Below are 72,089 nucleotides of genomic sequence, written 5' to 3' on the forward strand. Positions count from 1 at the left end.
AGAGGCGTAATTCTGGGAGGAGTTTGGGTGGGGCAGCAGGTGCGTGCATGTGTGTTACTTTTCACACTGACCGGGATTTATGGAGCGGAAGATTGTGGAAGTTGGCAAATGCACAGATTTATGTATCTGGATTTTTTTGTGTGTACACACATTTTCGCTTTTGTCCTTATGCCATGTTTTAGTGTGAATTCTACACACTGTGTTATGCATGAGGCCCCAGGAGAGCATTATATCAAGTTTAAATGACAAAACATGATTTGAGGAGGTTGTAGTTGAATGGAATAGACTGAATATATAGTGGAAATAAACTTTGTTTGAAAAATAATTGATATAAGTATGGAGATTTCCTTTGCTCAATATAATGGTGTTGCGAATTGTCCTACTGTTTGTAGCAACTGACAAGGGAATGTTTAACCATGCGGACAGGCTTTAAAAGTATGAAGATTTGTGTAAAATCCTCACATAAACTCCTTCTAATGAATGAATGTGGCAATAATTTAACAACTAAGATTCATGTACCATAGTCCTTTCAGTGTAAGATTTAATTTTATTGCTCTTCTTCCTACATATTCAAAAAATGTAATACCTTTTTCCAATGGAGTGGTCAGGGAGGAATGGATTCAGCTGTCGTCTTGTGCAATTCTTCTATGTAAAACTGTATCTGATGACTACAGTATTCCTTCCTTTAAGAACAATGCATTAGAATATATAATAATTCTCAAAACAAAGTTACCTTAGGTCTTGTTTTCAAGCTTTTTATGCAGCATTTAGGATTCTGCTTTAAGAGACTAGCAATTATAAGAATAGGCAAAAGAAGGAATAATATAATAAACATTTAAGCCGCATTGGAAAAAGAGAGTGAGAGACATTTTGAGTCATTTAGCTTGAAAGAGTCATGAAAAGTAGAAAGGTGTTATGAGAAAAGGCTCGCAGGCACTTACAATTGGCAATGGAATCACAGGGAGTATATTTGTGCTCTGTAAGATACAGCTTTTGAGGTTTATGATTCACTGAAGCTCTATTGGTAAAGCGGTCAGACTGTAAATTGCTTCTGCAAACTTAATTGGGGATTTTCTGTCACCTTTGATAAAGCTATGAACATTTTCCAGCCAATATGAGTAGGTGCATTGTAAATGCGAGGCATATTTTAAATCTGCATTTCTAAAGTGCCATTGTACATTGTAATGTCTTTACAACAAATGATCAGTAATGGGCACAATGGCTAATAAATGAAACCTTTAGCTTGAAGGCTTAAAGGCAACAGATTACACAGATCATCCTATTTATTTTTTCACATAGACTTTTATTTTGTTCTGTGATTTCACATTTTCTTTGAAGGTGTCAAATGTTTTAATTGTTTTTATGTAAGAGAAATGAAAAGTTTCCCTTTTCTTGCTCCCATTCATTCATAAACCAAATTGCTTGTCTTTTTGGTAGTTAAATGATACCAAATTAAAACAGTCCCACCTGTCATTGCATCTCTACTCCCATGCTTTCAGGTAAAGCTATATCACAAATGATAATTTAGAAGGCTAACGATACTTGAAGGGTTTTTAAAACTAAAAGGAGCCATTTTCTGTGATAAACGAAGACACTGTAATTATAGTTTATGACAATATCTTGGCTTTTGGAGATCACTAAAAACATGATAAAAGCTTACAGGGGACTACTGTATCTCCAACAGATTTTTAATAATGTGAATAAGTTGCAACAAACAGCAATAGTCTTCTGTAATTCCGATAATTGTCAAATCAGGAAGTGTGTAAAGAGGAAAGGTTGGACCCATATCAAGATTTTTTTATAGCTTAATAATTTGGGCTGGAATGGATAGCAATTAAAAATGATCATTAAAGGTAAATAGTCCTTTTTTGAGTTAAAACTGTCAAAATAGATGATTTTATTTTGCATATGTAATGCACTTCAGACAGAAATCTATATTTAAAAAGTGTGATCTAAAAAGAGCTAGTACAAAGTCTATCTATCTATCTATCTATCTATCTATCTATCTATCTATCTATCTATCTATCTATCTATCTATCTATAGTATCTTTCACAGCTATTTATTATATAGTGCCTTTCAAATAAATATATCTATCTATCTATCGGATCATTCCACACGCTCTCGTGGTCCTCATCATAGTGTCAATGCACATTTTGGGCTGTCCAGTACCAGACCAATAGGACAAATTCAGGTTAAAATGTATTATACCCTTTCCACTATGCTGCCCAATCTGATGCCAGCTTTTTCCATTTCTACTGTGCTCCAAAACCTCAGTCAGTGACATCCACAGTCCATTTATTCTTCCCATAACTTGCCCTATAGACATGGAAAGGAACAGGTGTACCTGCCACCCAAATTTTAAACTACAACTGTCACTAAATTGACAAACCTTCTACCAACTTGCCCAGTTCCTCATTCTGTCAAAACCCACACAATAATGCCCACACCCCCACCTCCGTAATCTTCCAATAACGTGCAGTTCCGTCTTTCCTATAATAGATCCATAGCGCAAGTCCAAAGTAAATCGTATTTTGCCTCTGCTAATAGAGCACCCAGTCCTTGGCCATTTCCACTGTATTGCTTGACTTTTCACTGCATTCATAGTGGCTAACACGGTACAACACCCTAGTACCCCTGTATTCCATAAATCTACATCATACAATCACTAGTCCTCTGAGTTTTCTCAAGTCTTGCATCCCAGCTTATCATTTACCACACCCACAGAGTCATTTCCACTGTAATTTTATTCTACATTTGCTGCCAGTCTGACCAGTCCTATGCAAGTTAGCCAGGCTTACCTCACCTGGGCACAAATTCACATTGTAATATCCACAGACCCCCACCTCTTAAAACATAACTTGCTCCCTAACCTGTCTTGTACTACACCCACAGGACAAGTCCAAACTAAATTATTCTGCCTTTACAATCAGGTTACCTATATTTCCTTGAACATAAATGTTGCCCTCCTTTCCTTCAGGCCTTAACATTTCTCATTTACTTTCTGATTAAACTGATCCATTTTACTAAGCCTATCAAAAAAAGTTAGTCTCATACTGTTGTCTAGATCAGTGTTTTGCAACCTTTTTTTCTGCAGTACACACTTTTTGTAGCCAAAATCATCCCAAGCCACACCACTATTATACTAACCACAAACACATATACCTCATCTGTTATTCTGGACAGGGTGTGTCGATTTTGGTCACCTCCTCATTGCCTACAAATACCAATCATGTAGCCTTCATCTAGGTGTTCAGCAATACTAAGCCAGCCTTACAAATTTAGCCTCATGCTATTGTCTAGATGACTGTGGCTATTTTCATGCCGCTTGCATTTTTCAGAAAGATATTTTATATCTCGTACCCTGGTTGCTGTCCACAACACAACACATTACCAACACTTTGAAACAGCAAAGAGGGAAATCAAAAAAAGGCATTGCTTAAACACACAGTTAGCCAACTCTGTTTATCATAACAAGATCTGGAAAAAGTCAGTGTGCAAGTTCATCCTTGAATTTTTATGTCAGGTCAGTCTGGTCCAAGCTCTTTTATCTTCTTTTTTCCTTCAAGTGAATGATTTATGAAGGCGTGCTTCGTTAAAGAAAATTTTTCTTTAATTTTTTAAGTTCTGCTTGAAGTTGGTGTCAAAGTCGTGCTTACTCATCTGTACTGTAGTTACATAAAATTAAAGGTGGGTGTGAACTGTGAACCAATAGCATCAACATGAAAATAGTGCATTGACGATTGTCCAATGACATTAGATTAAAAACCCAAAACAATACTAATTCGCTGCCAATAAATGTGAGAGTGTCCAGGGCACAGAGAGCTGCGTCGCCAGATAAATCACAAAGCAACGAATTAAAGAGCAGCCCTAGGTCATCTGCTTGCCATACAATCAGGGACTTACTTAGACTCTCATTTGGTCAGCGTCCTTCACTCCAGAAATGTTTTTTTTTATTCACACAGAAATTAATCAAATACTATTCTGAACCAATCTTTAATGGACGTTGACATGTGCTGACACCAGGCACGTTGTGCAAATAAACAAATTTACTTCATGATTATTTAACATTACCTAATTAATTTAAGAAGAGTTTTTTTTAAATATTTGGGGGGGCTGTGCCCCAGTGCCTTGCATTACAAACTGCCACTGGACACAAGCCGATTTGCTTTTCCTTTTTAGTAACCCTCTAAAATAAGTTTTCAGCCATCTAAAGATAGTTTCGAGCACTACCTTCATTAATAAAGAGTTTTCAAGTAGAGTTCAGTCAAAGCCAACATTTTTCACTCTTTCCTGAACATTATGTGGGTAAATTCTTCACCAGAATCTTTTTGAGGCAGTTCAAGATCATTTTTGATAGCCCCACCAAACATAATTAATATTTAGCTTTTCTCTCTGGCCACTGGAACAGCAGCAGTATTTGTGCTGCGTTGGTACCTCTCAGGTGTAAAGCTTCTTGATGATATTGTTTTGAAGACTATTTTCTTTAGCTTCACATTTCATCTTGACCATGGTATGCACTTCCAGCTTCCACGATAGACCTCTGCCAATGTTCAGCCTAAGCTTTTGAAGCCACCTCAACTACATTAATTTGGAATATAGTCCTTAAAACATAATATTATTGATCACTAAGACATTTATGCGAAGGATTTCAGAAACTTAGAAATTATGTTGGACAAAAACAGTGGCATTTGCAAAGAATTGACAGAGCCCCCGTATGTCTCCCCTTTGACACCTGTCTCTGTGTCAAAATTAACATTAAGCCAAGAACACTCATCTCATGGAGATAAACTGACAGCTCATCAGCATTTATCTAAGAGTCCATAACATACAGTCACAGATCAGTTTATATCACTACAATGTCAATCACGTACGTAATGTTCAGGTATATTGTATAAGTAATATTGGAGTTACTTATGGAAAAGAAGCAGAAAAATTACCTGATAGACTAGTTTTCCCAAATAAGTCTATCTCTTGGTTTCTATATAATCCATCCATCCATCCATTACCCAACCTGCTATATCCTAACTACAGGGTCACGGGGGTCTGCTGGAGCCAATCCCAGCCAACACAGGGCGCAAGGCAGGAAACAAACTCCGGGCAGGGCGCCAACCCACCACAGATATAATCCCCATTTGTACAACAAAGACTGCTGGTAGGAAAGCAGAGTCAGTGCTTGTGGTTGGCATCCTTTTGACAACCATACTTATGGACTTCAAAAAGATCAAATAGTGTGATCAGTTTGCTTGTGAAATTCAACCATGAGACCGGACTCAAGATGTATGCTTTGAGATCACTGTTCTGGGTGACATCTTTTGGTTTTAATGTAAACCATTCCAGGTTTTCTTTTTGGGCCCTTCCACTTACTCACCAGGAGCACAGGACTTCTTACAACATAGCTCTAAAAACCCCAGAGACATGCAAATCCCTCTACTTTGGCAAGGTTATGAGTGCTAAATCTCCCAGCAACAAATCATTGCCTAATGATTTCTAGCCCAGTCACATTAATCTCCTGTCAATCCAGATTTTTCCCATCTCACTGGCTATGTTAGAATCACATTAGCTTGTTATGAACAGAATTTATTTTTTTCTTTTAACGATCCCTGGAAAATTATCAGTCAACTAATTGATTTTATGCAGTGCCTCACACAGACTTGTAATACAAAATGCTACATAAAGGAAATATGTTTTTATAATATCTAGGAAACAGTAAAGTCTTTATAATTTTGCTATTAAACTTTCTCATGTATACCAGTAATCCTTTTGTTACTGATTTAATGTGTTTTTATTTGTATGTGCTATTTTATTCCATATGTTTAATTACATGCAGTATTTTAGTTGTGTTTGTTTGAAACATTGTAATGGGACTACATAAAATAGCTGTTAACTGAGATATCCTCAATAGTTTCTCAATATAAGTTTTTATCTATGCATACAGTAGATATCATGCTCAAACACATGTATACAATTATGAAGTTATGATTATCCTAAAATTTTATGACATATTTTCATTAACAGAAGATATCCTAGTGCAATATAATTTAATTGTTTTATAGCACTTTAATGAAGATAATTTTAACATCAATATGCATATATAAAATGTTCCATAGTAGTATTTCATAACAGATACATTTCCCATTTTTACAAGTAATAGTGGCCCAGTGGTGGACTGGTAGTGTTGCTGCCTCACAGCAAGAAGACCAGAGTTATAGTCCTGAGTCCTCCCTGCATGGAGTTTGCATGTGCTCCCCGTGTTCAAATGGGTTTCCTCCAGCTACTCTGGTTTCCCCATAGACATGCATGTTAGATGGATGCTAAATTGTCCCATACTGTGTGCATGCGTGTGTGTGTGTATGTATTCTTCCTGTGATGGACTGGAACCCTGTCCACATGTTGTTGTTTTCCTTAAGCCTGATGCTTACTGGGATAGACTCCAGCTTCTTAACAACCTTGTTCTGGGCAAGTGAGTTTAGTGAATGGATGGATTAAATGTACAAACAATCAATTATAAATTATTATTCAAATTTCATGCTAAAAAATAACACAAGGTGTGTTTTGAGTCAGCCACATCCAGTTTATTGGGTTTAACCTTGAGTGCCATCACCACCACTAAATATTTCTGCCATATGCACACACAATATTTATGGTTTCCGTGCCTTGCCTGCTTCAGACTGTGAATCAGCAAATATTAATAACAGACCAAGCTTTATTTTTGTGACTGTTCCAGCACAGTCTGACTTTGTGATTGTGCCAAACAAGAAAATTAAATAGATCTCAGCCAAGCAATATTTTTAAGGTAGTTATGGGAAACCTGACATGGTAAATACTCTCACTGCAGTATTTAATTTTAGTGTGGCTGTGATATAATATTTCATATTGGTTGGATGCAGGTAATTTTGGCTTTGTCACTATAACAAAATTTATGGAGTTGAATTGAACAATCGGGCACAACTGTAATCTCACTTCCTAAGGAGCTGAACAACAAAACCACAGCATTTAAGGCATATCGTAACCATTTAGGATTACTGTTTATTGTATGTCTACTTGGCAGGAATATGTGTATCTCCTTTGCAGTTAATATTTGTAATATATACATATATTTAATATGATGCATAATGTTTGAAGCACCGTATTAGACTGATATATTTAGTTTGCAATTGCTCAAATACAGTGGATATAGTGACTGTAAATAGCAAAATTCACGATGAAGCTAGCTTACATGAACCTATTATCCCAGCTCCCCATGATGCCAGGGCAGCACGACACACCAGACTTTAGCAGCCAATGTTGGATGGAACAGCCCCCAAGTATTTAACCCTGACCCCTTGCAGCACCGGCTCAGGGCTGGCCAGTGGAAGCCAGTCCTCAGCTGCAGAACAGAGAGCAGAGGCTCACACCCCTATGCAGTCATTTTGTTTCTCTTCCTCTTCCATGGCCTGCCCTACCCTTCCTCTTAGCAGATCCAGATGCTGAAGCGTAAGAAGTCCCTTCTGCCCAGTAACCCTCAAATCCAGGATCTAAATATGCACCTGGCAAAGTAATTGGAGCTGCAGCTCCTGCCCTATTGGCTAGTGGACACAGCCCCCTTCCACCAGCTGACGAGTTGTGTCTTCCTCAACTAGCAAATCCCAAGACACCACTTTGTTATTACAGAGGTAATCAGGTAGCATTTCCAGATCACCAACAAATGAAATCTACTTGATTAGCAACACGTGGCTGTAATTAACTTTGCAACTGATATGGAAGCAATACAATACATATACAGCTTCTGCAGGTTTTCTTAGTGTTTGTTAAATTAAAAGTCAAAGACAAATTAAAATCAGTTTGATATATAAATAGACAAAATATATCTACATTTTTATGATTGTTAGTTATGACCAGATATGCAAAAACACAATCTTGAAAAAAATGTGTACTGACTTTTTAACATAACTATATATAAACTAACTGTATAAAGCATGGGGTCCTAGAAACTATTGAATTCATCAAAAAAAAAATTGAAATGTAGAGATGTCAGGTAATTGAAAGGAACTACTCTGGGCATCTCTCTTCTAGGAGGATTCGTTTTGCCGAATTGCTCGCATCGCTTGTGCATTACCGGTTAAGCAACCGTCTTTCTTTGGAGGTTTCGTTTTGTTGACGTGCTCGCCTCACTTGTGTATTAGTGGTGGGAGGAAAAGTAAAAGGATACCGTTTTGCCGATGTGCTCACCTCGCTTCTCTATTAGCGGTTAAGTAATTGACTCTTTCTTTGGAGGTTTTGTTTTGCCAAAGTTACTGTACATTAATTAGAAGTTGCTTGTCTGAACACCTGGGTGCAAGGCTAATAACAGCCAAATCAGAAAGTGTTCTTTCTTTTTAATTTTCTTGCTTTTTAGTCATTCTGGTGTGTGTTCAGACCAGATTATCTATCTATCTATCTATCTATCTATCTATCTATCTATCTATCTATCTATCTATCTATCTATCTATCTATCTATCTATCTATCTATCTATCGAGCTTCTGTAAAAAAACACATTTCTCCTTGGGGTCAAATAAAGATATACCTATCTATCTTGGCAGCAATGTTGAGCCAGATTTGTCTGCACTGGTTGCTATTCCACCTAAGCTACAATTCTTTGAGATATGAGAGCAGACTAAATAAGAGAACATGAACAAATTCCACACAGTCAGTTCAAGAGCTGGATTTGAATCCAGGATTCTGGAGTCATGAGACGCTAACACTGACCAATGGGATACCATGACAGACTTTTATAGAAGTTAAAAAATGTTAACTTAATAATGGCTTCTATCATAATTTGGGACCACAGGAAGTTGGAATTATAATTAAAAAAATAATAAATTAATGTATACTGTTATTTGTGTGTTGTGAAAATTATTTCTTAGAGATGATCTGTAAAATCCTGTCTGGTTTGTGGTTAGAAGTAATAAATTATGGGTTTAAACATTCCCTTAATGTGTAGGCTAGAGGTTTGTCCTTTTAAAGTTGTGTCAAGAAGGTGAGAAGATATAAAATATTAAGCCTATTAAAATGGAAAAAGCTCATCAAAACACATGGGTGCAGTTTTAGTCATCATCCTCAACTAAATAACTAAATAAAGTAAGGATATAGAAGAAATTGTTAAGCCTTTGTTGGCTTTGTTTTGTTTATTCTTCTCAGATGTTATAGCAGAATATTTAAAATCGGTCCAAGTATACATATATTTCTTTATTTTAGAAATCATTAAAACATCGTTATCAAGACAAAATGTCATTGGAAATACACCTAGATGGTGTAGTTAATACCTAGATTTGACTTTAAAAATAATTTGTTGAAACACTTGCTTACCAAAAACTGAGATCAATTGCATAATGTTATCTATGAGAAAATGGTACCAGAAATAAAGTTTTGAAGAAAAACAGCTGTCAAGATGGACACAAGCAGGTCTTGTGATGTGTTCATTATAATTAAAAGCACTGGAAGTAGGGATAATTTTAAAAGATTATGCAGTATCAAAATATTTTTTTAAAAAACTGTATGTGAATATAAGTAATATATGCTTTTAGGTACAACATAGTTTTGCTTACAAAACAGATTACTAATATTAATTGAGTGATGATAATTATTTTTCTGTTTTTAGGAGGAATGCGTGAAAATATTGGTTAACCAAAGCTTTGAGAAATGATTAATTACAGTAAGGAAAGAATCTTAAAACTCCAGGGAAATTCTGTTTTAAATTGCTGTTATCATAATTTCCTAAAGCTCTCTTTACACTAAAAAAAAGTTGCTTCTAAAAACTAAATGCTATTATTGTTGTTATGAATGATGTATTATTGAGTTGATATATACTGCATTTGTATATTTTAAACTGTATAGATATGTTGTATTGTGGTTATATGTAATTGTGGTTGAAATCAAAAATATGCTTTAAAGTGATGTCAGCTTTTTTCATTGATTTCATGAATAATTCATAGTATAAAATTACACAGAAGTAATAAAGCCATGGAGTGGGGCACAATAGAAAAAGAATGAATCAGAAACCCTCCACAGTGCTTTGCATGGCATAGCTGCTTTCAAAAGATTGCTGGTAAATTTCTGTAGAAATATTGTAATATAATGTAAGAGACAAAAAGAAAAGCCTGTTCCATAAAAACAAATGGTATTTAAAATTGAGTTTGTTGTTAACATTTAGTATTTCTGTTGCCTTCCTGTTATTTTGAAAGTCATTTCTGGCAAAGAGAAAGCATTCAACAGAACTCAATGATATTATTCAACAGGCTACCTGTTGCAGTGCCAGGCTACCTGTTGTCTCGATCAAATTAGTGGGATTATGCAGTATTCTTTCATACTGACCTGGAATGCCAAGCTGCCTGTGGTCTTTATCAGATTAGTATAATTATGTGGTATTCTTTCATACTCTCCTCATATAATATGTTTATCCAACACACTGCCATTAGTAAGCTATTGCTGTATAATTTAAAACCACCTTTAAAAAAAAATAATAAATCATATGCACATGAGATATTTCAAGCATCCTGCCAATCTCAACTACGTTTCAAGAGATCTGCCACACTTTATGTTCCTTCCACAAGTATAAGAAATGCAAAGGTGAAGTAAAGCCTTTTAAGTATATCAGTAATATAATATAATGATCTACAGAAGGGTGATATTTTGATTCAGGCTTTTACAAAATTCTTTAGATAGATAGCACAAATCAGCAGTGAATCTGCTGGCATCTATAGCCTATTTACCATTAAATCAATTAGCATGTGAATGGTTTGCACACAGATGGGGTTCACAGTAACACCTGAAGCCTTTCCAGGCCATTAATCAATACCTAAACCAAGCATGCATATTAACCCTTTCCTGTCGGATGAGACGATGCACCACACCTAATACTGTGATCAGGAGACTACTTATATTAATTTAAATATGGCAAAGTATTGTATGGGTGGGTGCCCCCCAACCCACCGTCTCCCATGTTGGACAACAACAACAACTATTCCCAATGACAGTATACTGTAGTATCATCCACTGAAAATTAAATTGCCTCGGGGTGTTCTCTTAAATTACAGGCATATGGGCCCACCTCCGGTGTGTTGGGATATGACTGACAAAATGTTTATTACTTGCCTTCCACTTGTGTCCATGACCCAGTTGCAGCAGTATTTTTGAAAAAGGTCTTGAATGTGTTAGTTGATGGTGTACTTGACATACAGTCAAGTAAGTATTGACATACAGTCCATAAGTATTTGACAGTGACATAAATATCATAATTTTGGCTCTGTACGTGACTACAATGTATTTGAAATAAAGCAGTCACTTTGTGATTGAAGTGTAGACTTTCATCTTTAATTTAAGGTTAGGAGAATGCACTGACAAATCAACTCAGGATCCCAGATTAGGAACCGAGTGCAGCCATGCAGTGGGTGACACCTCAGCACCACACTAGTTCAGATGGAATGGAACCAGTGTGAGGTTTTTTATGGTGGCTGGAGTGCCAATTCTGCCACCAACCCTCACATTTTTCCCTGCAGTTTGGAGGGACTAAATGCAGGGATGGATGCAGATTAATGTCATACCCAGGACAGATTTAATTTAAGCAGTTTAGCAAAAATATCATATGAGTCATTTTGGAATGACAACCGTTTTTCTGCATACTGTATATGTCCAAAAATATACCGTAAATGTATTAGCCAGGTGGGTGCAGTTCCCTCATTACTTTATTAAATATTAAGCAGGTAATAGGTCAGGAATTGATTAAAGTGTGGAATTTGCATTTGGAAGTTGTCATTGTAAACTCTCAATACGAGGTCCAAGGAGCTGTCCATGCAAGTAAAAACAGTCCATCATTAGGCTGAGAAAAAAAAAACAAACCCTTTAGAGAGATTGCAGAAACACATGGAGTGATCAAATCAACCATTTGGTACATTCTTAAAAAGAATGAACACACTGGTGAACTCAGCAACACCAGAAGGTCTGGAAAACCACAGAAGACAACTGTGCTAACTAATCTTCTTTTGCTTAACATGAAAAGGCTCAGTTCTTTTAATCTTTCCTCATAACTCATCCCCTGTAGCCCTGGAATGAGTCTAGTCGCTCTTCTCTGGATCTTTTCTAGTGCTGCTATGTCCTTTTTGTAGGCTGGAGACCAAAACTGCACACAGTAATCCAGATGAAACCTCACCAGTGCATTATAAAGCTTAAGCAGAACCTCCTTGGACTTGTACTTTACACATCATGCTATATCACTTAACATTCTGTTAGCCTTCTTAATGGTTCTTAACACTGTCTAGCAGTTGATAGTGTCGAGTCCGCTACGACTCCTAAATCCTTCTCATAAGGTGTATAGTTTTGATTTTCAGACCTTCTATTGGGTGTTTAAATCGAACATTTTTACTTTGTAAAAATACTTGACATTTACTTACATTAAATTTCATCTATCACAAATCTGCCCAAGCCTGCATGCAGTCCAAGTCCGTCTGTAATGATTCAATGGATTTCAGACTATCTATCAATCCATCAAGCTTGGTATCATCTGCAAACTTAAATAGCTTATTATTTATATTCCTATCTAAATCATTAATATATATCAAAAATAACAACGGCCCTAGCATTGACCCCCGTGGAACACCACTCTTAACGTCACACAATTCTGATTGGGTTCCTTGTGTCATAACCTTTGGTTTCCAATGTCTGAGCAAATTTTGCTCTCATCTACACACAACATCCTGAGCTCCCATGTTTTCTAGTTTGATGCCCAGCTTCTAACGTGGCACCTTATCAAAATGAAATTACACTAAATTAAATTAGCACTGAATTGCTGATTTTAAATTGGTCTTGTAAGCTTGTGAGGAGCTTTTTTATGTAAAACAGCAGTGAATATGCTTCTCTGTTAGTCTGTGTTCTCTTTCTTAAGTCTCTGAGGAGAGAAATTTGTAACTGCCAACACACTGCCCTGACAACGCGTCTTTGTCAATAATGTGCTTTGGCCAGGCTGGGAAATGTGTGCATCTATGAAATGCTGCACATTTGGAAGTAACTGTCAGATAATTACATTGACCTTCTGTTGAACTGGTGAAAAGAGTGCTAATGTTTGACTGAGATAATAAGAAAGGGAAAAATGAATGTACGTAAGTGTAAATTGAGAAAGAGAGCTTACTTAGTTAATAATAGCTCTCTACATGGAGTGATCTGTAAGCACAAGTGTTATTTTTTGCACTTCAAACTGTAACATAATCTTTTTTGTCAGCCAGAAGGGGCACATAACCATGCCTGACTGTTAAAAAAAAAAATAGAGTGGGCAGATTCTTTGAAGATTCTCAAGAGAGACGGTCAAGTCACCCAAACCAGTACACCAAAGTACACCAGATGTTTAAGGGAATATCTAGTCTCTTTGCAGCTGTACATTAAAGAGCGTCTTCTGAAAGAAAAAAAAAACTTTCTGTTTGCACTCATCATTGCAGTCCTGTATGACATTTAATGAATAAATAAATGAAATAAGTTGCACAGTAGTTAGCACTTCTGCCTCACATCTCCATATTCTCTTGAGGACATGAGCTTGCATCTCAGGCAAGAAAAATTAAGATTAATGCATCATTAAAATGAGCAGAAAATTTCAGACTTTATGAAAATGAAAACAGAATAACATATCTGTGATTTTGTTTTTAAGACTACATTGTGAGTAACTTTTGTTGTAATTGAGTAACTGAATATTGGTTGGAGTCATAAACCAATAACCCCTTTTCCATGTAAACAACTGGTGGGAAGAATTGTTTTAATAAAAGAAAAGCTGAGAAGCAGAAGCAATGCTATTTGAAAAAAAAGCTGCTGTACCAATCACAAAATACAGCTGCCATAGTTACACAGTGCTCTCAATAAAATGTGATAAGCAAGAGGCATACTTTAGAATGTAGCAAAGAAATTACTAAATTTAAAACATTATGTGCATTAAATTAAGATTCAAGAAGAGCCATCCATCTATTCTCTAAACCACTTTTTCAGGGCTGCAGAAGAGCAATGCCTATCCCAGCAGCACAGGACACAAGGCAAGTACCAACCATAGAAAAGGCGCCAGTCTGTACCAGGGGAATAGATATGCAAATAATTATTATCACTTATACTGTACATGGATAATTTTGAGTCAAAACTGTCTTTGTGTACACATTCCCCATTTGCAGTGTCTAACGTGGGATAGTAGGGCTTTGGATGTTGAAAGCAGTAGGGCTAACCACCAAAAAGCCATAAGTTTCTGTTTTTATTATAGGCATGTGATAACCATTAATTAGTATTAAAAGAGACATTTGTCTGTGTAATTTGAGGATTTTGTCAGTCAGGCAGTCAGTCATTATTCAACCAGCTATATCATAACACAGGGTCACGGGGGTCTGCTGGAGCCAATCCCAGCCAACACAGGGTGCAAGGCAGGAACAAACCCAGGCAGGGCACCAGCCCAACACAGGAGGATTTTACTCAAAAAGCAAAATAGCTGTGGTAAGTACCGTGGATTTTCAACCACTGGAGGTAAAGATCTACAGGTAGAAAGCATTAATCATGAGCAAAGACAGAGACACAAGGTGCATGCGAAAGGGGATACAGGCCATAATGGGCTTTAAAATTACACCATAGGCTGAGGTCATCAATGCCACCCTTAAAAGCTGAATGAGTTCTATGGCAGGTTTGAGGCACTGAATTAATTCACTAGGGAAGAAAACTACCAATGATGGTGAGGAGTTGCTTAGTCTTTGAATGGTTAATACTGAGCAGCATCGATCTACCTAAAGCTGTGGGACCTGATAATATATCTGGTCGGGTGTTAGAAGACTTTGCTGCTGAGTTGGCTGGTGTTTTAAAATACATCTTTAACATTTTTGTCCAGCAGTCTGTTGTACCTACACAATTCAGGAATGCCACCAATGTTCCTGTACCCAAAAAAACAACTGTAACCTGCCTCAATGACTACCGGCCTATAGTACTGACCTCCATCATAATAAAATGCTTTAAACAACTAGTCATGGGTCACATTAAAGCTAACCTCCCATCTTCACTGGACCCCTCACAGTTCACATATTCAGATAATACGATCACACTTCTCCTACGCACCATACTGTTTCACCTGGAGAGAATAAACAACTATGTCAGGATTTTGTGTATTGACTTTGTGGTATAGCGGGTCCGCGGCTTCCGAAAAAAGTTAGGTTTTTTAAATCTGTATAGCTGTGTCGTTCTCCGTCGGCGCGATTGCACAACCGCGGGGAGTTAATGGGGTGATTGGAGCGAGTTGCACCTGCACGTGAGGGTGCGGTCGTTCTTGTTTGCCTCATTGGCTTCCTGCGGTGTGTAATTAAGACGTTGTGCACACAGAGGCAGAGAGATGTATATGTGTATATATAAACGAAGGTACACCAGAGAGGGGTATAAGATCGTGGAAAAAGATAAGAGAAATCGGAGAGGAAGAGAGAGAAAGGCGAAAGGTTGACGGAGAGAAAAAAGCGGATGCAGTAAGAGGTCGGAAAACAGCAGTCAGGTGGTGACGATCCGGCCACCTGGAAGGTGGAAATGCCATGAGGTGGGGTCCCGCGAAGGAGCGTTATTCTGTTGCGCTCTGGGGGCTAGTTCGCCCCACTGAATGTACCAGTGAGTAGGGTGAGCAGGCGAGGTGCCGTCCCGAAGGATCTGAGAAGCGACTGCGGGTGCACAAATTATCAAGGGAGGAGAGTTGACCTCAGCGGTCTGGCAGTGACTTCCTGATGAAGGCCAAGACAGAGGTTAACTGAAGGAGCTCGTGATTGTTGGTCTCCGCTGGCCGCGAATAATGGAGAGCCGGGGAGAAAGAGACAGAAGTGGGCTGGAAAGTAAACGGAGAGAAAGAGACTGCATTTTAATTGCTGCCTATATTAACCTTGCATTTTAAAGGATTTATTTATTGTTGGTTTTAACCCCACTGGACACTTGATTTTATGGAATTATTTATTGAACTTTGACTTTGCACTTTTGCACTTTTTGGTTTTTGATTGTTTTGAATAAAAGCACTTTATGGAATATCCCCTGGCCTTAAGAGATTTGTCCCTATGTGTCAGCTCATCTCGGTGACATTATCGACGGTGTTGGGTTCTAGGGCTCCTGAATAGCAGTAGGAGCATGGAGTCGAACCCGCATCATCACATTTTGGTGGCAGCGGTGGGATGAGCTGGCTGTGGGGACCGAAGAAGAGACAGAAATGAGCCAGAGGGATTGATACCAGATTTAATGAAGAACCCACAGACCCAAGCCAGAGGAGGACATTTTTAAAGGACTGAGCTTTTTAATGGACATTTATTTATTGTTTGCTTTTATGGTCATTTTAAAAGTTCTTATTCTTTTAAATGTCCTGGTTTTACAAACGGAGCTTGGGTTGGTTTTTTAATGGGATTGTTTTTAGTGCTTTTATTTATTTTAGTGCAGTAGTAGAGTGGCCGAGCCGTGGACCTGGGCCGCCAGTTGCACTGGGTTGGGAAGGTGTGGAACCTACCCGAGCAACTGGGGCTTTAAGAGGGGAGGTATGTGGTATAGCGGGTCCGCGGCTTACGAAAAAAGTCAGGTTTTTTAAATCCGTATAGCCGTGTCATTCTCCGTGGGCGTAAATGCACAACCGCGGGGTGTTAATGAGGTGATTGGAGCGAGTCGCACCTGCACGTGAGGGTGCGGTTGTTCTTGTTTGCCTCATTGGCTTCCTGCGGTGTTTAATTAAGACGTTGTGCCCACGGAGGCAGAGAGGTGTATATGTGTATATATAAACAAAGGTACACCAGAGAGGGGGATATGATCGTGGAAAAAGATAAGAGAAATCGGAGAGGAAGAGAGAGAAAGGCGAAAGGTTGACAGAGAGAAAAAAGCTGATGCAGTAAGAGGTCAGAAAACAGCAGTCAGGTGGTGACGATCCGGCCACCTGGAAGGTGGAAATGCCATGAGGTGGGGTCCCGCGAAGGAGCGTTATTCTGTTGTGCTCTAGGGGCTAGTTCGCCCCACTGAATGTACCAGTGAGTGGGGTGAGCAGGAGAGGTGCCCTCCCGAAGGATCTGAGGAGCGACTGCGGGTGCGCAAAGGATCGAGGGAGGAGAGTTGACCTCGGCGGTCTGGCAGTGACTTCCTGATGAAGGTGGGCTGGAAAGTAAACGGAGAGAAAGAGACTGCGTTTTAATTGCTGCCTATATTAACCTTGCATTTTAAAGGATTTATTTATTGTTGGTTTTAACCCCACTGGACACTTGATTTTATGGAATTATTTATTGAACTTTGACTTTGCACTTTTGCACTTTTTGGTTTTTGATTGTTTTGAATAAAAGCACTTTATGAAATATCCCCTGGCCTTGAGAGATTTGTCCCTATGTGTCAGCTAATCATTATCGACGGTGTTGGGTTCTAGGGCTCCTGAACAGCAATAGGAGCATGGAGTTGAACCTGCATCGTCACAGACTTCAGTTGAGACTTTAATGCAATCATCCCACAGAACCTAATAGTGGAACTTTCTATGCTCAAATTGAACACCTCACTTTGTACCTGGATCTTGGACTTGTTGTTAGCAAGACAACAGACAGTACATGTTGGCACTAAGGCATCTCACACCATCAAACTGAGAATGGGGGCCCCTCAGTGCTGCTTGCTCAGTTCATTGCTCTTTACTCTGCTAACACTTGATTGTACTGCCAAATCCAGCATAAATCAACACATTAAGTTTGCTGATGATGCAACAGTAGCAGGACTCATCAGTAAGGAAGATGAAACATCTTACAGAGCAGAGTTGGAAGAGTTAGTGAGCTGGGGTGGGAAGAATAATCTGTTGCCTAATGTTAATATGACAAAAGGGTTGATTGTGGACTTCAGAACAAAGACTGAATATCCCCCACTGCATATCAATGGCTTTCCTGTGGATAAGGTCAGCAGCACAAAATTCTTGGACGTCAACATCACTGAGTTATCTCTTCTGGACTGTCAATACCATACATCAGGTTAAGAAAGCTCAGCAGAGTTTCCACTTCCTTAGGATGCTGAAGCGAGTGAGAATCCCCCTTCTGCCCTCACCACCTTCTACTGGGACACTACTGAGAGTGTTATGAAGTGCTGCATCCCATCCTGGTTTGGAAACTAAAGTGCATCTGACAGAAAGACTCAGCACCATGTGGTGAAAATGGCTGAGGGGGTTATTGGGGTCTCGCTCCCATCCATTGAGGACATTTTTAAGGATAGATGCAAGAAGAAAGCCCTCTCCATTGGGAGAGACTCCTCACGCCTCTCTCATGAACAGTTCGATCTCTTGCCATTTGACAGGAGATATCACTATAAAATTCGAGAACAGCCCGAATGTGCAACAGCTTGTTTTTATAACCAATAAGACTGCTAAACTCTCTATAACATGCCATAACAAGCCAGTTTTTATACACATAATTGTTTGTTTTTAGCCGTAGCATTTAATTGACCATTTTACATAATTATTGGTTGGACTTTGTGAATTTAGCACTGTTACGATTTACTTTTTAGTGTTTTTTTCCCTTTCCCCTTTTGCACGTTTTCAGTTCTTGAGTAATGCAATTTTATCCCACTGTATTTTAGATATGGCTAGAATGACAAATAAAAACTTGAACAAAATCAATATGTTAAACAGTCCAGCATAGTGGTCAAGAGTTAGTTTGTGTGTAAACTCCAAATTATTATGATAATGAATGTTAAACTGGAGTCAAAGTAACGATCTTTAGCTTGTAGTAAATCAACAATCAGTTGTGATGAATCAGGCAGTTTTCCTCAAAGTTTTACAGGATTGAACTGTGCAGGCCACTAAAGCATAAGAAATAGAAAGTGCCCTAGGATTTCATGGTGAGAAACAGATAAGGGCTAGTCCATTTTTTATACCAATAAGGCTTAAAAAGAATTGAGAAAAGAGAGAAAATGCAAAAATTTTCCAAGTGCACAAATTTAGATATAGTGAAGAATATAGGTGTGTTACATGGGTTCACCATGACTTCTGCAATTGTATTAAAAATAACTTAAATTGGAAAAATGTCAAGACAGATTGAAAGAATTAAAAATAACCACAAAATAAAGACCTTAAGATCAGTGGAATAAAGTTATTCTTAAATGTTGAAGGAGTTCCAAGGCTTTGGCTAGGAATTTTTTGCAACACGACTAGAAGTAGTAATACAGTACTTAAAAAAAAAATCCAAAGCAAATGAAGCAACTGTAAAATACATAATGTATATAAGTAATCATTCAAAAAATACAATGCACCCACAAATTAAGTATAAAATGTTGATGCACAAAACTGAAGGTAAGAAGATTAATACAGAACCACAGTTATACAGTAGATTTCAGTCACGGCTTAATCTTTGGCCATTTGCAAAATCAGCATCATAGCATTTGGGTTCAGGATTAAATTAGGACTTAAACAAAATAGCATGTGAGATATACAGCAACTCACAATTTACAAAAAAAAAAAATAAAAATAATAGAGGAATTTTAGTGTGGAAAAAGGATGAACATTAGATGTTAAACTGACATTGGATCACTGTAATAATAATAATTCTTTACATTTATATAATGTAGACCACTAAACAACTCTATTGTGAAATGGCCTGATAATAACTGTTTTTTTTTATCTAATTTAGTTTTTTTGACATAGACCAAGCCATTGCGTCACCTTGACATTTTTGTAAGTAGTAAGATAAAAATGACACTGACCCAGTAATTCCTTAAAAAATATTCTATCGTTCATTTTATTTTTTGATCTTAGGTTGAATTTTTCTTAGGTTTAGGTATCCTTTTATTATTCCAGAGATAAATGTATTTGCAGTAGAAGACGCACATACTAGAAATATACAGAAAGACACAACATTTGACGACCAGGGCTATAAGTTTGCACAAGATTAGTGCAAAGAAAGTTTACCTTAAAAGTACACAAAATAATAATTCAGAGTTTAGAATTTAGCATATCCCTAAAAGTAACAAAATTATTAAGAGATTTTTGAAAAATGCATGTTAAGTGTTTATATATATGATCATAAACCTCCTTAAACTCTCTAGGAAATGTTTTCTGATGCTAATAATTTAATTGATATCAGCCTTTTAATCCTAACAGTACATTTTTTTAATACCTGTAGTTTCTGGGAGGTTATGGAAATGTGAAAACTTCACAAAATATGATTTAAGAGCATTTTCTACTTCCTTTTTCAGATATGTTAATTCTTCTTTACTGTTCTTATTTCTCTTCAACCTTGGCCATTTCTTTACTGCTAAAATATTGAAAGGAGCTCTTCAGGTAATGTATTTTCTGTAATATTGTACTTCAACTGCCTTTTAAACTTTTGATCTCATGCATTTATGTGCCTAATGGTTAGTGCTGGAGTTATCTGTTTTGCACACATTATGTAAACGATTTTTCTTTTACTTCACCCCAACCTCTTATCCATACACTGTGGAGTCCTCATAAAATTTAATAATGTTTCTAAATTTCATAATGAACTTGTTTTGCATTGTATGTACATGCTGTGCCACACCTCCACCACTTCCATCTACATATTCCAATTTGTCTTTTTAAGAATATTTTGCAAATGCTTGTAATTTTTCTTTCTAAAAGAAATTTTACATATACAGTACACTCTGCCAAAACACTGTAAAACTAGATCCTTATGTTTCAGTTTCACTACACCGCAAATTTTGTACTGCTTATTACACAACATTAAGGTTTGATAGGCAGTCGTCTTGATGTTGTTCAAACATCCTACATTAACAACCAAACACTAATTACATGTATTAGCTCCTGTTTTCTTTCATCTTATTTGACATGGTTTTTGAGGGCAGTTGTTGAGCAATTACCACCTACATTACTATAATATCCCCCTGTAAAATTGATTTCTTAATATTAAAAAGGTGTATATTGACGCAAGAGCCATTCATTGGGAACCTATAGCAAACTGTTACTGTTATTCCTCTGTCCATACTTCATTCTAGTCAATTCTAAATGTTACAGAATGTGGCACATCATCTTTTTAAAGAAATAGGCCATTTATGTGGTACATTTTCTTTCAGCCATCTCTCCCTCTCTTTCAAGAAGCTGTTTGTTTTTTTATTTTTTACCAATAACACTGTACAACGAAGTTTTTTGCTTCTTGAACACTGTTGGGTGTTTCTTTTACAGTTTTGGGTGCTGATCATGAATATCATATCAAAATTTACCAATCACATACCGTTTCAGTTTTGTCATGATTTTTTCTTATATTTGTATCCAGTTGTTGACAGTTTTCTGGGAAATTACAGAGCCCCAAACTACATTCAGCTGGTAGACAAAGCATACAAGACAATGAAGTGCAACATGCCAATCAAGATTCAATTCCTCCACTCATACTTGGACTTCTTCCTCGCAAATCTCAGTGCTGTCATTGACGAACACGTTTCACCTGGACATTGCTACGATGGAGAAGCGATGCCAGGGCAACTGGAATCCATCAATGCTTGCTGACTACTGTTGGACACTGCAACATGATGCACCAGACATTGAATACAAAAGAAAATCAGGAGCAAAACACTTTTAATCCTGTTGAATTTAATAGCTTATGTGAAACATAAACATGACTAAATACGTTATTGTCAGTAAATATATAACTGTCTATTTCTCAGAGTTCCTACGTGATGCAGTAAAACCAAAACTATATTTGTGCATACCCAGTAGGTACCTGTCACAATTAGAGAAATAAGAATTTGTCTTTTCAGGAAGCAAGACTTTTCAAAAAAATTATTGTGCAGTGTAATCAACACATATATTAGGTCTCAAATGGCTGAAGCTGTACATTTTCTGGTACATTCTAGAATCCTTAATTATTAGTTTTTAAAAGTCAGTCCAGTATTTTTATGCTGTATTTTTTCAGATTTGATGAGCAAACTACATAGAGTTTGAAGTCACCATGAGGTAAGCAAAATCAAGAAAATATTTGAAAACTTTGCCAAACTCTTTGAAAGGCATTGACGTCAAGGAGGAAGGAACTGAACTATTTTTTAGTGAATTATAACAGGGCAGTGGTCTTTTAAGTGTCCCCAAGTGCTAAGAAAGTGTCTGCCAACTATGCTGGACCACTTATTGTGGCCAAAATTATGACCTGAGCTGCAAGGCAGCAGAGCTAACCACTGTGCTATACTCCAAGTCCACTATACTTTAAATCCTTTATCTTTCCATGTGTCTCCTGAGCTACTCTCACTCTGACTACCTAATACCCACAGAGCCTTTGATGCAAAAGATCAGCAATATATACTCAGGCGGGTTGTCTCTGTCACTGTCTAATAAGTGCTATAGAGCGAGGTGTGAAGACAAGCAGTGAAGACACAACAAACAATGAATATATGGAGAGCAACTAAGTATTTTCATAATATTTTGTTATGGCTAACTAATGTACCCCTCAATTGGAAATGCTTTTTTTTAAACACATGTGGGGTACAAATCAGGATGGAGTTTTGTTTTATGTATTGATGTCATGCATGCATGTAAAATCTGAGGTGGAGTATGCTCATAGTATGCATACATGAATGTTTTCCACATGCTCAATGCAAATCAACCTGGGAGTACAGATTGGGTAGTGACTTCCCCATCCAGCATGGCTGCTACAGTTCTGTGATGTCCTGGTGGCCTCACAAAGTATCTTTAACACATAATGTTACGTGTCCTAGTGGTATATAAGTCCCATTTATTACAAAAAGTTATAAAAACAGCAATATTCCATAAACCTGTGCCTTTCTATCCTACACAAAAATTCCAGTGTTTTAAAGGAAATCATTTTTATTATATACCGTATGTGAATAAAACAACTTAAGTAGCATAAAAAAGGCCTGTTTAATGTCCAATGAAAAGAAAAAAGGTAGAGTATAAAATGCATAATCTGACATTTTCCAGACAGAGCTATCAATAGTTGCTGCTACACAAGGACGGGTTTAAATGAAGGTTTGACCACTGTTTGCGTGGAGTGTGCATGTTCTCATAGTATCTGTGTGGGTTTTCCAAGGGTATTCCTTTTTTCCTCCCACATCATAAAGAAATGTGATTTTGGTTGATTAATAAATGTAATTTGGCTTAGTAGGAGTAAGTGTGGGTGTTTAAGTGACTGTCCTTGATTTGGCCATCTGTTTAGAGCATCCACAAATATTGTTATGATTATTGTTTGGCAGATGCCTTTACCCAGTGCAACATATGTAATCCTGATACATTGTGATAGTTTACTTGTATTTTTATAACTGGAGAAGAGCCATGTCAAAGTCACAGAGTGAGTCAGAATCAGTGATTGGAGTGGCACACTGGAGTTACATTCTTTCAGTTTCTTAGGCCACATAAGGTTCCAGAATTTTTCTTTTTGCAAATAAACTCTATATATGTAAAATTAAACTAATTAAATCATTTACAGGCTGAGTTACATCTTGCCATTTTAATCTAAAGGGTACTTTCAGTCACCCACTCAGCATAGTGACCATATGAGTTTACATTTTGTACAAGTTTTTATAGAGCTCATCATTTTATCACATATGCATAGACCTATACTACAGCATCCTGGAAAGAAAGGGTACAACAGCCAATATGTTAAGGTCCAGTTGTCAAATGAGTTTCATTAATTAAACACTGCATAGGTTAGAGAATGCTGAAATACATTATTTTTGCATACTGGAGTAACAGAAAGTAAAATCTTCACCATAAAAGTGTTTCCTAATGTACATTTGTTCCATAGAAAATACTGGGTCAGCATTTCTAGAAAAACTGATGATAGAATTCAGCTCACTGAATATGAAGAATCAAAGTCAGGCATGTCACCGGCCTGAAAATGGGACACCCCATGACTTCCTAGCCATTGGGCCAGCACTAAAACTCCCAATGTATTTTGATCAGCAATTTGACTCACTGATACTTGGTCAACATTGTCTTTTTACAGGAATCTTCTAATGAAAAGAAAGAAGTAGGTCACCATATGATTCAAGGATTTGATCTTTCCTGTTATTTCTTACATCCAAAGACCAGTCAACCTTCTTATGCCTGTTTCTGTATTGCCTAGTTCATAATTTTCATACCTTATTTAGGTTGCCACCTTCCAAACAGGAAACATATACAGTATATCTTTGCGATGCACCTGCTGTCTCATTAAAGTGGATGCTGATATGGCATCTTTCTTCCCCTCAAACTAGTATTCAATTTTAAACACAAATATTCTATTAAAAATTGTGATCATCAATTTATTTAATATAAAATTGTTTATAAAATTTACACGACCCCCATGAAACAGTATTCAATGGTTTTAACCATGTTCTTATTTGTACTTTATGTTCTCCTAAAGTTCCCAGTTCCTTTTTTCATATGTTCTAGTCCTGTTCTTCCACCACATCTTTGTAGTCTTCCTTTTCCGCTTCTCTTTTCTTTTGCTTTTCTCTGTTCTCTGCAGATTTTTTACTTCTTGATTTTTCATTTTAGTCTTTCTCATACATAAGAATTTAATTATGAAATAGATATTAAGTCACACTTATATACCTCTTACAAAGATCCAGAATCAGTCTGTAGATCTGCTTGTGGTCAGTGTCAGAATGAACCAGACTTAACTGTACGGGTCACTACATTTAAACCTCTGATTTCTATGCAATAAGAGTACAATGCAAGCAGAGAAGCGGGTTCAATCTTTCATTTACTCATAACATTATGTAGATTGAACTTTTAAATTGGCCTACACCAAAAGTAAAATGACATGGGTATGGCAATCACCCCATTAAACCTGGATGGATTGCAGCATTTGTGACCTTTTTTCTAGTTTTTCTACCTTGTCTTGGATTTTGTATTATAACTGTGTTTGATTTTTGGATTGCCCATTTTGAAGGCATTGACTTCCATGCCTGTGTGCTTCATGGAACTTATTTTATGCAACAGGGCTTTTCTGTAAAAGTAAATCTTTTTACTTATAAGGATTCCATGTTTGCCTTATTTGTGACTAGCCAGGGTTTGATAGTTTTCCACCATAAGTGGGCGTTTTGAGTCTCTGTTGGAATTTACATCACAGGAGCTTTCAGGACAGTGCCTAGATATCACGTGACTCTTTCAGTCTTACGTTGTGCTTCTAAAAATGGGTCTTTGATTCAGCATGGTCTCTGTATTGAGGAGATAGCAAAGACTCAGAAGTGCTGATGGACTATATATTTATGCTGCTCTTGTGCTTCTTACTACATAATATTCCTTGGACCAATGAATGGTCATAGATCAAAGGACAACTTCCTTCCCACATCCATGCTTCATGGTTTTGAGCCAGTCCCGGTCATGCACAACCTATGTTCATGAACCTTTTACTAATCAATGTTCTACTCCTGAGCAGGGGCTCAGGCAGAATGTGTCTATTGGTTTTTTCATGTCCTAACCTGAAGTTAGTTGTGATGCTAGATAAGGTATCAAGTTAGCTAACCTCAGGTTCCTGTGGTGACTGGTTCTAGCCAGTCATGGGTGCCAATAGCAAATACTTCTAAATTATCTATTAACTTAACAGTTACGTGGAAAATTCCTCTAGAGTACAAAAGAGTTTTTTCTGTATACATGATTAAATCTCTATGAAAATATCTCACATCCTATTCTTATACCAGGCTAGACTCAATCCCAATAGACTGGACTTTCAGTCAAGCATGGTAGAACAAATGTCTTTCAGATAAAGTGCAGAATAAACACAATGTCACTGATCCAACATCCTTTTTGCCTGGTTTCAACTTTCCTTGTCACCAGTGGAGCACATTAAACATATTTCACGCAGGTTGTGAGTTTGCGTAGTCTACATACAGTATATTGGAACTGATCCACTTTGTGAATGTGGTACACTAAGGACAATGCTGTACAGTGATGATTGCCATCTGACTAAGTACAATACATGAAAAAGCCAGGATGAACAGTTCTACAGTATATTTTGATCAAATGATCTGCTAGTAGATTGCTGTTAAATTGGTGATGTTTAATACAGAGCAAATGATAAAGAGAAGAGTTGAAATAAGATTTCCTTTTCATTGCTATCCACGTAAGTACACTTCTCTTGCCTTCAGATTCCTTCCAAAATCTTAAAGTATGAACATTTACGGGTGGCACGGTGGCGCAGTGGGTAGCACTGCTGCCTCGCAGTAAGGAGACCTGGGTTAACTTCCTGGGTCCTCCCTGCTTGGAGTTTGCATGTTCTCCCCGTGTCTGCATGGGTTTCCTCCGGGTACTCCGGTTTCATCCCACAGTCCAAAGACATGCAGGTTAGGTACGATGGCGATTCTAAATTCTCCCTAGTATGTGCTTGGTGTGTGTGTGTGTGTGTGTGTGTGTGTGTGTGTGTGTGTGTGTGCACCCTGCGGTGGGCTGGCGCCCTGTCCGGAGTTTGTTTCCTGCCTTGCACCCTGTGTTGGCTGGGATTGGCTCCAGCAGACCCCCATGACCTTATAGTTAGGATATAGCGAGTTGGATAATAGATGGAAGGATGAATATTTACAATAGGCTGTAGCACAGTTTAATTGGAAAAAAAATCTGTGTAGGCAGTGAGTTAGCATAGTTACACAAGCTAATAAAAACTATTTTTTCACTTTCTTCAATCATATATCAGTTCTACTGAGGAAAAAGTCCTTCCTTGTACATTTAACTTGTACATTTCTGGAGACCTTTGGTAACCCATATCACTATTTGTTTCAGGGCCTTGTCATAGACTTTGTTTCAGAATGTATCTAATGTATGCAAAGGATGCTGTAATGACCCACGGATGGTAATAATGACACATTGTGATGGTGCTGGTCACCTCCTTGCTCCCTCTTTGCTTTTGGAAGCCTCTTGAACCCGACACCTTCGATAGTTATGACCAGGATGAGCATGGCAGATGAGGGCAAACCCACAAGAAAGGGGATGGTGAAAAGTGCAAGTGCTTTTATTAAAACAAATGAAAATCAAATTGTTCCAAAAAGTGCAGTGTTTGAAACTGTCAATAAATAAATAATCCATAAAATGAAGTGAATGGTGGAGGTTCAAATCAATAAATAGAAAAATCAGGCTAAAACAAAACAGTGCTTGAAACTCATTTTAAAATCCATAAGCGCTGGTGCCTTCCCTGAAAACTGAAGCCTCTCTGTCTTATCCTATCTGGACCTCACTGTCCAGAAAGACGTTGACCAGCAGGTTCAGACACCCATCTCATCTAGCCCTTGTCCCCTGCCACCAATCCCATGGCATCCGCAGGCAAGCACTAAGCCCTGCTCTACCCAAACTGCTGCCAATATAGGCTCCACCCCGCACAGGCGCTCTGTACTCCTACTGCTGCCATCTCAATAGCTGTTCCCAGCGAGAGCACCTCCAGAGCATCCTGAGCCATGGCCATTCGCTCCTCCTTGGAGCTGTACTCCCATTCACCTGCTCCCACTATGTTCACCACCTTTTATATACTGGGGAGCTGTTGCCGGTGCAATCACTTGATTGCTGCCCGGGGTTTGTTTCCTGCCTTCCACCCTGTGTTGGCTAGGAATGGTTCTATTTGTTTCAAATGCTACAATAGATTTCATATCATATATACAGCCTTTGCACTGTTGCATCTGTTTTTTAATATGTTGTGATAAGTGCTTTCATTGGAGTGCATACTTGGCTTTTGGTGCTTTCCACATGTGTTTTTCATTTGTTTTGCAATACCTAATCCTCTTTAATAAAACCCCTGTGTGTGTCCAGGTGTCCTGTCTGTGTGTGTCTTCTGGTGAAGTGTGCATGCATGGGGCCGCACGTTTTCAGTCTCTCCCTGTGTATTCCCTGTGCAGAGAGAGAGAGACACACACACACAGGTGCGCGAGAGAGACATACACACACAAGCGTGTGAGAGACACACACACGCTGGCGTGCGAGAGACACACACACACAGGCACGCATGTGCATTGTTGCAATATTACTTTTCTTGGTTGTTTATTAAATTACGGATTTTTCAAATGTTCATTTTTTTTCCCTGTGCTTAAAACTCATTAAAAAAAGTGTTTTTAGCGAGCGGTCCGTAGCCCTATAGCGCAAACTCTTACAGTGTTAGTTTTCTCTGTTGTTCAAGGTTTTCTTAGTGTTATTCAATGTTTTTACATTTAGTTTACTATTACTCTGTGCATTCTATGGTATAATTAACTATATTTGTGCTTAAAAACTAAAAAAAAATATATTTACATACAGTTCGTACGGTCTGCAATGGATTAATTGTATTTACATACTGTATAATCCTATGGGGGAAATTACTTCGGTTCATGACCAAATTGGGTTTCGACCAGAGTTTTGGAACAAATTATGGTAGTGAACCGAGGTTCCACTGTATTACTATCAGAGAAAAGTACAGGCATTTTACAGAAATACAAACCAGTATTACTGTGAGAGAAAATTAAAGGCACACAATACAGTGATGCATATTACAGCCACATACAAGGTCCCTTGCCATTTAATATAGACTGTTCCTACTAATGTTTATGCACTACTGTTCTAGCGCCCGTTATTGTAACGGGCTTAATGTCTAGTAATAATAATAACAATAATAATAATTTTTATTTTGACAATGTATCAGTCTGCTGATCCAATCATGTTTATTCCACAACAGCCCACTAGCCTATCACAGTGCTCTTGCTTGACCCACCCTGGTCTCTACTTCTCCTGCCTGCTCTTTTGAATGATCAAGGGTGCGGGGTCATCAGAAACTTATACATTAGTGTTGCTAGAGTAGATGGATGGCCATTTCTGACTCTTAAAGTTTGGCATTTGACTGGAGATGACCTTAGGCCCTTTGAGTGTCCATTTGAGAGGAACAATCAATTAGCGGGAGTAAGACAGATTAAAAGAAGGTGATCAGCAGTGTATTTTAGTGTAGTGCTCTGGTGGTCAAGTGGATGAGCCATTCACTGTAAAGACAGTAGTTCAATAGCCATTTAGGCAGCCCCAGAGAGACCTAAAGTTTATTGTCTTTCTCACTGCTGTTTCCTCACTTGAATTTATTTTTCTTAATAAAGGCACCTTTTACAGGTATCTTTTGTTAGTGGGTGCAGAGTGCTAGAATCCTTTCTTATCACAATATAAATTCAGTCAAATATATACTGTATATAACAGTGTACATGTGTATAAAACTTTCTGCCACAATTAGTCTAAAATAGTTTCTTAAATTTCATTTTAATGAACAGGCCATATTGCATTTCAAAATGTAGATTTTGGATTTGGTAGTAAATACATGTATCATCCAATTGTGCAATTATTGGTCATAATTTACTCATTTTGTAGTTGAGAGTTACAGTCTTTTTGAAAATGTATGTATGAGAATGGCCATATCAGGATAAAAAAACACAGAAGCTAAAGCATATCTTGACTCTGGAGCATGTAGAAGAACCATATTGTTACAGAGTATTTTCATACCTGCTTCTTATTCAGGCCACCTATTATGAGAAAGTAGAGATGAGCTAATGATGTCCTCATGAAACCAGGAACTGGTTACAAATTAAAAATCACTACTAGGGTCTGTCTTTACTTTGAGTAAAGGGACCAGCACATGCTATGCCACAAACAAGAGCTGAACAAGCAATAAGGACAGAATATGGAAAGAAGGATATTTGAATCTATCAGCTACCTTTGTAGAACTCTACTTGTTTGTTCTAGGGCACTATCAGGGAAGTCAAAATGAAATATAAAGCTATAAAATTGAAACACTGGTCTACAAAAAAATATTTTTTGTTTGCTATGGGGAACTTCAAAGCAGCTCTTTATTAAGTTTTTTACACTGAGTTCATATATGAAATCAAAATTAAGCTAGCACGTCAGGTTTTTGAAATACACATCATTGACGTTTTGACAGTTTTGAATATTAATATGATATATCGACACCATATCTGGAGTTTGGACCACCAAAATTGTTTTGATGTGTTTATTCTGAAACCAAACGAGAAGACAATACCAGAGACACGTTAAATCATATTTATGTCAATTTAATTTATAATATAAAAGTGAGGTTAGTGTGCCCAAAAATGTTGGAGGCACTTGCTTTTGCACTTGTATTGCACATCCATCTCTCTTTGCAAGAACCAACAGTAGTCATCCATCATGCTTGAAGTAAATTTTCCCCAAGATCAGTTTTCCATCACCTTTAAATCTTGATGAAATCTTTTCCCATGCTCATCTCTGACATCACTTAGATTTGGTGGAAAAAAGTCAAGATGAGAATGTATAAAACGCGTCTTCAGTGACATTCTGCCTCCCGTAAGCTAATATACTTTCAACATATTTTCCACAAGCTCAGCATAATTCTCATCTCTGTGACTGTCAAAAAAATTCTGGACAACCTGCACGAATGAGGGTGCTGATTCAGTTGGCTTCAGTTTCCTTTTGAACTCATCGTCAAGCATAAGTTCACGGATTTCAGGGCCAACAAAAATACCTTCCTTAATTTTGAGGAGTTTGACCAAACTTATGTTTTAAATGCTGAAACACATTGCCTTTACTGTTCAGTCACCCTAGTTATCCAAGACCTGAAATATCATAACTAAAAAATGGGACATGCTGGACAAAAATGGTTTTCAGATTTGGAGTTAGCTAGTGACATTTGTTAAAGTACAGGTGAAAGAATCCCAGTAGCAAAATGCTTGTTGACCAGTGAAATGGTTTCCAGGTACTGTATGATTTTACTGACTGTATCCTAGCCAGACAAACCCCTCCTTTTGGATAGTTACATAACTTGATAACATTGTATAGGACTGCACTGTTTAATATTTTGTCTGTATGTATATTATTTATTATTAAAGAAACATGAAGACAAATATAGATATTCATAATGATTCAGTTGTGCGACCATAACGTCAATCTACTTAATTCAGAAAAGCTTAGTTCTGTGACATTGCGTCTAATAAATCTCACTTCGTTATCTAGTTGTGCCAATTAGCCAGGACTTGTACTTATTATTTAACCACTCTAATGATGTTTTATGTAGAAGTTTAATTGTTTTATAGTCACAATTCCCCCAAATAGTATGAAACAATAGAAAGTTTTACTGTAAAGGGAAAAGAAAAGAAAAGTCATTGCCATGATATTCATATTCCCTAAAATAGCCACCATTACTATGTATTCTGTCAGGTTCTCCTTCAGACATGCTAATTGCCATTACAAAGGGTCATGGCTTCATAAAGATAAATATCTTCGATAAAATAAAAAATGTGGAAGCCATTTTTAACACCTTATAATTGTCTGGCCTGCTGTGGCCATTTGTTTTACAGGAGAGCTTTAAACCTTGGATAACTTTTATAGCTGCTCTCTAGGAAGTATACACAAAGTTTCAATTGAATTGGGCTGTTAATTAAATGCATACATAAATAACAAAAGCAATAGGAGGTCTGTACCTGTGGTGCTTGACCACCTAATTACCCCGAAGTGAAAGTGAAGTGCTGAGAGGATAGAAAAGAGCTTAGAATGCTTTTTATTTAAAATGCTGCAAGCAGTATCTGTACAGCAGATCCTTATACATCATATCCACTTTGGCATTATTTTTCCGGTTATAATAGTTTTAGAAATGATTATCTATGCATGATACATTCTTAATTTTAATAACACCATACAGAGTTCAAACAAAAGATGAAAACACAAAACCTAACAATTGTTCAAATTGGTTACAATAGAATAAACTGGACTTAGTTGAAAAGTAACCTGCAGAATAAAAATACCATTTCCCTATTTGGATTTATGGATGGATGGTTGGGAGCATGCATTGCTTGCAGGAATATTTATAAGGAAAAAAAACAAGAATTATGATAAACTTATTTTCTTTCTTTCAAATGAAAATGGTGGCAATTGAAGGAAATCAGAAAGATTTAAGACAGTAAAATGAAAAAGGAGAAAATTAGAAGAGAAATAAGGTGATATTAATTCAGTTAGCTGCTGACATTCTCACTTTTGCCAGTAGTGGTAGCAGTAGAATTGTACAAAGCACAGCAAAACTGCTATTTGCATGCCCACCTAATATTCGAGATATCACTACTCTCCAGCACTGTAATAAACATTGCCTGAAACCTTATGGGAAAAAAAATGGAGAAAAAGTATTTAGCCCACTTCAGAATTTCATGTCAGATCCTTTCAGCAATGTTAATGTCAACATCTGTGACAACTATCCTAAAATTTACAAAAACTTTGGATTTATTTTGTACACAACAAAGCAAAACTAAGGGACAAACCATGGGTTACTTCTAACATATATCTTTTATAAATCTTGCACTTTGAATCTTTATTACAATTAAAGCCCAATTAAAGTACTAGATTACAGTTTCACATGTCAGCCTTACCAACTACAAATGAGAAGTCTGCCTTCCTCTGCCTCATAATACTGTCTGTCAACATGTGAGTCTATCAGCTCTATTAACATGGAGTCAGTGCTTGAGTTCTTAAGGCCTGTCCTGACCAACTTTGTGGTGTCCTCTGTCACCTGTTCAGTCTGTCCCTAAGGCTCTAGAAAGTGTCTCTGCTTTGGAAAACTTCCTGCATTGTTCATGTTTCAAAAAAGGCAGACACCACTTCACCAAATGACTACAGACCAGTGGAACTTATGTCTCACATCATGAAGACATTTGACAAACTGGTCCTGGACTATATGAGTCCTCTTGTGGTAGACCACCTGGACCCACAGCAGTCTGCCTATCAGATAAAGATTGGAATAAAGCATAAAATGATCTATCTGCTACACAAGGCTTATTCTGTATTTTTTATTTCTAAAGTCCCTTTAATATCATTCAGGCATGTCTTTCAAGGGGTAAACTCAGAGATATTCAGATGGATGAGCCTAAGGTGGCCTGGATAATGGACTGTCTGTCAGGCAGACCACAGTCTTTGAGACTCAGGGGCTGTGTTCCTGATACAGATGTGAGCAACACATGAGCACCACATAGAACAGTCCTGTCTCCTTTTCTCTTCACTCTGGACATCTCTGGCTGTAAATATAACACCAAGTCATGTCACATTCTCAGATGATTCTGCACTTATGATGTGTATAGATTAAGGTGATGACACAGAGCATAGGAGTGAAGAATTTTGTTTTGGTTCAAAGAGAATTGTCTGCATCATACCATCAGCAAAACCAATGAAATGGTTATTGAGTTTCACTGCACTAAACAGCCTCTATATCTGGTCTATATTCAAAGGAGTGGATGAAGAGGTGGTGCACTCCTAGAAGTACTTGGGGGTCAACATCACAGACAGTTTGTACTGGTCTCGGAACACAGAGATACAATATAGGAAAGGGAAGAGCAGGCTCTTTTTTTCTTAGGGGACTGTGTTCCTTTAATGTGAGTAGTGACATCCTTTGCATCTTCTACAACTCTGTGGCGGCCAGTGCAATTTTCTGTGCTGTGGTGTGCTGAGCTGATAAAACCACTTCAAGAGAGGCCCACCAAATAAACAGTCTAACTAAAAAGACAAGCTCACCTAAAGGATGCACTCTGGACCCCCTGGAGAAAGTAGCAAAGGAGTGCCATTATGAACAATACTGCGCATCCACCCTTTGACACACTAACACTGAGTACTTTCAACCAACAAATTATTCAGCAGATGTGTTTGAAGAAACGTGGCTAAGGCTCCTTTATACCAACAGAAATATGCCTACATAATGCCTCACAGTGACTGGGACTTCCAAGTCTGATGTTTTCTTTCTTTTTAAATTTTTCTTGTTTTTTTAGTCATTCTGGTGTGCATTCAGTCAAAAGTCTGTGTGTATATTCTTCATATATTTATTTAACTATGTATTTTTTTAAAGAGCTTCTGTAAAAAGATAAAATTTCCCCTGGAGACAAATGAAGTTCTATCTATCTATCTGTCTGTCTGTCTGTCTGTCTGTCTGTCTGTCTAAGTGAAGGCACCACACACATTCTAATCTTTTCTAGGTTTGACTGCACCAAATGTTGTGGTGGTGGTATACTGATGCATACTGAGTTGAAATCTGATGCCTGGACATTATCTGTGTAACGATGGAACACTCTCTGTTTCTGTATGGGCTTTCATCCCAGATTTCCAAAGTCATGCACACTGGATTCATTAGCAATTCTGTGCAGGATGTGTGCGTGTGTGTGCATGTGCATGGGTAGAATCCACATCAGACTGGCAGCCTGTTCATGATGTGTTCCTGCCTTACACGCAATGCAGTCATGTTAAGCTCGATCCTCCTCCAACCCTGAATTTTATTAAAAAGCTTGACTACAATTTGGCATTGTTGTAGTGTTTTACTGTATATACAGTATTATGTTTTGAGTAATAAACTAACATTCAAAGTCATACAGTCATCTTATAAATTGTGCTGTTTATTGTATTGAATTTCTTCACCTATGAATGTAACAACAAGAGAAATTTCTACCTACTATAATATATTTCAAGTTCAAGTTGTTTTGTTTTGATAGGGCAGTTACCCTATGATTTAAAACTTTTACAGTTTGATTCCAAATCCCACCCCCCCACTTCTGCGCTCGGGTATCATATTATAATTATTAGCCTAGTACTGTTTCTATCCACCGTTTTTAAACAGACTAAGGTCAAACTGCACTAACCTATATCTTACTTTACAGCCTATGCCTCTTATGCACAAAAACCATATGATTCATCAACCACTTATATGTACATACTGTATGTCAGCTTGTGTGCCATCCTGATTTTTTCTGAAATACCACCTTTTATTAGTAATTTATAAAACACATCCTTTCCCTGTTACAAAGCAATAATACTATTGTAGATAAAAATGTCGGTCGACCATCAGAAAAAAGTAGCTAACATGTGTTGCCCATAGGGCTGACTAAGGCAGTGAAGCATTTCCCAAAGGGCAAAACCTGGCACACTGCACAGAAATGTATTTACTTTTTTATATATACATTTCACAGGTGAACTAGCAAGCATTTTATCAGACCAGGGAGATTTAACATGAATTGGTAACAGAGAAACTACATAAAATATTCATGTCCTCGAGTGTTTGATGCATAACAGATAGATAAAGCAATGCCTTGAGAAAGAGTACAACTAATCTTGTATTAAAATCCAGCTGCACAGAAATCTACCTGGGATGTATCAACTGCATTATATTTATGTTCCAGGTTAATTCACAATTGCATATATTTCTTCTTTTATAAGAATGAATGTGTTTATTTGACTATGTTTTTTGCCTTCCCCATTCTAGATTGTGGCAAGGGAATGGTGAAATACTAATAGTAAGATTTTTCTGAACACGATAACTGGATGTACCTGTCATGTTCAAGTAAATGTTAGGGTCTCGATCATAATTATTTTCTCTCAGTGATTTGAAGTAGTACACAGACAAAAGCAGTACTTCTCTGTGTATCCTAGGCTAAGGTCTGTAATTGAGCATGACAGTAATTAAAACCTGCAAACCCCATATTAGCCTTTTCTTTGAGAAGTAATGGGACTCTTATTTTAGCCTTATTGGTTCTATTCTTGTTAATTCTCAAGTGTTGTATAACAGGCATATTTTTTAGCAATAGAATTGTGTGATGGGTGGTCTGGCAGACAAGAGGATTAAAGTTAGGTAAAGACAGCACAAGACTGGAGTAGGGCTCACCAAAACCCCAGAACACAGAGAGAAGCAGTGTTTGCAGTGCAGGTTTAAGGCAGAATGGTAATTTCTATCATTGTACCATTGCTCTTTAGAAAATGAGAGATTTGTCCATGACGGAGTACAGTCAACAAAGGGCTGCATACCAGCCTAGACTTGGACAGGAGGGAGACTATTGCCCCTTTAAGGTATTAGGCAGTGGAAGGGCTTCCTTGGAGACATTGGCTGTTTAAGAGAAGTCATGGTGCTGTAAACATAATGCAGTCCCTGACCCCAGAAGTGGCTCAATATCTTGTCAGATAGTGAATCCAAGACATGATGAGTCAAAAGGTGATTTGGGAAAAAGCTTAACTAATAGGTGAAGCAGAGTTCATAATCATAACATACAAGGAGAGACTGAGGTGGAAAGAGCAGAGACGATTGTTCCTTGACTTATTTTAAGGTGGGCAAGTGGAGAAGGCACCCCAACAAATTAAATTCTTTAATTCATTTTGTAAATAATCCAGATAGGTTAGACATTTAAAGGTTGGGAGACCCTATTTAATAAAAGAAGTATGTTTTAACCAAAAGGGCTGGAGTTATAGTGAGGTGGACATAGCATTGCTATTATGAAAAGAGTCAGCCACACCTGGGGGGAGACCTCTGCACTGTGAGGCAATTGCTGGTCATTTGACAGCCTTAGCTCTCCCGGGTGGGAGTGTCAGAGACAGAGGTGGGGTGGATGTGATACCAGTCATCTTCCTGCTGGTGCTCCTTCATTCAATAGAGGGAAAAAGAGAAACCGCATGAGGAACTGTTGCATGCCTGTTTAAGAACCCATTTATTGGCCCCCATGAGAGACTCATCTGGCTTCTATGCATGACAATAAACTCCCTGCATTTATATCTCACTCACTTTTGGTCATTTCTTTAGTGAATCCCTTATCTTTGTATAGTCTGGCCTTCTTAGGGTCATTCTGATTAGACAAATCACCAAAATCCATCCTAAAATCTGGTTTTAGATACCTGTTTTCAAAGTAAGAATTTTTAAAAGAAAATTATGCATATTTAAAAATAAAAATATTTTCGTCATACAAAGGATGATTATATTACAAAGTATCTGGTGTTCTTTAATAATATTCAAGTAATAATATCCATCCATCCATTTTCTAACCCGCTGAAGCCGAATACAGGGTCACGGGGGTCTGCTGGAGCCAATTCCAGCCAACACAGGGCACAAGGCAGGAACCAATCCCGGGCAGGGTGCCACCGCAGTCAAGTAATAATATTCTCAATTAAATACAAAAGCTATGCACCATAATGGCGCAGTGGCTAGCTCTGCTCATTCTCACCCTCAATGGTTTAGGTTCAACTTGCTGGTCATAGTGTGAACTTTGGATGTTCTTCAGTAGTCTGCATGGATTGTTCTTTGACTACTCAGGTTCTCTTCCACATCCAGAAGACATGCTAGCTTGTTAATTCAGCAGCTCTAAACTGTGCCCATGTGAGAGAGTTTAATTTTGTGCAGGTTGTGACAGGTATGGGCGCTGTCGCTCCCTTGAACCCTCCGATCAAACGTCAGACACCAAGTAAAAGTCCGAATGTTGACTTTATTAATTAACAACTGTGCACCAAGCACCCTCCTCTCCACACTACTCATTAAACACAATACAAATACTCAATAAACAATTCCTCCACTCTCAGACGCGTTGCCACCTTTCCACCCAGCTCAGCTCGCCGTCTGGGAGCTGTCACAGTCCTTTTATAGTCCCTGACCCGGAAGTGTTCCAGTCCCCAGTTCATGTGATCCTTATCACTTCCAGGTCAGATAAAAGTCCTTTTCTTCAGCCCGGAAGTACGTCACTTCTGCTGTCGCTCTGCCTATGACGCACTTCCGGGTTATAGGGTACATATGACTCTCTATGCCTCCCTGCAGCTTCCTCTGTTGGCCTCTGGGGTATCCAGCAGGTTTATAAGGGAAAACTGCATAGTCCATGATTCCCTGCTGGCATCCGGGACACCTCCATGCTGCAGGTAGAGCTCTATGTGGAGGCCTGGGGGTATTGGCCGTGATGACAAGTCGACCATAGACCACAAGGTGTATATGCTGTGATGGCCTGACTACCCATATGGGTTTTATTCCTGGTTTGGATCCTATGCTGTTGCTGAGTCTCAAGTACCCCACAACTCTGTAATGGTTAAATATGATTGAATAATGAAGAATACCAAAAACAAAACTTTTGATTACACATTCTCTTTCAAAATGAATTGAATTTTAGAATTCGTCACAGTCTAAATATCATGAAGACAGCATTATTAAGAACACAAGAAACACTCTGACAAGAATAGGCAGGTCTTTTCAAGATGTCAACTGCTGTTCATCTAAAACTACACTGACTGGTAACTTCAATATACTGTAGAGCCTTGTGCAAATAAATACCTTGGTAACACTTTAAGTTCTGTAAATATGCATCTATTACTTATTTACTATAATGTAACAAGACCTTAACAAATACTTTGTGTCTTCATAATACTTCCAAAGCCTCAGTAAAGTGTTTATTCATCTCTTCAATGTGACCTATTAACAAAGCTTCATTTTGAGGTGATCTGAGGTGGCTTAACTAAGATACGTCTCTCTTGATATTACATATTTCATATAAGACCTGTGAATCCTTCATACGAACAAGTAATTTTATCATCATGTCAATATGCCACACTGCGCAGAGATGAATAACCTATCTACTGATGGTTTATATAGTAAGTGCTATGAAGACCAAAAGAAGCTTTTGTTAATGTGTTGTTACAAAACAATGTAAACATTTGCATTAGATTTACCCTTAACCAGCATTCATCTGTGTCCTCTGTCCTTTTTGAAGAGCTGATTTTGAAAATACTGAAGTCCGTAAGCTTGGTGGTTAAGTGCATACAAACTGGTTAATGCTACAATGGATTGCTGCAATGCCTGTTGACATCTTTATGTAAACAGGTCTCTCACTACTCTCATTCATTGCCCTTTTCTCAAGTAATTCTACTCAGAATTATTTTGCAAATTGCTTGTATCCATTTTTTTCTAGCGTTAATAAACTGTAACTGCGCAGTTGACAAGTCACGGTTTGCCTCACTGACAACAGTCTTCCACTGCCTTTTTCATTTATTATATAATGTTACATAGTGACAAGTTGTTCAGGTGGAGTGAAAGCTAGAAGAAATAGTAGTCAGCTATGGCTCATGTTGTCTGGTCTACTGACAAAAAGAAACAACCAGGGACATGTTTTATCAATGCAGTAAAAAGTATCAGCACTAAGACAATTTTTTAATAGTGACTATTTTTAACAAATATGTAGCAGAGACCTTAGTGCATTCTGTGACTTCTGGGTTATGGCCCAACCATGTTTTTGCATATTAAAAATGGGTTTGGTATTAAACTAAATTTCTCAGTGATTCACTGTAAAACTATACAGCAAATATGTAGCTGTATTTTGTATGTAACATACAATACATTTTGTAAATTTATAACATGACATTTCACTCCCAAGCATACTTAATTTAATTCAGGGTCATGGCTGGTCACAGCTTATACCAGCAACACTGATGAGATGCCATTTCAGCACAGGGCACACACATAGACACCCGACTCACAATATGGCCAATTTGGATCTGCCAATCAAACTAACCTGCTTTTCTATGTGGAAGGAAAACCCACACAATCACAAACAGAATGTGCAATCTGTACATAAAACAACACATGCTGGATCCTGGTCTCAAGAGACAACAGAGCCATTCTAGTAATCTCTGAATCATTCTAGAAGTTTATGTTTTGGTTAGAAACAGATGCCACCAGCTACAGTAAACACTATAAAGATTAAATACCTTAACTCTTCAGTGATTGGAGATTGACAAGTGATAAGTATGTTACTAGCATCTGCATTAGTTTATATTTTGAAAAAAAACCAATAAACAGGTATTGGGAGTGAGCAAAACAACAGGAACAACAAAGGACCCAATAAAGAGTGGGTAAACCTTTTGCCATCAGAAGAGGTTCAGTCCTTCTTACCATCTTACCATACAAATCATGAACTGTGTGTACTTATAGTTGTGCTTGAAAGTTTGTGAACCCTTTAGAATTTTCTATATTTCTGCATAAAAATGACCTAAAACATCATCAGATTTTCACTCAAGTCCTAAAAGTAGATAAAGAGAAACCAGTTAAACAAATGAGACAAAAATATTATACTTGATCATTTATTTATTAAGGAAAATGATTGAATATTACATATTTGTGAGTGGCCAAAGTATGTGAACCTTTGCTTTCAGTATCTGGTGTGACCCCCTTTGCAGCAATAACTGCAACTAAACGTTTCTGGTAACTTTTGATCATTCCTGCACATCAGCTTGGAGGAATTTTAGCCCATTCCTCCGTACAGAACAGCTTCAACTCTGGGATGTTGGTGGGTTTCCTCACATTAACTGCTTGCTTCAGGTCCTTCCACAACATTTCGATTGGATTAAGGTCAGAACTTTGACTTGGCCATTCCAAAACATTAACTTTATTCTTCTTTAACCATTCCTTGGTAGAACGACTTGTGTGCTTAGGGTCGTTTTCTTGCTGCATGACCCACCTTCTCTTGAGATTCAGTTCATGGACAGACATCCTGACATTTTCCTTTAGGATTCTCTGATATAATTCAGAATTCATTGTTTCATCAATGAAGGCAAGCTGTCCTGGCCCAGATGCAGCAAAACAGGCCCAAACCATGATACTACCACCACCATGTTTCACAGATGGGAGAAGGTTCTTATGCTGGAATGCAGTGTTTTCCTTTCTCCAAACATAACGCTTTTCATTTAAACCAAAAAGTTCTATTTTGGTCTCATGTGTCCACAAAACATTCTTCCAATAGCCTTCTGGTTTGTCCATGTGATCTTTAGCAAACTGCAGATGAGTAGCAATGTTTTTTTGGAGAGCAGTGGCTTTCTCCTTGCAACCCTGCCATGCACACTGTTGTTGTTCAGTGTTCTCCTGATGGTGGACTCATGAACATGAACATTAGCTAATGTGAGAGAGAACCCTTCAGTTGCTTAGAAGTTACCCTGGGGTCCTTTGTGACCTCGTCGACTATTACACACCTTGCTCTTGGAGTGATCTTTGTTGGTCGACCACACCTGGGGAGGGCAACAATGGTCTTGAATTTCCTCTATTTGTAGACAATCTGTCTGACTGTGGATTGGTGGAGTTCAAACTCTTTACAGATGGTTTTGTAACCTTTTCCAACCTGATGAGCATCAACAACTCATTTTCTGAGGTCCTCAGAAATCTCATTTGTTCGTGCCATGATACACTTCCACAAACGTGTTGTGAAGAGCAGACTTTGATAGATCCCTTTTCTTTAAATAAAACAGGGGGCCCACTAACACCTGATTGTCATCCCATTGATTGAAAATACCTGACTCTAATTTCACCTTCAAACTAACTGCTAATCCTAGAGGTTCCCATACTTTTGCTACTCACAAATATGTAATATTTAATCATTTTAATCAATAGATAAATGACCAAGTATAATATTTTTGTCTCATTTGTTTAACTGGTTTCTCTTTATCTACTTTTAGGACTTGAGTGAAAATCTGATGATGTTTTAGGTCATATTTATAGAGAAATATAGAAAATTCTAAAGGGTTCACAGACTTTCAAGCACAGCTGTAGATACTGCACCATTCTTCAAAAAATAACAGCCTGTAGTTTTTGGAGAGACAAAGAAGGTGGAAATCTACTTCACACTCTGCGCTTCAGAACCTCTTGCAAAGGTTCAGTGATATTTAAATCTGCTGATCGTAGAGGTCATGGAAGGTTGTTCGTGAAACCACTCTTAAATCCGTATAGTAGTATTTATGGGGCATATAACAGGGCAACAATTCTGGTCTTATAAAAGGGCCATATATTCCTTGGCCTTTATAAAACTATACAGGACAATCATCTGTAATGGCTCCCACAAGATGGCAAACAAATATAGATTACCCACCATGTTTAGTGTTACATTTTTTCTCAAAAAAACATGTAAAAAGCATTGAACATTTTGACTTGAAAAATTAAGTTTTTATTAACTCTAATTTTTCTACTGTAAAGCATGCAAAACCCTCAAAGTAAAAAGTCAGAAGTGTAAAAAGTACAATAATTGTAGAACTAATTGTAGAAATTAATAATAATAATAATAATAATAATGATGCTAATACTGTATATACTGTCAAAATATGTCTTTTGTGTGGTAAATCTTTGAATGGGAAAAAAGCTTAGGTATTTAGTCATTTACCCAACACTGTCCAGCAGTATGGTTTGTCTCAACAATCCTATCGATCACATCATCATCAACAAATAACTTCAAGTAAGCGTTTGGATCTTGGCTGTCAACATTCACTTTTATTCCTGGGTGCCCTACAAAATCAAAAGAAGGTGGTGCTGGTTTATTTGAAGCAGGCACAACAGAAACCCAAATGCAAGGGTCACTTTTAGATTCAACAGAATCGCTTTCAGTTTCACTGTCTGTTTTAATTTCACTGCCTGAAGGCTTTTTCACTTCATCATCACTACTGATGGCTTCTAAACATCACTGCTCGTATCACTGTCAAGTGCGTGGGCTGTTGAAAAATGCTTCTTCCAAGACACCATTATGAGGCTAGGAGAAGACACATCTACATATGGGTAACACTTGGGCCTGACATTTACATAAGACACATCTTTTAGGTATTTCATCTCGCAGGGCACCCTGGATATCATCAAGAGGAGTTGCAGCGCACGGCTCAATGGCAACTGTGGTCTGTACCAGGAACTGAGAAGGACGGCTGAGAGGGCTCTAAGGGCAGATAAAGAGGCATTTGTTAGAGGAATCTGTGAGCATGTGACACACCATCTGTGGTCTAGCGACCCACGTCCTGCTTACAGAGGAATCAAAGCATTACACACATCTGAATCTGTTTCTCGGAGAGTCGCAGTCAGGACGTCTGATGGAATGGTTCTTACGGATGACACTGCAGTTGTGAAAAAAAAAAGTAGCTGGGCTGGCTACTTTGAGCAGTTGTTTAAAGCTGATCTTCCGGCTAGGACGTTGGATATCTCTGGGTCCATGGTTCTTGAGGCTTATCCTCCGAGATTCACTGAGATTGTACAGGTGGTGAACCAGCTGAGGGGGGTAAAGGCTGTAGGGATGAACTTCTTCGGGCTGGTAGTAAGGCTGTCCTTCTAGCTTTGCAAGAAATCTTTGCTTCCATTTGGGACACTGGCATCATCCCAAATGACTGGAAAACGGGTCCATATTTGGAATGGAAGGGTGATCGCCTGGATTGCAGCAACTACAGGGGGATAACGCTGCTCTCGGTGCTGGGTAAGGTCCTTGCTAGGGTCCTCAATAAGATCTGTGATCACTTGCTCACCTACCAGTGACCGGAACAGTCTGGTTTTAGCCTAAGAAGTCTACCATCGACCACATCCTGGCACTGAGGGTTATCATGGAATGCAAACGCTAATATCGGCAGAGTTTCTTTGCAGCCTTTGTCGATTTTCGCAAAACATTTGACTCAGTTGATCGAGCTGCCCTGTGGGACATCCTGAGGGTTCACTGGATCCCCTCGAGGTTGTTGGAAATCATGTTCGGCCTGTACACTGGTACTTTGAGTGCTGTGCAGAGTGGAGGCAGGCCTCTGCATTTTTCCCAGTTGATTCTGGGGTTCGTCAGGGGTGTGTTCTTGCTCCTACTCTGTTCAATGCTTGTATGGACTGGGTGTTGGGCAAGGTTTTGGGGTCCAGTGGCTGTGGGACATTTTCACGGATCTTGACTTTGTTGACGATGCTGTGATCTTTGCGGAGTCAATGGAGGCTCTGATTGTGGCGCTTGAGAGACTGAGTGAGGGGTCTGAGTGTCTGGGCTTGCGAATGTCCTGAATAAAAACCAAGATACAGGCCTTTAATAACCTCTTGGGCACAGCCATCAGCAGTGTGTCTGTTTGCGAAAAGAGTGTTGACCTTGTTGAGAGGTTTACTTACCTTGGCAGTGACATTCATGTCCCTGGTGACTCTTCCTATGAAGTCGGTAGACAGATTGGGAGAGTATCGGGGGTCATGGGGTCGCTGGAAAGAGGTGTGTGGTGCTCCTGATATCTATGCAAAAGGACAAAGGTCCAAGTCTTTAGAGTCCTGGTACTTCCTGTTTTGCTATATGGTTGCGAGACATGGATGCTATACAGTGACCTGAGACGAAAACTGGACTCCTTTGGTACTGTGTCTCTCCGGAAAATCCTTGGGTACTGTTGGTTTGACTTTGTGTCGAATGAGCGGTTGCTCATTGCGTCCCGAATGAGACACATTACCTGCATTGTGTGGGAGCGTCAGTTACGGCACTACGGCCATGTGGCACGTTTCTCCAAGGGTGATACAGTTCGTAAGATCCTCAATGTTGTGGACCCGAGTGGCTGGACCAGGCCATGGGGTCACCCACATAACACCTGGCTGCAGCAGATAGAGGGTCACTTCTGGAGGGTGGGACTGGACCGTGCATCTGCCTGGGGGGTTGCAAACCGGGATCTCGAGTTGTTTTGTCATGTAGTGGGTGCGGCAACAGACTGTACCAGTGCATGCTCCCCAACTTGACTTGACTTGACTTGAGAAATGCTCGGGGCTAACATTGTTAGCACTTTTAGAGCCTAAGTAATCATTGAGTCTAACACTTTCACAAGACGCGTCTGTACAGTTGCCCGAGTAATACTGAAGACTAATGCTTTTAGCACTGTTTATAGAGCTTGAATGACACTTGGGTTTAAGACTTGAGAGTTTAAAAATTGGCAAAAGAAACTGTGGTTTTCTCCGAACCTGGAACCTATCTGGATGTAAGAAATAGGGTGAAAGATGACATATCATGCCATATTACTTATGTTTTTCCATTGCTGAAGGGTCCATGTTTTGTGCCCCTTACTGCATGTTAAGTGTCGTTGTATGAGGCCTTAGATACCAGACTTTTCCGAATAGCAGCTCTTTGGTTATTTCCAACTTGTGGAGCTCACAGTGTGCAGTTTTTGTTGAGACTGTAAAGTGTCCTTCTACTGCTGTCAATGAACTTTTACTACTAAACCAGTGCTTGCCGATTGGAGGTGTTGCTTGGGGTGCCAGAATCCATTGAGGAAGAAAAATGAAAAAATTATTTGTACAAAATCTTAATTTATCTATCCATTCCTAAATAATTAAATGGGCAGGCTATTTCGTATCAGTGCAATACGCTGCTTTTTAAAACGGATGACTTCCGCTCTTACTCACACTTAGTGCTGCGTGGGTATTATGAATTATCGTATCTGTTCAGGTTCTATTTATATTTTAAATATAAGTAAGTTTTATTTAGTCGACAGAAATATCTTTGGTAGGAATGTAAGTTAAATTTAGTCATCATTGCATAAATGTTTCTTTACCATAGAAATTTAAAGACAAATTAAACTTACATTCCTACCAACGATATTTCTGTCGACTAAATAGAACCTACTTATATCCTAATAGAACTTGAAAAGATATATTTTTTCGAATCTGACCGCGCATTTTAGATCGACTCGACACACACTACACTGAGCCCGCGTGCTATTGTGTTCTCGCCTGCCTGCCTCAGTAAGTCACCGTCGCTTCGCTCTTACTTTTTTACCGTTCATTTAGTCATGGCTAGTCGCGAAAAAATTTGAAAATGGAAGGAGGATTACACTGAGTGTAAACTTTACCAAAACAATTATTGATGGAGAATAAAGTATCCATTATTCATAAAGCTTCAATTGGTGATCTGTTTTTCTCTGTTAACCTCATATTTTTTCATACTTCTTCTCAAACAAAGGGGTTGCGAAATCGGCCTCGTCCGTCACAGGGGGTGCAAGGGTAAAATGAATCGGGAATCGCTGTACTAAACCCTGTTTTCTCTTTGCTGGAGCAGTTTTTCAAGTTTGGTATATAGTTTTAATATTTGTGAGGATTTTCCCCTTGATACATGAAGTAGTTCAGCAGCTTTTGTGACCAAAGCTCCTTTAATGCATGTACAAACTATTTGATCTCTTTGGAATTCTGTTAGTTGACTCATGGTGGCTTGAAAACCCAAATATCAAAGTTCTAACTGGTCATAATTCTTTTATGGCTATCAGATACAGTTTAGCAATCAATCTAATAAGATTCACCTTTGCAGCTACTTTTGTAACTGTCATTTAGTTACTTCAACTTTCATCTCCTTTATCGCATGTTGTTTCCGTTATTTTGTCCACACCCAGTATTTTAAATATATAAAAATCACTATCCTGGGCAGATATTAATATAGACAAGTTAAACAGCTATACATTTATTTTTGGCATTTTATTTATTTCTTTCTGTTTAGATGTAGACAGCTCTGCATTGAAATATCAGAAAGAAGAAAATCATGTCAGTGACCAACCAAGATTCATTGCTTCATCATCTCAGAAACTAAGGCTATTTGTTTCTATGACAAGCACATAAATGATTTTATCCAAGAAAAAGGAAATAATATTTGAAATGTGCAGCATGGTTTGAACTCATTATATTGCACTGCTGTTCTGCTTAATGCAAGCAAACCATCCTGGGAAAACTAGACGTTTGTGGAAAAAACTTGTCAAGGACTTGATGAATCGTGACAAAACTTAATGCTCACCCTACATTACGCTCCATGCCATTTGTACAAATCGAGATTCTACTGTTATTAAATTGGGTCAGTCGCACTGTAATACACGTAAAGCAGACAATAAGGGTTGTGAAGGTGTTTTCACACAACAAAAACAGTTCAATTTGCAAATGTGTATACTTGTATATTAATGTGATTCAGAAACAACAGTTTACTACTATTATATGAGTAGTTGACAGAGCTCCAAAACAACTTGATTTGTTTATTGAAGAACTTTAAACTACTTTGGATTTCTTAGTTAACAGCCTTGGAGCTATCCTTGACAGCAGCCTGAACTTTAAATCTTACATTACGTTTACAGTTTTAGGTCATAATGTTTGTAACCTCAGCTGGATCGAGGAATACTTGATCTTTAATTACCATTGGAAGTATTAATAGAATTCTAGTCAAAATTGTCTTTCAATATGAGGCATAAAAAAGCTGCACTTATTTCCGAATTTGTTTCTGCTATGGCACAGATTTTAAAAAAAAAAAGCAGCCCATAACCATGTAACCTCTCCATTGTTACAGCTAATAATTAAGGTCCTGCTACTCAACTTCAAAGCTCTTTACTCAAAAAACCCACAATATCTGTCACTTCTTTGTCAATGTGTGTGACAACTGAGGTTATCTAAGAATCATTCTATTCTCTGTGAACTTCCAGTAGACTGATTTTTCACTGTCTTGAACACTTTCATAATATCTGTCTGTAAAGCTCTTTCAGTTTCGACATTCAAATTCAAGCTAAAGCCCTCACATCTTCTATACTGCATTCTAAAAGTGTCATTCTCCTATTTAAATGGTGACACTTAATTTTATCTGTGATCTTTAAGGTTTTTTTTTTGGTTCTTTCTGCTGCCTTTTATTAGAGTGTGTCTACCTTTTCTTATGTATCATTCATGTATCGTGGACTGCAGTGATAATTGGTTTCTTTAGCATTTGGTGATAGTAGCCAGGAAATGTATTCAGTTCCAAAGGCATTTATAAAATGCGATGCAATAAAGTCTGCCAATTCTGCATATTTTATATAGCAAAATAAACAGTGTATTACATTAAAAATACAAATGTAATGTTTTATGCTGCTAATGAAAATTACAGGCTATATATAAAAATTTTGATGACATTTCAGAGGAACATCCAATTTTCGATTGTGCAGTTGTGCTTCAGTATTAAATGCTCCCTAAAAGGCACACAGTCTGCAGTGGTCCAGCAAGGAATTCACCTGCAGAATTTTTTAAACAGAGTGACATTGTATATCCAGGGACTGCAAATGCATATTCAACTTGTGTTCCTGGGAGGAAACACTGACTAGTTGCTGCAATGTCTATTATTAATAAGACTACACATTTGTTTAAATACGTGTTTGGAAGAGGGTGTGCTGCTGTAGTATTCCCTTGTTTAGGAAATATAAGAAACAATATAAAATGCATGAATATATCAAATTAGATTATTACAAAGAAATTGCATGAAATAGATAAAACAAATTAAAACAAGAAGGCAGATTTCCTTTACCACAGCACACTACCAAATACAAACCTCTCCTATGCATACTAGCTTAGCAGACCCTGCCTCACATTGCATTCAGCACTTTAGTAATTTTAATCCTGTAACTGAGCAGGAAGTCTTAACTTTAATATCTAAAATGAAACCCACTACTTGTTCCCTAGATCCAGTGCCAACAAAACTAGTAAAAAGTGCAATGAATGTTCTTGCAGTGCCTATTCTAAACATTATCAATTGTTCATTATTGCATGGCACAGTACCTGATGCACTAAAGGTGTCAGTCATTAAACCATTACTTAAAAAGTCAGACCTAGACCCACACATACTAAATAATTAAAGGCCTATTTCAAATTTACCCTCTCTCTCTAAAATACTAGAAAAAGTAGTCGCCAATCAGCTTCAATCACACCTTACGCATTTAAATTTACTTGAGAAATTCCAGTCTGGTTTCCGCTTTGGTCATTGTACAGAAGCGGCACTAACACAGTTTGTAAACGACATTCTGATATCCTCTGATGAAGGAAACTCCATTGTAATTATGTTAGACTTAAGTGCAGCATTTCACACCATTGACCATTCTATTTTACTACACAGGCTAGCAAATGATGTTGGCCTTACAGGCAGTGTGCTCGCTTGGTTTAGTTCTTATTTATCAAATTGATTCCAGTATGTACAGAAATGTGCTGACAGTACTCCATCATTATACACAGAAGTTCAATATGGTGTCCTGCAGGGCTCAGTACTGGGACCTTTACCATTTTCACTTTACATGCTTCCACTGGGATCTATCATTAGGAAACATAATGTTAATTTTCACTTATATGCAGATGACACCCAGCTATACCTTTCAATTAGATCAAATGAAGTTTCTCCGATGTTGTCTTTAATTAGTTGTGTTAGTGAATTAAAGGAGTGGATGGATGAGAACTACTTGTCTTTAAACACAGATAAAACAGAGATGTTAATTGTTGGAGGGAATGACGCTGATCACAACATCATTTTTGTCATCATTTAACTCAGTTGGAATCACCATTAATTTTACTGAATCAGCCCGCAATCTAGGAGTTATCTTTGACTCTAGCTTGTCGTTTAAACAGCATATTACAAAGTTGTCCAAATCATGTTTCTTCCATCTTAAAAATGTTGGTGCGCTTTCTAAATAAACAGGATTCTGAGAAATTAATTCATACATTTATTTCTAGTAGGACTGACTACTGCAATGAGGTGTTCACTGGATGTTCAAACTGTTCTTTATACAGCCTCCAGTTAATCCAAAATGCTGCTGCAAGAATTATTACAAGAACAAGAAAGTATGAACATATAACTCCAGTTCTTAAATCCTTACACTGGCTCCCGGTTAAATTTAGGGCAGATTTCAAAATCCTCCTGTTAACATATAAAGCATTAAATGGCCAAGGTCCAGTTTACTTGTCTGAACTTATCATGACTTACAAACCAGAGCGCACATTAAGATCTCAAGATGCCGGTCTGCTTCTGATTCCAAGGATTAATAAAATAACAGTGGGAGGTCGAGCTTTTAGTTACAGGGCCCCTAAACTGTGGAATGGTCTGCCTGCTACTATAAGAGATGCCCCTTCGGTCTCAGCATTTAAATCCCGGCTGAACTCACTACTTCAGTTTAGCATATCCTGACTATAGCTGCTGATTAACTGTACAGACTGCATCTCTGTTGTTAGTCATTAACACTTAAAGATTAGTAACATGATTATTATAATTTATTACTAACCCTCACCTATTCTGTTTATCTTCTCAATACTCAAATGTGGCACTCGGTGCACAGCCCACCTGCCAAGTTGCTTCGCCTGCTTAAGGTAAAGTCATCCCTTATGGAGGATCGCAGGAATCATGGGAAAGAGGGGTCCTTTCATCGGATTGGCTGGCCAATCAATGTTTCAGCTGTGGAATGGCCAAATGGGGGAGGCAGCTAGATGGATGAGGTCTCTAGGACTCTAAACAAATCCAAATCATATTATGTGATATCATCTACTGTTAAATTCTGGTCTGTACTTGTAAAATGTTTATTTTTATACTGTATTGAGGATTTGTTCTGATCTGTGTATTGTATTGTATTGACCCCCTTCTCTTTGACACCCACTGCATGCCCAACCTACCTAGAAAGAGGTCTTTTTTGAAATGCCTTCCCAAGGTTTCTTCCATTTTTTCCCTATACTGATTTTTGTTTTGGGGAGTTTTTCCTTGTCTTCTCAGAGAGTCAAGGCTGGGGGGATGTCAAGAGGCTGTCATTTTGGGCTATACAAAAATAAATTGTATTGTATTGTATTGTATGCACTCCCTCCCTCTCTGTACCTCCCCCTTTTCACTCTCACTAGCACTAACTCAACTCCCAGCTCCAAACTGTGGCAAGCTGACACTCAGTCCTGAAATTGTTTTTAGGATTTGGGGTGCAGCCTTACTTTTACAACCACAGCAACAGGCTAATAGCTCTCTCTAGCAGCAGCTGGCGGGCCTTCAAGTTCTTCTAAAAGCCCAAGTCTCCAAGTCAGCCTTCTCATTATCTGATCCAGCAGCCATATCACATGCACTTCAGAACAGGTCATCCACCTGAAGCTAAGCATGTTCAGGCCCGGCCAGTATTTAGATGGGAGACCATCTAGGAAAGCTTGGGTTTCTGCTGAAAGAGGTGTTGGTCTGGCCAGTGGTGGGGGGAATCCTTCATAAAGAGTAGGGTGTATTCCAATGTCCAGGCTAAATTGCCAACCACAGCCTTGTCATTCTGGCCCTCTAATCATCCCTAAGCATCTAATTGGTTATCACTCTCACCACTTCACCACCTAACTGCTAATATGTGGTGAGCGTACTGGTGCAAAAATCCAGGTGGATGCTACATATTAGTGGTAGTTGAGGTGGTCCCCCCACTCATTGAAGTGTTTTTAGTATTCAGAAAAGTGCTACAGTGGGATGCAAAAGTTTGGGCATCCTTGTTAATAGTCATTATTTTCCTGTATAAATCGTTGGTTGTTACGATAAAAAATGTCAGTTAAATATATCATATAGGAGACACACACAGTGATATTTGAGAAGTGAAATGAAGTTTATTTGATTTACAGAAAGTGTGCAATAATTGTTCAAACAAAATCAGGCAGGTGCATAAATTTGGGCACCGCAAAAAAGAAATGAAATCAATATTTAGTAGATCCGCCTTTTGCAGAAATTACAGCCTCTAAACGCTTCCTGTAGGTTCCAATGAGAGTCTGGATTGTGGTTAAAGGTATTTTGGACCATTCCTCTTTACAAAACATCTCTAGTTCATTCAGGCCTGTGGTCTTCCATTTCCTCAATATGTTCCTAACTGTGGAAACAGACAGCTTAAATCTCTGGGACAGCTTTCTGTATACTTCCCCTAAACCATGATGGTGAACAATCTATGTCTTCAGGTCATTTGAGAGTTGTTTTGTGACCCCCATGTTGCTACTCTTCAGAGAAAATTAAAGGAGGAGGGAAACTTACAATTGACCCCCTTAAATACTCTTTCTCATTATAGGATTCACCTGTGTATGTAGGTCAGGGGTCACTGAGCTTACCAAGCCAATTTGAGTTCCAATAATTAGTTCTAAACGTTTTGGAATCAAGAAAATGACAACGGTGCCCAAATTTATGCACCTGCCTGATTTTGTTTGAACAATTATTGCACACTTTCTGTAAATCCAATAAACTTCATTTCACTTCTCAAATATCACTGTGTGTGTCTCCTATATGATATATATAACTGACATTTTTTATCGTAACAACCAATGATTTATACAGGAAAATAATGACTATTAACAAGGTTGCCCAAACTTTTGCATCCCACTGTATATAAATGTAAAGACTTATCATCATTATCGTCACTTGACATGGCACTTTCTTGCCTGCTTTGCCAGCCAGGAACAATGTGCTGCCTTGTATCAACTTGGAGTTCATTTAACCTCTCCCGGCTCCTCCATGACCGTACAGTCAGTTGATAGTAAAGACTAGATATACCTGGCATCTTTTGGGAATACTTCCCCACTAGAATTCTAAGGAAGCATTTTGTTTTCTCACCTGAAATCCTCTTACGGTATCATTGAGGACAATTATCACACACAATAAAAAGATCAGGACCTTCATCAATTTCTTGCCTGTTTCAGCTGTGATCGTTGTCACTTTGGTCTCTTTGAACACTTTTAGAAAAATAAAAATCTATATTTTACCCAAAATAAAATAAAATAAATCACTAAAATGAACCAACAATTTTGCTACTTACATAACCCGACAGACAAACACTCAGGACACCAGGTAAAAGTACTAAGAAGATTTTTAGTTTTTATTCTTCTTATTAATATTGTTCTAAGCACCACAGCCACCATACACAAGTAAATACTACAAATAAGCACAATAATCACAATTCTGTCCTCCAAACCTCCTAGCAAGCTCTATCCTCTACCTCCCAAATCCGGCTCACTTGCTGGATCTCCAACAGTCCTTTATATAGTCCTTGACCCAGAAGTGCTTCTGTTCTTCCACTCACATGACTTGTTAGCACTTTCAGGTCAGAGGGAGAATTGGATTTTTCTTCAGCCTGGATGTACTCCGGGACTCCCGTCCTCACAACCTGGTAGTACTTTTGGGCTATAAATAGGGTATGAGTCCTTCTGTTCCTTTACAGCAACTCCTGACGGCACCCAACAGGGCTGTGCAGCTGAACTCCAAGTCCCAGGATGCCCTGTGGGAATCCGGGGCACCGCTAGTTTCCAGGGAAGCTGCCATTTAGCGTTTTGGTGAAGCCAGTGTCCTGGAAAAGCTGCCTTCCCCCATCCTTCCATCACAGGGGCGTCCCAGCCGGGAATTGCTACCGGCTGTCCATCACACCTAATATTTATGAAATGTCCAAAATTGAGATTTGAAGGTCTCCAAGGTATTACTTTGAATAACACTACTTGGTATCTACTTCCATGTTTCTACAGGTTGGCAGTATGCACTGATACGGCATGTTGCTGCACCCACCACACAAATCACCTCAGGTGGTCCAAATTAGCAGCCAAGCGCATCTCTGCAAAAAGTGACACCTCAGCACTATACTAGTTCAAATGGAACAGTGTGAGGTTTTTTACAGCAGCTGGAGTGTCAATCCTGCCAACAACACCCAAGTTTTCCCTGCAAGTTGGAGGACCTGGATGCAGACTAACGTCACACCCAGGACAGAGCAATTACAGGTTAAGGGCCTTGCTCAAGGGCTCAACGGAGTGGAATCACTTCTGGCATTTACAGGATTCAAACCGGCAACCTTCCAATTGCCAGCGCAGATCCCTAGCCCCAGAGCCACCACTCTGCCTATGTGTTTCTACAGTTCACCACAGAAATCTATATTTGTTCAAAAACTAATGTTCTTGTTTGACAGACCTATTTTAAAGAAATATTTGATGTTCATCATACTTATTTCCTTCAATGATTTAAACAATTCTTCACTCATCTGATTGCTAGATACTATTGTTTTTGATGTTTAGCCTTCCATATTGTGTAGCAGTAAAATGTTTTCAAACTCAAGGATGACTCCTGCTCACACCCACACTTACACTAACAAAGTGCCAATTTGGAATGATCATTCAACCTAACTAGCATGTTTTTGAAGATATGGTAGATAGTCCAAAGTAGATAATGGACAGATCAGGCAAACTTCACATGGACAATAATTGTGCGCAGGATTCAAACCAAATATTAATTCTATGAGCTGGCAGCACTACACATTGCATAATCATGCTGCCTATGATTGATTACATTTATTACGAAACATTACTTAATTTTAATTAACAGTGTGTTTTGGATGACTAAGTATAGTAAACTCCTGAACAATTTCATATGAATTTAAAAAAGTAGGATTTTAAAAAGTTTGCTATGTTTCTGTAAAATGTATCTTGTGGAACAAACAGTTTAGATGTTCACTCTGGTACTTTACATAACCTTTAACAAAATTCATAATTTGCTTTGATTAAACATATCTGACGAGGCTAACCAACATGATGGATTTTTAAGTAAGTAGAGCTATTATAAGCTTGTGCCATCATTTTTGTTGGTAGAAAGAATTTTCTTTTCTAAAAGACAGTGCTCAGATATAAACAATGCTTCTTTGAGTTCAGGCCCTGACTGAGTATTCTGCCCTATAATGTAGTTTTTTCAGAAGTTGATCATTTTAAGTGGCATGGCAGTCGTAAATTACTTTTGAAAAAAAAGATGTGCTACTATAAAATTGAATACAGTGATTAAGGTCTTTAAAATAATTCACTGAACACTTAGGTAGTGTGATCGGCCATTCCCATTCTTCCTTTTTATCTGCCACAAGTTTAAAAAATTAGATGCTGATGGTATTGTAGCAGATACTTACTATCCTTGATGTATTACAGAGGATTCAAAAGCACCACTTTCTAGGCTTGTAGAGAGATTTACATTCAAGCAAAGCCAAGCAAGGGAATAGGTAATAAACGAAGCATGAAGACAAGACAGGCAGTGGAACAAGAGAAAATAGCATGACTGTCAGAAAGGATATGGTTAGTTAGACAGTGTCTGAGAGGGAGAAGCACAGCAAACAAATGCCAAAACCCTGTTCTGCAGGGAAGGCATGCACTAACCAGATATCCATATTGGAGCTAGAAGTGATTTAAAGGTAAGTTTTTTTCAAATTTGCTATTTTGTTTTTTTTTTCCTCAAATAGCAGCTGCAGTTAAAATATTCACAATTAAATTGTGTTTTGGAAGCAGCTGCAGCAAAACTGATTTAGCACTCTTAACAGGTCTCTCTGACTACAGTAGGTAAATATAAAATAGCAAAACATGTCACTTAATTACAGTTTATTGTAATTACACTTTGTCTTGAATTTGAATTTTTTTATTTATATTTAATTTTACAATGTGAATGTCACTGTAAAAACAATCTTCATATAATGTGAGTAGAATCTCAAACTGCTTTATTTATAATCATTAAGCATATTCAGCTTACCTATTGATGAACACATTAAATGTTTATTATAAATGGCACTACAAGATTTGGTCCCTAGGTCTGTTGGAGAAGTCCCACCTGCCTTGATGTTCAAATACAGAGTGAAGACCCCACTGCAACCCCTGCCATTTTAATTTGTCTGCTCATTGACAGATTTTAACATTCTCTTCTGTTCATTGAGATAACATACTCCTGTCCTGTGTGCTTACTTATCATTATATTCTGTTTTATGCCTTTTTTATTATTCCTTTTCCCATAAACCTTTCATCTTAATTTTGTATCAAAACTATATTGACTTTGTAAGTCATTCATATTCATATTTGCTGTTAAAATGTCAGTATCTAAGCACTTTCTCTTTGTCAGCGATTTTTTTTTTACTTGTGCTGTTTTTGATCTTAATAGTACCAATTAATTTATATATGTAATAGTCCTTTTTCTGTTCTTTTAAAACTTGAAATTTGTTATATGTTTATATGGCACTTTTAAAAATAAAGGTTAAATTTATCTATTTGCGGTTATGTTTTACTTTTACGAATATTACAGTTTGAGTTGAATGAAATGTAGTTCCATATTTCTTTCTTTTTTGAGTTGTAATTTACTACAGTGAAATCCTTAAAATGATAAAAATGAGGGCTGACAACCTTCCAGACAGAGATAGCAGTGATGTTAGTTGTGACATCATCCCCTCCACAACATGGAGATGAAACAGCCACTCTCTACATGTACAACCAATAAATGTTGTTATCAATCTGCTGAATATACTGTATGTGATAAGTGTTGTTGAGTTCTACAGAAATGTCGTCTGAACATTCCTTTTAAACCTGCTTTCATTGTTAGGAGGTTTATTGTTGGCAGTATAATGAGTGATTAAAATGCTTGGGTGCCTTAACATCAAGAGTTTAGATTGATACAATATGCACACACTGAATTACTATTTAATAACTGCCAAACTACTTAATAAATGATCTAAGGTGGATCCTGTCTAAATTCAGATATCTTAGCAAATGTATCACTAGCCTACTGCTATATGCCTTAGTGACTGATGCTCTCATTTAAAGTGCTCAGATAGGACTGTGTTATCTCACCAACCTTTTTTAGCATTTATTGTACCTCCACATTATTCTTCTTCTAATTTCAAACGCTATCATTATTGCTTCAAGTTGTAATATCCTTTTGATGGGAAACTCTTTAACCTATGCTACAATATGGCTTTATAGGGATATCTTGGGGGTCGGTGGCAAGATTGGCACTCCACCTACTGTAAAAAGTTTACAGCAGACAGGACTCCATTCTTGTCTCTGCTAGAGGAGTTCTGCTGCAGCCGCCTATAGGAAGGCATGCTCGCATTATGAAAGGGATGTGAGAAAGCCCTCGGGGACCTCATCCCCAGAAGAGTTAAAACCGCTGGAGAGCTAATGGATTCAGGCATGTTGGGGATCAGAACTGGTGTGGTGCTGACATGTTGCCCACTGCACAGCGGCACTTGGGTCCCAGTTTGAGGTGGCCCATCCTGGTTGGCACGTGGAACGTCTTGTCTCTCCGTCATGATGATCATCTTCCTCTGATGTTGGAGGAGCTTTGTAAACTCCACATTTCAGTGGTGGCACTCTCTGAAGTGAGCATAACTGGGAAAGGGACATCTCACATGGCACCCTATATAACATCGAGAGGTGACGCAGCACACGACTTGATGGTAGCTCTGGTCTGTACTGGGAACTGAGAAGGACAGCTGCAAGGGCTCTGAGGGCAGAAAAGGAGGCATGTCCTGCTTACAGTTGAATTGAAGCATTACATACATCCGGCTATGGATGCTGGACATCTCTGGGTACATGGTTCTTGTGGCTGATCCTCCAATTGGGGTGATCATTTAGACTGTGGCAACTACAGAGGGATAACACTGCTGCTGGTGCCGGGTAAGGTCCTTGCTAGGGTTGTTCTCAATAGGATCCATGATCATTTGCTCATCTACCAGTGACCAGAGTAGTCTGGTTTTACACCTAAGAAGTCTACCAACGACCGCATCCTGGCACTGAAGGTTCTCATGGAGTACAAACATTGACAGAGTTTCTTCGCAGCCTTTGTCAATTTTTGTAAAGTGTTCAACTCAGTTGATCAAGCTGCCCTGTGGGGCATCCTAAAACTTTTCGGGATCCCCCAAGGTTGTTAGATATCATGGATTGCCTGTAAACTGGTACTGTGAGTGATGTGCAGAGTGAAGGCAGCACCTCTGCATTTTTACCAGTTGATTCTGGGGTTTATCAGGGATGTGCTCTTGCTTCTACTCTGTTCAATGCTTGCATAGACTGGGTGTTGGGCAGGGTCATGGGGTCTAGCGACTGTGAAGCATCTGTTGGTGAAGAAAGACGCTGTCATCTTTATGGAGTAAATGGAGGCTCTCATTGGAGGTCTCTAAAGACTGAGTGAGGAGTTTGAGTGTCTGGGCTTACGAGTATCCTGGATAAAAACAAAGATCCAGCCCTTTAATGACCTCATGGGCACAGCCCTTGTCGAGAGGTTTACTTACATCAGCAGCCACATTCAAGTCTCTGGTGACTCTTCCTATGAAGTCAGTAGATGGATTGGGAGAGCATGGGGGATGTAAGGTTGCTGGAAAGGGGTTTGTGTTGCTCCTGATATCTTTGCAAAAGGACGAAGGTCTAAGTCTTTTTAATCTTGGTGCTTCCTGTTTTGCTATATGGTTGCAAGTCATGGATGCTATCCAGTGACCTGAGATGAAGACTTTGCTACTTTGGTACTGTGTCTCTTTGGAGAATTCTTCGGTGCCGCTGGTTTGACTTTGTATACAGGTTTTGAGGTTTATCCATGAATATCTGTGTGTTAAATTATTGATCATTCTAGAAATAGTACATGGTGGTCTTTTATACTTGTATAAATGCTTAATCTCCCCTAATGTGCATGACATTTATTAGCACTCATTGATTTTCTGGTATTGAAACCGATTACATTTTACATAGATACCTAGTGGCCTATTGTTATTACACCAATAAGTCTATTTATGGGATTGATAAAAGATACATCCAATAACATAATATTCTTAACAGTCCCTAAACAGTGTTGTACACTAGTCACCAGTGTATCAGCATGTCTAAGATGATGATGATGGTTTATTTTCAGAATGCTTCCATTGTCAAGATGGACTTGTCATTGTGTGTTTTCAACTATCTTCAGTACTACTCCTTTCTTGAGATTGTATGCAATTAAAGAGGTTAAATATAAATCTGTTCTCCTTATCTCAGAATTACCCTGTCCTTTGCAGTCCTGCCATTAACACTGCTTGATTTCTGCATGTTTAACTTCACTCTTCAGAAGATTGTCCTGAGTTGGTGCACATGCCCTTTTTCTCCAACACAAGAATTAGCTTGGCTTGGATTTACTCTACATGAACCTGTATGACGAATAGCCAACAATTTTGAAAAGCCTGAAACATCAGGTCCTTTGCAGGTTCAGTTCTAATTGAGAAGATGGATAAATATTACACCATGTTAACAATGGATTCATTTAAAAAATGCCTCACTTTTACTCTAGGGTAAGTATGCACAGTACATAACTTCTGCAAGCAACATATGTTCATCTTTTTGCAATCTGGAGTCCTTTTCATGTATTTAGCAAAGATTCTTCCCACTATATTCTCAAGTGTATTATAGTCAAAAATATACAGTTACATTGCATTAGTATTCATGCTGCTAAAACTTTTCCTAGTTAGAACAACTTATATAAACACTTTTTCTGCTCAGTATGGCCCCTTTAATTTCTGTTAACATCCATTTCTTAAATATTATATTGTAGGTATTCCCTTTAGTAAGAGAGTGAAAGTTCTGTGGCCAGGTTCTTTTTCAGGGTAAATTTTCTCCTTACCTCGTATCTCCCTGATAAAAGGTCTTAAAACTTTAATAGATACTTTTACATAACATGCTTGTCTTTTTTGCTTTTGAAACACTTTTAGTTTCACATCATGGCCTCTTTTTATTTTGATCTTATGTATTGTGACTTCTCTTGAATATTCTGAAGAAATTGTCAAATGACAGGGATCTTCAACTGTCTCTAACTCATGTAATATCTGGTTGAAGTGGTCAGGTTTACCTGTCAAAAGTTTTAAAATGGATACTCTTCACTGGTGAGATGTTGTCCTTCAGTGAAACTGAAAGTCAGTCAGTCAGTCAATTTCCAACCCACTTATATCCTTACACAGGGTCACGGGGGTCTGCTGGAGCCAATCCCAGCCAGCACAGGGCGCAAGTCAGGAACAAATCCTGGGCAGGGTGCCAGTCCACCACAGGACACACACACACCCACCCACACACCAAGCACACACTAGGGACAATTTGGGATCGCCAATGCGCCTAGCCTGCATGTCTTTGGACTGTGGGAGGAAACTGGAGCACCTGGAGGAAACTCCACACAGGGAGGACCTGAGAAGTGAACCCAGGTCGCAGCAGCGCTACCACTGCGCCACCATGCTGTGCCGTCCTGAAACTGAAAGTAAACCCTTTTATTTTAAATATTTGAACTAGTCTTGTGCATATTTTCCAATTGCAATTAAATACTAATATCTTGGTTATTCTGTCAGTACTTTGATCCACTGCTGTTGTTATTCCTGTTTCATGTATTTATTTAGCTTTTGCCTCAGTGAAAAATGTAGTTTTACAACTTTTAACTTGGGGTACCCAGGTCTTCAATCAAAACATGAGTATGATTTCTTTCTGTGTTTCAATTTGAATAACCAGCCATTTCACTTTCTTCACCACAATGTTGTATATAACTAAATGTTCACATATTGTATTCCCTAGGTTCATGGTTTTCAAAGCCCTAAAACCTAGCATTGGGTCTGTGAAACATTTATTGAGAGTCACAAACTTAAAGCAATATCTCTTTGTTTCTAGGGTACTTAGTTTAAGCTTACATTTCACTAATGGCATGATTGTATTTTTGCTGTACATCTTCTATATTCATCATTTTAGCCTTATCTATTTTCCTCTTCTTGGATAATCTCTCTATTACAAACAATTCTAATTTGAAACAAGGACTCTTTTATACCAGTTAAGCTGTGTATTCTAGCGAACAGAAGGGTTGCCTTGTGTTAACTACCTTTGGGATTTGTGAAGAGAACTTGGGTACTCAGATTATAACCCATACATAAAGGGAATAAAGTAAAAAGTCACACAGAGTGTGACTGGTGCTTGACTCTGGACTTGACCCTGAAATTACTTTTAATCTTTAAAGTCTAAGTGAGTATAAACATTTCTTTTTTCTCTCTTAATGATTTCCAGTACTTTAATGTGATGTTTCCCAAATAAACTGTTATTGAAAGATTGAGTCTCAGCACTGTATAATTACTAACTAAGTTGGTAACTGTGGTATTTTTGCAGACAATGTTTGTTTACACTCTGGCATGAGTGTTCTATACCATCATGCCTCATTCTGTTCTTGATTTCCTTTGAAAAGTAAACATTTCAATATACTTTTTGCTACTGCATTTGGTTGGTGTCACAAACTCCATAACAAGAATTTCTATTCCTTAAGGATGTAGTGAGCTGTAATAACAAGTAGATCAGAGAGAAAAACAGACCTTTGAGAATTAAGTAGCCCAGCTATCAGAGTTGGCCTCGGTGATTAAAGTAGATCTCAAAAAGAAGATATGGAGAAGGCTTGTCATTATATCTTCTTGGCCTCGTTTCCAGTGAACTAAAGAAGGCTGGCTAGCCCTTTTTTTAGGCCTAAGTATGGAGCTCTCCGTCTTCTTCCCCAGGGTTTTCCCTGTGCTCCTAGCTCGTTTCTCACAGTAAGTTGGAGCAAACTGTGACACTGAACATATTAAAAGTTTATAGAAGAATCAGAACATCAGTACTGCAGATGAAGTATGCCGCAGTCATCATCAAAAGAAACCATTAATCATCATCCAACAAAAATTCATCTGCAGTTCAAAGCCTCATTTAAAAATTTAACTGATACAAGTGCATTGGTTTTCTTACATAAACAAAATTACATAATTAGGGCAAACGCAGGTTAAAAGATACAGTTTATAGCATCAATGTAAAATATAAAATACAAACCAGCTATAGATGTAAGAAATACAATTACAATCACAATTGTAGCCCTTGTTAAGGTAAATGCCAATTTTCAATTTAGTATAAAATGTGTTTGTATGAAATATTATATTGGTTTTGCTTATTAATAACCTGGGACTTTTGTTTTCTTGGTGAATTGCATATTATATTAATGTTTGGTTGCTTGCTGTACTGTATTTATTGGGAGCCAGAAAAGAGCTGAAATGGACCAAGCCATGAACTTAAAATCCAAAGTGCTGAAATTCTTTGATAAGATAGTTTCACAAGAGCAAATTAAACATGGTCATTGCCTAAATATGGAAATTGATATTAGGTACAACCCTGTAGTTAGGATATAGCAGGATGGATGGATGGATATTAGCTACAATTTGATAATACGACTGTTGCATATAAAAAACTAACTATAAATAATACATAACAACTACATATATTTATATATTTATATATATATATATATATATATAGTGAGCTGCTTGAGATTTATTTAAAAAATCAGTTATCAGGCAAATCACCAATATGATGATGACTGCTTTTATTATATTATACATCTGCTGAAAAAGATTCTAAGTTTACTATTATAAGCATTTATTTCTAAGTTTTATTATAAGACAACCCTATGAGAAATGTTCATTCCAAGATCAGCCATCATGAGTTAAATTACAGCTCCCAAATGACTTCAATAAACAGATCAGAGTTATCGTAGGCATAGTTTCTTCATAACCAGAGAAACAACAACAACAAAAAAAAACATTAAAATATAATAAAGAAAAATATTTTTCATTAAATCCGAAATTACCCGCAGGGGAGGTAGTCTAGCATAGTTAAGAATGGATTTCTAAACTCATGTTATATTAAAAATAATATTACCAAAAATAATGAGAAATATGATGAAAATATAATAAGCTCCATTTATAATTATTCATTTAATTCACACACACACACACACACAACAGGCACACAGAGCTTATATTTGATTTTCAGAAAGAAAAATTCAAACTAGCAAGGCTTATATAAGTACTCCTACTGGGAGCTTTAATAAATTCATTCCAGTTTAATTTATTTTTATATACTGCTCTTCACAATAGATTGGTTCAGAGTGCAGCACATATTATCAAAATGCAAACTAGCACAAAATTAACAATTAATATATAATAGTAATTATTCATAGAAATGGTACAATTCAAAATGCAAATTATGCTCTAGGATATTCTAGAAACCTAACAGCAGTGCAGACTAGGATAAGGGTCTACAAGGCTACATTTTTATTAGCCAAGAAAAATAAGTTCTGGACCCCTATTGTTTCTGAAATTTGTTTCATTCAGCCAGCTTTCTTGAAATGTAATACTTTTGCGCCATGCCCTGTTCTACTTTTCAAAGAAAAGTGTTTCTTCTAGCTAGGCGATAGCTGTTGTAGTGTATTTAAAAGACCTATGTTTACACACAAGAGATGCACTGCCATTAAAAGTATTTTAAAACATTGCTTGTAATCATCCAAATTTCAGTCATGAAGTAAATCTAAACATAGGTTTCTATACTCTTTATATATTTGATTTTTACCACCATTTACCACTGGTTTTTAGGAATTTGTTCCTTAACTATTCTTTTGTTGTTACACATTTGAAGTTACTGTTTTGTTGTCCAAAAAGAAATCTCATGCATGTGTCTTTTGAGGCTTTCACTGAAGTCTTAAAAGATGAAATGGTCAGCCATCATGTTGCTATTTCCAACCAATCCCTCGTATTCATTCTTCAAAGCATGAAAAGAAGACATTCATGCAACTAGAAATACTGTAGGTGAGGTGTCAAAAATGAAATATTTCTTTATAAAGGATACTTGCTTTAATTTTGCCAGCTCTAAGCATGCATGTAACACATTGCTCTTTGTGTTTGTTTATTAAATACAAGTTTATATGTTTACGTGCTAATAATTAATGGTGAACTATTTCAACTTTATGATTTTTAGACTTAAGTAGAGCTATGTACTTTACTTGTGTCAGGTTTGTTTTTAAGACAAACTTTAAGGTAGCAAAACAAATCAGAGGAGCTGTAGTTATTTTTCATGAACAGAGAATTAATTAGTTCTGATTTCATTGAACACAGCACCACTCTGTTTACTGTAATTGTTGAAACTGTAGATAATGGTATGGTTGGTAGTCAATCTTCTATATTCTCCGGTACTCACTTAAACTTGGATTACACTATGTGTACTTGTTCACCATATGACATAGGCCAATATATGAGTGTGATGCATTTGAAAGAACTACAATAAATACACTTCCCTAATCTCCACTATTCTCACTTTTCTTTTCTGGGTTACTGTGGTAGTGTTGTGAGCCACCACTATCTGATCAAAGAACTCTCCAGCCATCTGTGATCTTTGTGGTAATGTGTATGCACCCCAACTCTTGAATTGATTCACTAATCTATTCCTAATCTTCTAGGACTGTGCATCAAAAAAATATTCTTCTCTGAGTTGCCTCGAAAGCTTTCATATTGTAATCTTTTTAGTTAGCTAATAAAATGTGTCATTTTGCTTGACTTCTCAGTGTAAATGATGTCAATTTTTGAAATATTCTTAAGGAGAAGGAATGCACTGGTGAGCTTAGCTACTTCAGAATACCTGGACAATCATGGAAGTCAAATGTCACAACATTTAGCCTTCCAACTCTCTGGGAGGCCAACGTCTACAATCAAGAGAAACTTCATGAAGGTAAATATAGCGGGTTTATCACAAACCACAAGGTGCAAACCACTGGTAAAACTCAAGCATAGGAAGGGCAGATTAGGCTTTGCCAGAAAATCTTTTTTAAAAGCTTGTCCAGTTCTGAAACAATTTTTTTGGACAATGAAACTAAGATTAATATATAACAGAATGTTGGAAAGACAAGAGAATGGAGAAGAGAAGAAACAGCTCATGATCTGATGAATACCACGTCATCTGTGAAACATGGTAGAAGTAGTATTACGTCATGGGCATGCCTGGCTGCCAATGGAGGTCAGTCACTAGTGTTTATTGATGATATGACTGCTGGCAGAAGTAGCAGGATGAATTCTGAAGTGTACAGGACTATACTATTTGCTCAGATTCAGCCAAATGCTACAAAACTGATAGGATGCTGCTTCACAGTACAGATGTACAGTAAGCCAAAACATACTGCGAAAGTGAACCAAGTGCTTTTCAACACAAAGTAGTTGAAGATTCTTCAAAGGCCAATTCAATCAACTGACCTTAACCCAAATGAAAAACAATTTCACTTGCCTATGGCAAAACTAATGGCAGAAAGTTCAACAAACAAGCAGCAACTAAAGAGAGCTGCTGTAAAGGCCTGACAAAGTATCACTAGAATGGAAATCCAACACTTGGTGATGGCCTTGGTTCCCGACTTAAAGCAATCATTGACTGTAAAAGATTTTCAATCAAATAATGACAATGATCATTATATTTATGAATATGTCAGTTTATTCAAATACATTTGAACCCCTGAAAATAGAGAGATCATGTATAAAAATGTCTAGAATTCCTAAACAGCTCATAAAATATTTTTAGCAAACCCCATGAATTAAAGTTGAAAGTCTACATTTCAATCACTTAATGATTGCTTTATTTCATGGTGGCGTGCAGAGCCAAAATTATGAAAATTGTGTCACTGTCCAAATACTTATGGTCCTGACTGTATGCCTTCTTTTCAGATTGCCTTTTACTTAACTTCATCAACAAGTAAATATTTAATTTTTAAATTCAAAGTAGCTAACCAATTCATTATCTTATATTATTTCCATCCAGTCAATTTAATTAAATCCAAAAATAATTTTGATGTTTTCATCAATAACCAATTTTACAAGATCTACTACTTCCAAATAACAGGATGAATACTACTTTGTGTTACTGTAATAAAGACCAGAAAACAAATATGAAATACAAACTGAGTTTAATTTATCCCATTGATATTGGATGTTTCAAATGACAACTGATTTTCTTTTTGATCAGAATTTCACTTTTCTTGCAACACTCTTGTTAATCCTGTTTTGTCCTTTAATTCCAATTTTATGTCTGATGTATCTCCATGTTGATGCTTTTCCCACTGTCCTGCACATTTTCAAATTTCTAATGCCACAAAACAGTTTATCTGACTTGTGTCCTTTTCTGAAAAGGAGCAAAAGGTCAAAATAATATTTCTAACTCTATTTTCTTTTCACGCTAGGTTTTTATTGCCCTTTCAGTTTATTTTACATGGCTTCTTTAATGATGAGGCATAACCATGAAAGATTTTAAATAACAAACACATTTGTAAAATTCATAAGTAATAATCAGAATAACAAATGTAAAATCATTTTCAGAAGAGTCAGAGGCACTTGTGATAGGCTATCCATGTGTTTATCTGAAGAACCAAGGTCATGTTGAAAAAATCACATCTGTTGAAAACCAGAGTAAATAAATATGCAGCATTCTTACAAAGGCTGCAACATATTTGCTAATACAAATTTAGTATTAGGGAAAGCAAAGTAGCATTTAACATTTAACAGCAATAGCTTGCTTTTACCTCCTAAGAAAGTCCAGGCATGAAATGATAATTACAGTTTTGCCCCTAATGAGGCAGTGCATCTTCTCTTCTTAACAAATTACGTGGGAGCAGATAAACAAAAATACATGCTGACCTTGAAAAGATTATGAATGTACTTACAGATTTTAACTAAAAGCAGGATTTTGAGCATGACTAAGAAATCCAATGGGGGAAAAAACATACTTCTCTAAGTCATTAGCTGCAAGATTGGAAATGAAAATGCTTATTGTTCCTAACCAGAGCACTCGGTCACTTAAATTCTGTCAATTCATTACAAATTAACTGTTTCTTAGTAAATTAGTTGCCTTGACCAATTCCAGTTTATATTACATCCTGAATAGAAGAAAAAAAACATTGGCTGAATTTCTTTGTCATTAGAACAAGACTGAAAACAAACTCACCAACACATTAAAATTTCACTGCCCATTAGAGACATCAAATTTCAATGCCTCTGACCAGATTACTAGAATACCAAATGCCAAACTCAATTTTAAAAGATGAAATGGATATTCCACCTGTTACAGCAAAAGAGTATGTGTTCTCTGGGTATAAAAATGTAAAAAAAATGTAAAATGTCTGTAGCCATACAGTATATTGGACATATAAGAAATTGCAAGCTGCAATGGTAGATAAGGCATGCTAGAACTCTGCACAATATTTCAAATTATAATATTATGGGTTTACTTATGCCTCATAGCTTTCCTTTCAACTGAAGTAAAATTATGATGGTTATATTTTACCTTGTTTTGCTGACCAAAATGTGGAAGAGAATATATACATCTCATCCTTTTATTAAGGCCATCCTGAAATTGAACCACATACTGGATACACACGTTAGATCCATATGACGATGGCCATCTATTCATCAATTTGCTGTCTAACCAGTTTAATTTCTTCTGGACTGAAAATTAAAATGTATCTTGATCTATGAAAAAAAGGATTTTTTTCATAATTGTGTATTTATTTTAGAAAAATGACACACTTAAAGATATATTAAATGCCAATGTGCATGTTCTAACCTTGAACAGCTTACCATCCAGGGGTCCTAGAAAGTCTATAACACCAAATGACACCAGTAATACAGTATAAGCAGACCCCAGGTATGACATAAAGAAACTTTAAAACTAAAACCAAATATAACATATCCTAAATTGTGCTGTGTATTTGAAAATACTCTCATTAGACAAACATGAGAGAAGAGAAATGAGAAGTAAGGAGAAATTTTGCAAATGTCTGGCAGAGAGCAGAAAATGTCCAAGTGGACTCGAAAACACTGAAAAAGAAAAGTCAAAAGAAGCTTAAAGAGAAAAAAAACAAGGTAAACAATAAAACAGCATAAGCTATAAGCTGACACAACTAACTTGTCTTAATATAATATCTATTTTATTTCATAATTATTCATCATATTCTAAGATGGCACAGTGGTCTACTTGCCCCATAGCTCTATGAAGATCAGTTAAATTTCTGTCTCCTTAATAGATGTGGGGATTTTTAATATTCTGTCTATATCTACAAAGTCTTTCTCTGGATACTCTGGTTTCTTCTCACATCCTAAAAATACATTGAGTTTTATCGCCCTGTGTGTGAGTGTGAGTGAACTTATGTTCTGTCAGTTATTGGTGTCTATTTTGTGTCCAAATACTGCCATCAAATCTATGTAAATATATAAAATAAACTGATGGAAGTATAGAGCATATTGTAGTGAATACTGTACTCAGTGTTCTGATAAAACATAAACATGCAGCAAATGGACAGTTTAGGCAGGGAAGGTCAACCTTCTGCAAGTATTGAGAGAGAATATTATTTATTCTTATTGTAAATAAAAAATGTTCTACATTGGGTTTCACATTAATCTGATGCACAATGTTTCAAAGTAAATTTTAACCAGATTTGGAATGCCTAATTAGTTTATTTTCATATAAGTTACTGTAATTTATTTATGCTGTTACGCATGTGGGATTTTTTGAGTGCCATCTGGGGGCTGATTTATCAGGACACTGGAGGAACTGAAAAAGGAGGTTACACTGTTTATAATAAAAACTTCTGTTCCAGTTCCCAGGACAGAAGACATCCTGTCTGAAGATGAATGATGCCACATCTAGTCCTTTGCGACTACTCCCTTTCTGCTTCAGACGCCATGAAAGTGGACCATGGCAAGAAGGACCAACAGTAACACTAAGGAGAACATCCAAGTGTATCCTGTGCTGTGCAGTATGAGGCATTACACATTATTTTCCACATCTTTCCCTAAACATTTAATGATAATTTATATTAAAAACAATAATAATTAATAAAACAAGTTGTGTTTCAGTCTCTTATTTTACAATGCATTTTTAGATTATTTTTGTAGAGATTTTTTTCACAGGGTATAGACTCAAAGAGCTTGTATATAGTTAATATTATCATGTGGTAAAATTGAAATTATTAAACCGTACAAGATTAACACACACATTACATTAAATACAAAGCAAAAAGTAGGGTGAATGTCAATGATTAACATAAGCAAATCAAGACAATGTCCATTCATCCCTCCATTATCCAACCCGCGATATCCTAACTACAGGGTCACGGGGGCACAGAAACGGGGGAACATGCAAACTCCACGCAGGGAGGACCCGGGAAGCGAACCCAGGTCTCCTAACTGCGAGGCAGCAGTGCCACCGTGCTGCCATTCAAGACAATGTGAAGTAATAATTTAGACATGGCCTGCTTACAATAGAGGGGAAAAAAATGGAGAAGCATTATTAGCACAAAGACAAGTTATCACCCTGTTACATTGTGTCATTGCCATTGAAGGTGAGCACGCACAGGCATCATGGGTCTTTAAAGGAAAAACAAAGTCATGATTGTAAATGAAGTAGCTGAATAGCAAGTTACTATTTAAACAGCATTGCAAATTATGCAAAGAAAATTACGACTGCAGATTGAAATGGCAGTTCAGTGCCAGTTCACTGCTACAGAAAACTTAGGTCATATGTTGGGCTGGTAATTACAGGGTCCAAATCAAATCGTATATTGGTAGCAGCTAATATAATGCAAAAAAGAACACTGGACAAGATACCAAATAATTTTGGCATTTATTGATGAAAGCCTCTACAGTTACACAAACCAGTCATTTACATTCTCCTACTAAATGAACATCATGACTTGGAACCGTAAGAGGAAACCTAAAGTTGCAAAAAGTAATATATGTAAGGTGAGAGATACATTCATTTGGCTGTATAGTCTTCATTAGGTGTGTGTGAGAAAACAGTGTCTCTAACTTTTTTATTTATTTCAGCATGGTCTTCTACCCTTTGTTCCTTTTGATGATGTACATTGACAAAGCCTCAACTAACTCTATAGATAAATATCCTACTCATGTCTTAGAACAAAATGGTTTATGTATATATCAGCTTCAAGATTTCAAAGGCAATTTGATACTCGCAGACAAGCCAACTGATGGCTCGTATGGCCGCGGCATTATGTGGGAATCAGGACCCCAAAACCATTATGGTGAAACATGAGGTGGTGCTGGTGAATCAAAAAGCCCAAGGGCAACAGAATCCTATGCTTCACTGACAGCCTTAAGGGATGGCCTGTGTTTTGAGTTTCAAATTGGGGGTAAAATGTATTCAGCTTATCTGTATCTGAGGTGCCGGTGTGTGGACAATTTCACTTTCATTCCTTTTATAATTGGTGACAGCTTGCAGTCTTTTCTAAATGTGTGTCTATTTTTTTCTGTGTAATTCCTTTTTGCCTGAGTGATAGTTTTCTCAAGGTCAATCCTGTATTTTTTGTACTTTCTTTCCTATTGCCTGAATGAAAAACAGCAGTCTACTTCTTATGTTTAATATAAAAAAAGATTATAAAAGCAGTATTTTGATTAGGATATAACCTGGTCCTTCTTATAGACACATGGTTGTCAGCAGAGAATTAAATATACAAAACTCCTTATTCATTCATTCATTAAATTTTATTCAGTTGTAACTGACCTTATAAACGTAATATATGATAATGCAATATAAAGCTTCTAATTAGAAACTGCAAGAAAAGTGTTAATCGTTATATAATTTACATCACCATATTTTACTTGTTGCTATGATAAACATTTCACTAATTTTAGAAAGTACAAAACACATAACAAGCAAATATAGATCTTGCTTTTCATAGACATAAGTTGCAAAACAAGAAAATTTGTTTCCTATACGTGTCCGTACTGAAGATATAATGGTGTTTCTATTTACACCTGTGTACTGTGAGAGTTTCAATTCTTAGACATTTTGTGGCTAACTCTGTAGGTCAAAAACACTGAAAGATGTACAATACACCATACTATTTTCTGTACAAGTATATTGTAGCTAGAAACTGGACCTAGTGTAGTTTCCTCAAAACTGAGATAAACCATAGATGGACCATGAACCTGTTATATAACATTAATGTTAACATTTATGCTTTCACTTGGGCAGGGGACATTCCAACTAGCCTATCACCATGTAGGCACACCATATTTTCTACGGATAGCTACAGATGACTTTCTGCTTCCCAGAACTGTCGCAATAACAGAATGGAGAAATAAAAACCAAACATAATGTCTTATTGTTTTTGTAAGTCTTCGTCACAATGTATTCTCACAATCAAAATGAAAAGACTAGCCAATAACTACAGTATTAAGCCAACAAGTAACAATAATATTAGTATAATATGCATATAATAGTTTTATAAAGGGAAATGCATTAAGACTGAAGCCAAGAAGCAATTCTTTATGCAAAGAGTTGTGGGACTCTGGAACAAACTAGTGAGACATGTAGTTGAAGCAGAAACCTTGACAACCTTTAAGAAGAATCTGGATGAAATACTGGGACGTCTTAGCTATTAGCTAAACAAACGAACTTGATAGACTGAATGGTCTCCTCTCATTTGACAAATATTTTACGTTTTGTATATTGAAAACAGAAAGCAAATACAGTGTATACATATGACAAATCAATCACAGCAACAAATAACAACCCTTCTCTGGCAAAGCCACACATAAAAAACAACAAGAAACAATCCACAGTATTTATAAAAAAATATATTAAAGTCCAGAAATGCATGAAGACTAATGAAAGTTGCCTTTTATACGGATACAATAATGTAAGATTTAGACTAGCAATAAATGTCTCCCAATTAAAGTACCAGAAAGAGCTTACCAGTTCAGACACAAAGAAGGTAACAAGTGTGGTGGACGGCTGGGGTTCATGCCAAACCGGAATGCCCAGAGAGGAAGTGCTACAGGAAGACCAACGAGCACCTGAAGCACATCCAGGTACAATATAAAAGGGGCCATCTCACTCCATTCAAGGAGTAGGAGTCGGGAGGCAGAAGTCAGAGCTTGTGGGAGAGAAGTGAAGGTGGCAGGAAAGAGAGAGAGGACTGAGAGAAAAGAAAAGTGAGCATTGTTGCTGCTTTGGACACTGTGTGTTGTGCAAAGGACTGTGAAAAAAATTAAAAAAGCGTGAGCTTTTCTAAGTGCGCCTCTTGTGTCTGTCTATGTCGGGTAGGGTGGCTGGCACGCCCCCATAGAGTTGTCACACAATGTATTCATGTCTATACAAGAGTCAAGCAGGTGTAGACAAATGGATACTTCTGTTGAAATGCAGTTTATGTAGGTTACATTCTTACCTCCAGACATCACCCTCATTTCTCTTTACAAATTTTAAGAGATTTACAATCATATCCATCTAATTCCTCCAAAATAACATCAGTTCGAGTTCTGAAGATCTTGAAAGTCCTACTGTCCGCCCCACTACTAGGTAACTTATTACATGTGTCTGTGTGAAGAAAAACGTTCTAACGTTTGTGTATTATTTACGCTTAACAAGTTTCTGTGTCACAGTGTTCTTGTTGAAGAGCTTGTTTTAAAGTAACAGCCTGATCTACAATACTGATTCCTTTTTAAAATTAAAAAAAAAAATTGTGTCACCACTTAATCTCTGTTTATTTAAACTGAAAAGGTTGTTCTCCTATACTCTTTCTTCATAACTCATACTCTTTTCATACTCATTGCTCTTCTCTGGACTGTTTTTTATTGCTACACCAGGTATGACAGTTTTGTACACACAGTACTCGAAATGAGGCCTCACTGGTACATTAAAAAGCTTAAAAATAACATCTCTTGACTTGAACCAAATCCATTGTTCCATAAAAACTAACATTCTATTAGCCTTTCTAATGGCTTCTGTCTAGAAGTAGATAATGATGAGTCCACTAAGACTCCTAGAATGATTTCATAAGGTGTACTTTTAAGTTTCAGACCTTATTGTGTTTTGAGATCTTACATTCTTACTTCCTATATATAAAACCTTATATTTACTTACATAAAATTTTAATCTGCCACAAATCTTTCCAAGCCTTCATGCCCACGTTCCACTGTATTGATATGAATGATTGCACACCATATGCCGATTCTCCTAGTTTGGTATCATGTGCAAACTTAACTAGCTATTTGTTTATATTCCTATTCAGATCATAGCAGTGGCCCAAGCACTTCTTTCAACATAATCAAATCCTTATAAGGTTCCTCACACCATAACTGTGTGCTTCCTCTGGTTCAGCTAATTTTGCAATTATCTCAACACACAGTACCCTGAATCCCCACTTCTTTCAGTCTGATGCCCAACCTCTCATGCAGTACCTTATTAATAGTTTTCTGAAAATTAAGTTAAACAATATACAATATGCTCCTCCCTGATTATATTCTTCTTTTGCTTCATTATAGAATTCTAT

The sequence above is a fragment of the Polypterus senegalus genome, chromosome 8 (assembly GCF_016835505.1).
Source record: "Polypterus senegalus isolate Bchr_013 chromosome 8, ASM1683550v1, whole genome shotgun sequence".
NCBI classification, from domain to species: domain Eukaryota; kingdom Metazoa; phylum Chordata; class Cladistia; order Polypteriformes; family Polypteridae; genus Polypterus; species Polypterus senegalus.